The 67,666-nt window shown below is 41.5% G+C and overlaps 1 long non-coding RNA gene across 2 annotated transcripts; it reads right to left on the bottom strand.

The window, feature by feature from the left end:
* Positions 1-4,375: 4,375 nt before the first annotated feature.
* LOC310924246 lies at positions 4,376-48,435 on the bottom strand. 2 transcript variants are annotated; one of them, XR_014592782.1, is made up of 4 exons: positions 48,310-48,435; positions 19,078-19,142; positions 5,349-5,387; positions 4,376-4,773 (listed from the first exon to the last, which is right to left on the bottom strand). It is a non-coding gene; the product is annotated as an uncharacterized lncRNA (long non-coding RNA). The 2 variants fall into 2 exon arrangements; XR_014592783.1 differs by having other exon boundaries at positions 4,376-4,806.
* Positions 48,436-67,666: the final 19,231 nt, after the last annotated feature.

Below are 67,666 nucleotides of genomic sequence, written 5' to 3' on the forward strand. Positions count from 1 at the left end.
AAACAACATTTTATATGGTACATTCATACTTAAAGGCATTAAACCTAAAGAAGAAAGCCTTTTGGAACTCGGCGTACGGAGTCACAGGCCTGTATCGTACGTTGGCTGCGAGGACAGAACCAGATCGTGCTCCTGCTGCATATCATAAGTGCGATAATGACGCCGCACTCATGTGCCATGTGGGAATAGCTGGAGAGCGGCTCCTTCATAAAAGGCAAAGACGTGGAAACGTTCCCTCTCGTTTGAAGTCGTAAAGACACAGCAGCGACGACGACGGCTGCAGCTGTCTGTCCCGACTTCAAGCTCCTCACATGTGCACTTGGTTACGCAGTTTCGTGTTTTACAGCACGACAAACACAGAGGACGCCGACCGCAAAGTGATCACATTCGCATTCGAGGCGGCAGGAAAAAGACTGAGGTCACGCAGTTCTTCTGGTTTATTTAGAGATGAAGATGCAGCAGGATGTGTGTGTGTGTGTGTGTGTGTGTGTGTGTGTGTGTGTGTGTGTTTTTACTGCTGCTACTGGGAAGTGAATGAGTGACACTGTCAGGAGTCTTTTTCAGGTTGGTTTTATCTGGCAAAACCCAAATATTACATCCACTTTTCATAGTATGTATATATATATATACGTATATATACATATATACGTATATATACATATATATAATTCAGTTTAAACCTGTGCAAATAATATTCAAGCAAGAAATAATTGACTTCCAAATAAAATGAAGACATTGTTTTCACAGAGCACAAGTGTATGGAAGAGTATTAGAGCCACGGGTAAAATAAAATAAATTTAAAAAACTGAAAGAAGAAAAAAAAAGTAAAATAAAACAGCATGAATTTTGAGATTAAAGTCATAATTCTAACATAATAAGACTTTTTTTCCTCAGAATTCATGCTGTTTTATTTATTTTATTTTCTAGTGCCACATGTAAAAATGTGGCACTAATACTCTTCCATACAAGGGGGATATCCTTTAAGAATCTATCTATCTATCTATCTATCTATCTATCTATCTATCTATCTATCTATCTATCTATCTATCTATCTATCTATCTATCTATCTATCTATCTATCTATCTATCTATCTATCTATCTATCTATCTATCTATCTATCTATCTATCTATCTATCTATCTATCTATCTATCTATCTATCCATCCATCCATCCATCCATCCATCCATCCATCCATCCATCCATCCATCTATCTATCTATCTATCTATCTATCTATCTATCTATCTATCTATCTATCTATCTATCTATCTATCTATCTATCTATCCATCTGCGTGCTAACCGTTCCAAACCGTACCAGGGCAAACTGCTCTTTACCACGTTTTTGCCACATTAAAGCAGTAGTATGCAAGCTTGTTAGCAAAAACACATCTGCGCACTTTGCGTCGCCGTAGTTATGCAACGGTGTGTGCTATCGAAAAATTTTCAACGGTTTCTGAAAGCTGAGTGTGGGTATTACGGTAATTTCACTTCTCGTGCTGTTGCAGGAAGGCAGCGAATCAGCATCTTTGTCGCCAGAAAGGAGACATTCAAAGACTCAAACAAAAACTTTTTGTTTTTCTTCATTTTATATTGATAATATGCTATTTTAACATGGCAGTGAATTGTAAATAACTGCCAGATATTGAGAGATTTTCAGTGTTTCTGAATCAGCACAGACAGACACACACACTCGATGAAATGATGCGTTGATATTTCCACAATGATATTTTATTGCTTTTATTGTCTTCTTTTCCTTGAGGTTGCTTTGCAGAGTAGTCAGTTGTTACCGAGGCCCGGGATTTTTCCTCCGACAGGATGGATAGAGCAGAAGAGGAGGTGCAGACGTCTCAGACCACTTGATTTACATTTACATTTACGCTGGAAGGTTATTATGGATTTATTGATCCAGTGACGCCCCAAAAATATCCTGCCGACCACAGCTACAACAATAAATCATCTATGACACACTCTCTGATCGCTGTGTGGAAGATGATAGGAGGTTCCAGACCAATCCTATTGTTTTATTTCACAAAGTATCATATATCTATATAGATATAGTGTATATGTATGGGGTAGGAACACGTTTCATGGCCTTTGTCAGCAGAAACAGTTTGCTGAGATGGTACATTAAAGTGAGTTTTTATATAAATTCTTTTTTTTTTTACCTTACACTAAACCTCAGATTCTGTGTCGATGTTTTAAATGTAAAACACAGAGTGAAGCAGCTTTGCTGTGTCACACTTCAACTTTTGCACCGCTATTTTTGCACCATTATAGCGCTCAGACTAACACAGATTATGTCGTTTGATGGTGCAGCAGCAGCAGCAGCAGCAGCAGCAGCAGCAGCAGCAGCAGCAGCGACGACGATGATGATGATGATGATCACAGATGTGACGCAGGCTCTGATCATAAATTCACGGGCCTTTTAAACACGTGCGACATCAGCGGTTGTTGTTGTTCCTGCGTGAAGTCGAACCAGGCCTCTCTGTTGCTTGTATTTATTATTCTAGTTTTGTATTTCTGCAGAATAAGCAGCATTATTTATGAGAGCTACAAAAAGAAATATGCATCACTCTCTAGTTTCTGCATTTCTGCAACATCTGTAAATAGTCTGGTGGAATATCTAATGCCTTCCAATAAACAATTGTATTGCATCCCTGAATAACAACAGTTTCTGTGTACATATCTGTTATAAATCATCAATTACACGATTTAAGGAAAACTAACTAGCAACATTTTTGATAACTGATTAATCCAAGATTAATTTTATAATGAGGAAAAAGCCAAAAATGTACTGCGTTTTGTTTTTTTTAATCAATAAAATTAATTTGTGTTTTCGACTTATATACTATAACCGCGACAGTTGTGTTTTCTGATGGATCTTAATGAATATTCCCATTTATTCAAAAAATACATCCATTCCCTGACCCCTCTGTATTCTTGGTCACTTTAAATTTAAATAATACACTTTAAACAAATCTGTTTACAGACTTTTAAATATCACAGTTGTTATTTATAGTATTTCTGCTATAATTTTCTGTCTTTAGACGCTGTAAAATAGAATAAAAATATGTATTAAATTGCTAATACAATAATTACATGGTTATATCTTTATTACATACAGTACCTTTAATTATACATCACATCTTGATTGAGAAAATAGTCCTGAACCGTTGTATCCATGTATATATTTGTCTATATGAGAATTCATTATGTTACGTAAAAAGCTGCAGTCATTTTCATTTTTCTTTAGTGAAACAAACTTAAATCATCAAAAATGCACGATATGAAAAAGAAAGGGGGAAATAAAAAAAGATCCGAGTAATAAATGACATCCTAATGAGGCCAAATTTAATGCTCATACTAAAGTTTATCTGATGCCTGGAACCAGAGACGGTAAAAAAAACAAAAAAACACTTGGAGAGATGGGGAAATCTAAAGTGTCTGAGTATATAACAAAAGCTGCACAATGTCTGACAACAGCTTTATAACGCAATTAGTCATGGCTAACCAGACAGCATGTAATCCACTTACAGCAGCTATTGTGAAGAGGATTTTTATTTAAAACCCCCCCCAAAAAAGGAAGGCTTCACGAATGAAATCTCTACTGTGACCTCGTCATTAGATCTTAACGCCGCTTTCGGAGCTTTTTTCGCAGTCCGGTTTTGAGCGAGATATTTTCTATAAAAATGGACGACGTGGAGCCCGACGTGACTTCTTATAGGCAGCGGTGGCCCCGGCTGAGCTCGTGTGCTTTGTTCCCACATTGCAGGGTTAATGGTTTTCCGTACTGGGTGGCGAGGGAGGAGCAGCACATGTTTTCTTTTTTTTTTCTTTCTTTCCTGCAAGCGTTCTGTGTTGGGGAAAATTAGGATGCAGCCTCTGTTGTCAGAGCCGCGGAGCTGTCTGCCACTTTCCCAGCAGCCCTTGGGCCGGTGACAGGGAGATGGATGATATCTGCAGCCTGGCTGCACTGCTCCCCCAAAGCACACACACACACACACACACAGTCTGCCTCCAGTTCTCACACACACATAAATGGAGCAAACAAGAACACACCTACACACACACAATCTCTCCCGCTTTCCCTGCATTTTCTCCCCCCTCCCTCCCTCCCCCTCCACACACACACACACAAACAAACAAACACACTTAACGACAGTATGAGTATTTGTCTAATACACCTTTGTTGCCTGAGGCGACAAATCTAATATTGTTCATATCAGGGGGGAATAGAAGAAAACAAACCTCACACGTTAAAACAATGGGAATATTTTGAGAGGAAACTGCACGATTCATTCATTCATTCATTCATTGTTTACATGGAATAAAACACCGGATTTCAAAATAAGCGCACACACACACACACTGAGTATTGTCGACAACAGACGTTTATTGAAATCACTATTTACATTGTTTTATTCACACTTTTATAAGACGCATCATTATTTTAATACAATAAAACACACGTGTACACGTTTCTAAGTGTATGTCTTTACCTGAACACACAGTTTAGTGCCTCTCGTCCTCTCTTCTCATTGTCCTTACCTGCTATCCCACTCGCCGCCACGCTCGCTCACTGCTGCTGATGCTGCTGCTGCAGGCAGGACCTAATCCAGCGGCCGTGTCACCTGAGCAACAGCCGCAGCATGCTAATGAGGAGCTGCAGGGTGAGAGCGAAGGAGGGAGGAGGGAGCTCCACTCTGGCTGGAAACACCTCCTCCACCAGCATCCACCTTTTTTTCCCCTCCCTTCTTCTTCTTCCTCCTCCTCCTCCTGGATGAACAGAACAGAGAGAATGGGAGGCTGTAGAAGGACGGCAGAAAAAACAAAGAGTGGAGAGGGGACAAATTAAGGCGAGAGCGGTGTTCGAGCGGCGCAGAGGAGAAGAAGGGGAGGGATGTTGAGATGAGAGAGAGCGGGGAGGGTGAAGGAGAAGAGGGGGGAAGAAGGAGGAGAAGAGGGGTGTTAAGGGAAACATCCATCACTGTTTTAAGTGACTGCAGTGGGATGGAGCCGAGTAAAAGGTCATCTGGTCTCTTTCTGTGCACAGTGGGCACCTGGGCAGAGCTGCGCTGCTTCCAGATGACTCCGAGGCTAATTATCTCGCACACGCCGTCTGTTACGGGCCAGTCTGACACTTTTACTGACTCACACGTCTGGCGCGAGAGAGCGCGAGAGAGATCGCGAGCGAAAACATGGCAAGTCGTACACCCAAACACTATCGCCTTCTGTCGTCTGCTACCAAGATGGGGAAAAAAAACCAAAACAGTGGGTGAATAAAAAAAAAAAGACGGTTTGCAAAGTAAGGTTTTTAAGATTTTTGTTTGTGTGTGACATCGTCTTACCTCTGAGAGCGAGAGAGAGCGAGGGAGAGGCGACTGCACCTACAGCAGAAGACATAATGACACCATATTAGCATTCATGTGGTAAATAGTAGGTAGACGACGAGGGTTGACCAACGTAAAAGGACCTGAAACAAAGTGCAGCAGAAGGTGTTAAACGATTACTTTGTCAGGATGTGATTCACGAACACTTCCTGCGAACGAAAATAATCACACGGTCATAACAATTGTATAAAATAAGCTTAAACATTCACTGACACATTTTCGCAACGCTTAAGAAGACAGATTTAGTTGTTACAAAACATGTTTTTTAGTAAACATTTCAAAAGCATCAAATAAAAACGTTAAACCATTTCCCACAAATGTGATCACCAGGTGCACGAGAGGGGGGAAATATTAACAATCCCCCCCTCATTCATCCACAATCATCCTGATAACACTGCATTACAACACAATCGACTTCTTGTGTTTATCACGATGTGCGATAATAATAACAACACTATTGTGTCTATCTAGTTTTGTCCCCCTGTGAAATAACGGAGGAGAAATCACGCGTGAACTTGCGCGAGACCCGAGGAGAGATACCTGAGGACACTGAACGTTTGTGTGTGTATGTGCTTATTCGTTGTCTCTTTTAGGACCTTTTTGAGGACCATTAGTCCCCATGGAGACCAAACCCCTGGTTAAGTTGTGGTTATAGTTGATGTTACTTAGTTCAGGCTGTCCAAATGAATGGAAAACGATGCAGTGTCCTTAGAAAAATAGTAAGACCGTGACCAGAAGTCACCTCGATCAAAATGGCGGCACTAATGCAGCATCGGCGTCTACAAAGCGAGAGTCACAGAGTGTCTGAAAGCGTGGACCTCTGATTGGACGACAACTAAACGGCCTTAAGCGAAGCGTCAAACGCCAGGCCAGGCGAGAGGTGGGCAGGGTTTTTGCCCGTCCAGCGACTGGGACCCAACAACCTGCAAAGACAGAGAGCGTAATTATCTCAGCCAGTTTCAGTTCAATAACTCCATCAGGCTGCTCGCCAGATACAAGGTTTCCCAGGCAACGCCTCTGAAGTGAATCACAGATCACACAGAGGAGGCGAGATAACATGGGCCCAAGTGAGGGAGCAGGGCCTGAAGGACAGCGAGGGGGGTGGGGGGAGGAGGAGGAGGAGGTGGACACCCCTTAAATACTGTGAACACATCAGGTCTGAGTGTCGACCAGTTTGGCTGTGCTGCCGAGACCTTTGGTCCACCGCTCTGCTCCCTTTGAGCTTTTGTTGTTTGGTTTTCAATCATCAGCCTCGCTTTCCGCTCTTGCGCTCGACGTCCACAGGGCCCCGCGGCGAAAATGGCTCCGGGGTCTCGGTGCGGCGCTACGCGGCTCGACCGTGCTTTCAAAACACAGACGCCGCCGTCGCCCACAGCACTTAACTGTAATCTGACAGAAGTTAATGGAGTTTATCTCCGTTGCCTTGAGAATAATAAGAGAAACTTTTGTGGCGGCGCGTCGATGCGCGGGGGATAATCACGGCAAAGCGATTTATGGCCTTGATTGAATTAAAAACAAAACAGATTTGGAGGGGAAAATGTGTGTGTGTGTGTGTGTGTTCACTGTGGTATCATCGCTTACTTTAATGTGTGTGTGTGTGTTCAGGTGACTGTCTGGCCTCCTGCCGCAGTGTCTGGAAACTCAGACACCCCCCCTCCCTCTCTCCACCGCCTCCCCCTTCCTATTCCAAGCTGCCCCACTATCAGGTATACCTGACGCCCCATCACATCACACACACACACACACACACACACACACCTGTGCTTCTTACCCCACCCGCTGCGATAAGAGATCCTGAGCTACTTCAGACACACAACACAACACAATCGATGCAAGAAGAAGAGAAGCCGTCTAATTTTGCTAAATCCGTCATCATTTCTGTGTCAAAATGCCCCCAAAAAAACGTGGCAGATAAATGTTAATCTGCTCTCGTGTCTTTTTACCGCGGCGTGTTACACGACCGCCTCTTAACAATGGAGTGTAATCTCTCTCACACACACACACACACACACACACACACACACACACACACACACACACACACACACACACACACACACACACACACACTTGGTCTCCATCAGTTGGAGCCTTTTGGTTCATCTGCACCTATTCAACATCTGAAGTACAGACACCACAGCTGTTTAGTTTACACACTTATTTACCTGCTGCATTAGTTACCGTTTTATGATAAATATAGATGTAAAGACAATGAGCGATTATATACTCGGATAATAAAACGCATCGATGAAAGGATTCAAAAAAAAAGAAGAAAAAAAGCGAACGCTTCACTCCGCACTTAAAAAACTTGACCTTGACAACCACTTGCACATCTGCACTGAATGCATCCTATTATGTAAAAAAAAGAGAAGAAAAGATAAAAGGTAAAAAAAAAAAATTCTATACATGAGCTGTATCACATTTTACACTTCAGTAATCACATTGCACACGTATATGTTACACAAACGACATAAATACGATGAGGGTGGGAGTTTTTGCATTTTTTTTGCTTTGCGAAAAATATGAATAATTAAAAACGTATCACTGTGTTTAATCCTATTCTAAAAGGTGAGAGATGCATCATAGAGGAGGTCTTTGCAGCTTCTCCATTTTTTATTTTTTTTGTGCCACAAAGGAGATCAATTTAGCAGTTTGTCTGTGGTGAACTCGTTTGACTTGGAACAAAGTTTGTATTCCCCGTGCAGCCGAGCTGAGCCGGGAGCTGATTTTTTTTTTTTTTTTACAGGGTGATATTTATTGGATCCTTGGCGGATTGCTTGGAGCATGCTGCTTTGTTACTGCTGTGGGGAGGTGGTGGGGAGAGGGGGGGGTGAGGATTTCATCAGTGGGTTTCGGGTGCTGCCAGACTTTGCTCGCTTGTGTCAGACAGAGCCCCTAATAAAACTGTCTGGCTGTTTTGTGGGCACCCGGCTCTGCTCTGGCTGTGCTGCGTCTGACTGTTCAGCACTTGTCGCACTGTGCCTGGCTGTTTGGTATTCATGGGGCATGGCACTCCTTCAGCTGTTGCTGGGGGGGGGGGGGCACAGACTGATTAGTTGGCATCAGCATTGTTCACTATGAAGCCAAATGGGGGAGACGGGCAGGAGAGAGGAAGAGAGAGAGAGGAGAGGAAAAAAAAAAACACAATTAAGGAGAGTGGGAGAAAGATGGAGAGGAGGGCATTAGAGAGAAAATCAATTGTTTTCTACTGCATTCCTAATATGGGTAATTTAGAAGAAATTAGAAAAGCATGCTGCCTGGGGTAGAGCTGAAAGTTTAAAAATCAGGTCATACTGTAATGATGAATGAATTCATACAATTCAATATAAGGATAAAGGAAAAAGAACACTCTTTATGAGCAGGCCTCATCTATTCTAATTACACTTCTATAGTCCAGAGTTCCTTTGGTCATTAACCAAAAATCACACTGTAAAGGAAATCCTACAGAAATACTGCTCATTTATCTTCGCCCGACTTCAACCCTGTCAGTAATTTAATATCCATACATCAGTGTTCAACCATAAACACATTAAGCGCCATAGGCGTAATGCAAAAATAATTATAGGCCTTATTATTTGAATTAGGAATTATTTGAGCCATTCAAGTCACTGGGAAAATGAGTTTGCGCCCCGTACTCGTGATAATAATAAAATAACAACGTACTATAATTATGGTTTACCAGGTACAAACATCGCTTCTTATGGTATGCTTTATTCTCATTTTGAAAATCAACATACTGATGTTGAATATCTGAAGTAGTAGAACAGAAATGATGTGTTTAAATAAGAAGCGATGAGGTGAGCTAAAGTGTGCTCAAGTGCTACAACTACGAAAGTGTGGCGTTTTACAACCAGACATCAGCAGATGAGACATCAGTGTGAGGCTGCTGCTGCTGTGTCTGACAGCAGCTGCATTGATCACGTTCAGAGCCACCGTCTTGGTAATGGTGGATCAGACATATTGGCTGAGGCGGTACAGTGCCGGTGACGGGGGGGGCGGGGGTTAATCAACACCAGTCTGGGGTGTGGTGGTGGTGTTGGTTCGGAGTGGACGGTGGTGGTCGTCTGTCGTTCCTAATCAGATCATATGTTGCTTTGAAAGCCATTCATGCAAAGACGCTGATGGCGTTGGATGGTTTCGATGACATTTTCGTTATTTTTGACACTGATGCGATCACGAGAGAAGGAAAAAAGAAAAGTGCCTTTACCAGAACATGCACATCCCTGCATATACATATTTTGTTAGCGCTTAATAGACGACACAAATCTCACACAAACAGTCGCTCTATGCTGCACTTCCTCTTCCGTCTCTTTAGGTCGTCCCTAAAGTAAATCAGTCGGCCGCTTCGTTCTCCGAACTGGCGCCCTGGGAACGCACGGCAGGGAAGTCGATTGTGCCCTCCGCCCGCGTCCCAAGAGCCTAACCCGTGATTTTTTATCAAGAGAGCTCACAAGTTAGGGTCTCAGGGAGCAGGTGAAGTACGACAAAGTCTAGTGAGGAGCCGCAGGCAGCTGCAGGGCACCAAGTGGCACTGAGACGTTTCCCTCTCTCTCTCTCTCTCTCTGCCTCATGCACACACACACACACATATTATCTGTCCCCCCCCCCCCCACTGCCACTTAAAGGTACCAAATTTCTGCCCACAGGCACCCACGGCCCCACTTTTCGTGAGGCATGGACCAGAAAACAACATAGCTCGGTTCCCCCGTTGTTCCATGTCCATCCCCGTGCAGATAACTTATTTTGCTCAGCTCGATTCCTGTGCACACAAAGACATGCAAAGGTAGAAACAGTTTTTTTCAGGCTTACAACGCATTAAAAATACCACAAGACACGAGACAACAGCAGCAGCAGCAGCAATCGAAAGAGATAACAAAAGGAGAGACAAAGAGGTAAATTAGATGGACTTAGTGTTACAGACTTAAATCATCTTCACCACCAGTGCCCAGACAGACGCAGAGACAGAGGATCAGACACACACACCAGCCCGCACTGTGCTAACTAGCCTTTGTGCAGGGGGAAAAGAAAAAAGCCCCCCAGCCACCGAGCCGGGCTCGCCCCTTTGTCCTAAAGAGCGTCGGCTGATCATCAGTCTACATTTCTCACATCCAGGACGGCAGGATCCGACCAATCCGCCTGTTTGAGACTGAGACTGACGAAGGCACGTAGCCTCCTAGCAGCCTCGGTGTCCACCGCAGGGGCATGCGCTGATAACGTGCAGTCACATTATTAATAAATTAATATATATATTAAATGGAAAGAAGAAAAAAAAAAGAGGAAAAAGAGCTCCGCGGCTGTGCTCTGTGGCTGCTCGGCATCGCAGAGGAAAAAATCCACATTAAAAAGCAGAAGCAGAATCAAACAGGCTCAAGATGTCTTCTAAATTTGTGAACCCCACCCCCCCCCCTTACTACGCCAACACCCCCCTCCCCTACCCGCCCCCCCTTCAACTTTTCACTGACTGCAACAGTGATGCCTGACCCTACAGCAACCACCCACCTGCCCAACTCTTATAAGTTTTAAGTGTCAAAAGCAGCAGCGAGATTAAAAAAGCTTCAGGTGCAATTTACATTATAGTAAAGTAACATCCAAAACATTCCCATGTCATTTCTGCCTGTCATGTACCAGTGACTGCACCCCCCCCCCCCCACAAACACCCACCTTACAACTCCTCCCCCTCAGACTAAAGAAAAAAAAAATCAGATAGACGTCTCTGACTGTCTCCTTCTCTCTGGGGAACGCCGGGCAAAGTGGAGGCTTCCGGAAATGAACGCTCCCGCGCCACCCCGACGCGCTGCCCTCGCTCGCTCCCGCGCGCTCACATCTTCTTTCTGTCTGTCGCCGACTACGCCTTTTGTTATCTGCTGCTGCTGCCTCTGAGGCTGAGGGAAGAACAGAGGGGTGAAAAAAAAAAAAGAAAGCGCAGCGGAAGAAGGGAAAGAGGGGGGGGGGGTGGTGAAAGAAAGAAAGAAAGATGGGAGGAGGAGGCGGCGGAGGAGGAGGAGGGGAGGTGAGGGTTCGAAGAAGCAGGAACCGAGGTGTCCGAGAGACGCTGCAGCCAGACGCAGGTCAGTGAGGTGGGACAACAACACCCCCCCCCTCCCCCCCCCCCCACACACACACACACACACACAATCACCACCATCTCAGCGCAGACCATCGCTCCATCCCAGTGCTTGCATTGTCAGCATCATAACACCCCCAGCGTCCCTGCCTCCCTCCCTCCCTCACACCCGCCCCTCCTGCTCCAGACACTGGGACATCAGCCATGTCGTGACACTGTCATCCACACCCCCCCCACCGCCACCACACACACGCACGCACACCTACACTTTTATTATTTTGTCTTTCCCGTCTCGTCATAGGTGTGCCATCATCAACGACAAAAACAAAACAAAAACATCCGCTTCCCTCCACCTGCCACTATCACTGCTGCACATGTGCCAAACATACAACCCCCACCCCCTCCACACACAAGTCCACATTTGACCCTTCTCAGAATCCACTGCCCTCGACCTCCACAAATCCCCCCCCCCCCTCCAATCACACCAGCTCTGTACCTGTCTGCTTGTCTTGCTTGTCTGTTATTCCCTGTCTGCAGCTGCTTGCCCAAAGTGAGATACTGCAGCAGGAGTCTGCAGCGACAGCCCTCGCTCTTCCTCCCTCTTCTCTCTCTCTCCCTCTCTCACACCCTCCATCCAGCCTTTGCTGGTGAACACGTTCCTCCCTGTGCTGATCAATTTCTTCTTCTTCTTTTTTTTTTTCCAGTGGCGTGCACACGCACACACACGCGCAAACACTCACATTGCAGTTGAACTGGTAAGCAATGAGAGGGAGCGATCTTGTAACATGGATGCAGCTCGCACATTTTCTGTGTGTGTGGAAACAAACAGAAAAACAAATCTCCCACACTAATCAACAGATTACGCCGCCGCGATACGAAATTGAGTCATTTGAAACAGACGCCACACACAAACAGACGGAGCGAGCAGCTCGTGCACCAGTGACAACAAACAAATCGAGAAGGAGAAGCAGAAACCCCGGATTGAGCGGTTCGAGACAGGACAGTGACACTATACAGCACACACACGGTGACAGAGACAGCGATATGGTCGGCGCAAGTTAGATCGCATCGAGTCGCTGTCACAATATTGTGAGAACTTGAAAGGAGCAAGAGGCAGGAGCACACGGCTGCTCGAGTCAGATGGCTAAAATTGGGCTTTTTTCAATTCCTGCGTCCCACACACTGGAGTTTAAAAGGAAACGTGTCAACATTTCAACATGTAATTTGTCTCTATATATCTATAGAAACTGATTTATTGTCCACAGACAGAAAACACCAGTGGTCTTCACCTACAGAAACATGTCACCATCAGGTTTTGCAGGGTAACAAAAAAAAAAGGGTGTCGATAAATAAAGGAATAAATATATATTATTTTCAAAATAAAGATGTTTCACATGGACATCCCCTGCAGGAATAACTGTGAGGTTTTAATGTTTCACAGCTGTCTCACTCACAGATATTGCAACAAAATCTAATCATCATTTCCAGATAATACAAATGTTTTAGCACAGCATATTTATATACTGTATACATATATGAATGCTATGAAATGGCGGGGTCAAAAAAACCTGAATATTTTTCTCATTCTGAATGGGCTCTGCCCTTGACGCCTCGCTCTAATCTCAGTTCTTAATCAGTTTCAACACCCTGGATAGATTAGGGTTATGACCCTGTGTAACAGAGGGGGCAGGGAAAGAGATCTGCAAATGTTATCATTGATTGATTATGCCCTTTAATTCAAATGGAAAACAGCCGCTATTTTAACTCGGCCGTGATATAGAAAGGGGCTGAATTGGAAAAATGTCACTTCATCAACGGACGGCAATGGCGCCCGCGACAATTCTATCGTGCAAATATCTAAATAAACAGGAGCAACACGGAGACCTAAAAGGTGATGAAGTAAATCCTGCAGCCAATGTCAAAACCGTGGCCAGGTTGAAGTCTATGGGGGGATGGCTGGTCTGAGATTGGCTCAGTGATGGCGGCGGTGACGCAGAGACGGAGGGGGGTTGGGGAGAATGCTGTATGCTAAAGCCAGCGGGGGCCAGCAGGCGGCCATATAGGTGATCAATCAGCTCCATTACAGCCATGTCACTACGGAGTCTGGAGCTGTCGCCGCATTACGCCCATCACCCCTCCTCGTAAACACACACACACACACACACGAGCGCTTGCTCTCTTCGTTTCTTGTCTAGACTGGAGGTGCGAGCCACTGATCCACGAGAATAAACCGCAAACACTGACAGATAAACAATCAAGGCGCTGTTATGTATCAATGACACACTCGGCAATCAGGGGCGCACAGAAAATCTTATTAGGGCGGGATTTGCCGCTGATCACAGAATACACTACCGAGTTGTTGTGACAGAGCTCAGGCTGATTCTAATTCACTCTCTTTGAAATGCCCAAGGAAAATAAATAAATAAATAAAAGAAGCTTTTCAAAGCACCCAAAAATAGGACCGGCTCCATTGTGATTGTTAAGTAGCACACAGAATGAGCTAAGAGACGTTATGCAGCAGACACTCGCAATGACACCATTCCCTTTTTCTTTTTTTTTTTTCCCCCCACAATGCACTCAAAATATCTCCACGCAGCCTGGAAGATGCATATCTGTGCCACAGATGCCAGACAGGCATCACACAGGTATCCAAACAATGGACTTATCTCAGTCAGAGCGAGCAGCACAGAATGGAAACATGGAGAAGCAGCTGTAGGAGAGGGGGGGGGGGTGGTGAATGAGGAGAGTGGAGGAAGGATGGAGGGAATATGTGATGCACAGTGTCTCACCAGCCAGCCAGCCAGCGGGACATTAATGACGATCATGTCTTGTCACACTAGCTGTCGGGGCCAGTCAGCAGATCTTGCCCTTGTCCCTGCCCTTCTCCAATCAATGGCATTGATCTGTCCCAGGGGTCAAGGGGCAAGAGCGTATCAATAGGAGGAGAGTGGCTGATGCAGCAGGCGGAGAGGGGGTCTGACTCCAGACAGATCAATGACAACCAACCAACCAACCCCCCCCTCGTCTGCCATCGGTGTGTTATGATTATTCATTTGCCATTAACCTCACCACATTAAGGGAATACGTTTCCTGGGGAGGAAATAAAGCCTAGGGCTCCTCCGCTTTCATAAGGAAGTGAGATTTTATGAGTTGGGGAGCTAAAGTAACGATGTGGCCAGAACTGACAGAGTTCTGGCCTCAGACAATTTGTTACCAAGGTTTCCACCCGTCTGTGACGTCAGCGCCGACGAGCCAATGGCTGCTCTCAGACTGGTTACAGATGCAGTCGGCTGATTCTACCAGTGTTTTTTGTGCCTGGGTGTCACTGCCTGTGATAGATTAATGGTGGCTCTTATAAAACTTGAGGAAGAGGAAAGTATTCGAGTGTGCAGCCAGAGTGTGCTCGGTCAATTCCGGTGTATAAATTACTAATTTGCAGTGCAATCACAGTGTGCGGTTCATATCGCCAACCGGTGAGCTCGAAAAATGTCTAAAAAATGCATTTTCCACCCATCCAAGGTTGAAGAAAAAAAAAATATTTGAAATGATTGATTCAAGAATGTATATTTTTAAGTGTTTTTAAAATGAAGAAAGCATCGGAAATGAGGCATGCATGATATATAACTTGAACAAAGCACTACAAAAAAGCAGCTTCACTGATACAATTTGCAGTAAAGGTGACACTGATTCACTGTCGAGCTGCAAAGCTTTGCCAGCACTTTGGGATATACGTACATAATTTGGACTGCAGCACGCCAAGTTCAATAAAGGAAAAACCCTTATTTTATTAATTATGAAAGTCAGCTGAAGAACCTTGAGGCTCCTGGCCAACCGATTCCTCAAAGAGGCTGTTACAGCAGTAGGGACCCGTAAAAAAAAAAAAAAGAAGGAAAATATCAGTGGCCTGAACTGCCCCTATCTAATCCCATAATTTATTTGTTCAACCATCCCATAAATGAAGGCCCCAGCTGGAACCAATGACTTTTAGCCGCACTGCTGGGGCAGCTGGACAGCAGAGCGCTGAGGCTGCAGGATTCGTTTTTCCTCTACACATCTGGAGGAAGGATTAGAGACCAGAGGTGAGGGAAGACGACAAAAAAAATCACCGTTCTTAAAACAAACTACATGAAGACACATCTTGAGTCTCCAAAGAATCACAGAAAACAAGCAGCGCGATTTCAATCTGAGCAAAGTTACTCTCGATTTCAAGTGTTCTCGTGCGTGACATCCCCTCCGTTTTGCCTCTCAGCAACTATTCTGACTATTTACAGCGAGTGGGTCAGATCGGTGCCGTTTTAAAACCCCGCTGATGCGGCCCAGAGATCTTCCCGACACTGATGTTGCAAAATAGGAGGCGATAAAAGGAAGTTCTTGGGTTTCCTGGGATTCACCGGGCTTCTCCAGACAAAGAGCTCGTTTGATGTCAGTGACTGAGCAGGATATCCAGGCTTCAATGAGAGTGAAAGAAGGAGGTTTGTGTTTCATCTTAATCTGATTCTCAAACACTTTCCAATTAATGTCACTGATTATATCTAAATCTGACTCAAGTCAGTACCTTTAAATAGCTGAAACACTACTTCTGTACAATTAATAATTTATTATTACTATTATTATTATTATTATTATTATTATTGTAAAGCAACTGTATAATCCTTAACCAGAGGGGAAGGAAATTAAAAACAGCCTTTGGAGATTACGTTAAGCGATAGAATGTTTGATATTTCAAACCGTTCAAAAGTTTGGGGTCACCTGTAAAATTTTTTTGTGTTTTCCATTAAAAGTCACACTTTTATTCATCAAAAGAGTTGCAAAATGAATAGAAAATATAGTCAAGACACTGACCACATTAGAAATAATGACTTTTTTTTTTCTTTCAAGGGTTTTCTAATCATCCAATAGCCTTCTAACACGATTAGCAAACACAATGTACCATTAGAACACTGGAGAGACATGGGCCTCTATACACCTATGTACATATTCCATTAAAAAACAGACATTTGCAGCTAGAATAGTCGTTTACCACAGGGGTGTCAATCTCAAATACAGAGTGGGCCAAAATTTAAAACTGAACAAAGCCGCGGGCCAAGGTTGAACAAATTAACCTTTTAATAGGGACCCAAACAAGTTTTGCATTGAATATTGAACAAGCAAGGCTTATATAACTTTATAGTGACATGCAAAATCGAGTTTCAAATAATAATAATAATAATTAAAAAATATCAATGGCATATCAAATAAAATTTAAATAAAAAATGGAATGCCTCTTTTCTATTTGCAGCCTTCTGAGGTAAATATCAACATTAACTTTTTCCACAAGATAATAAATTTGAAAATACCGCTATACTGACCTTCAAAGTCGCCAAATCGCCGGCTAAACTCAGCGCGATTGCCGCTGTATAATACCGGCGGGCCAGCTCTAATGTTAATTTGATATTGCCTCAAGGGCCAAATGAAATTACACGGGGGGCCAAATTTGGCCCGCGGGCCAGAGTTTGACACCCATGGTTTACCACATGTATAGAGTGTATTTCTGATGAATTTAATGTTATATTCACAGAAAAAAAGTGCCTTTCCTTCAAAAATAAGGAAAGTGACTACAAACTTTTGAACGGTAGTGTACGACATCTGGTTTTGTATGATTCATTGGAAACACTCAAACACTACCCTGCAATCTTAACCACTTGAAAGCAACAAGCTAATTGGATAAATGACAAAGGTTATAAAAAGGTGGTGTTTAGGTCCTAAACAAAGCAAAAAAAAAGCAGTGTCATCCATCAAACTGAAAAAACACTGTCACGATGATAAAGAACTACAGCAGCAAATGACAACGCTATACCTACTCAAGCTGCATTTCAAATCAAGTCATCACGGGGAGTTACCAAACTGTGTTGATCTATCCGGCCATTTTTTTCTCCTGAGTGCTGCTTTGGAGTCATTTTACAAGCCGTGGCTTCGTGCCACACAGAGATGAGGCCAAATGCATTCAGCCCAGTGGACGAGTCTACAGTAAACAGAGACCTCAGTGTCGCCCGAGTCAAGCTTCAACTTGAAACTGAACCTCATATTACAAATGCTCATTGTATGGAGCTGTGTGGACAATATATCACAAGGTCTCAGAAGCATTGCATAAACATTCATGCTGCTCCCTTGCCTGGTGACCTGGAAAACTGCTGAGCTCTACTGAAGCAGTCTGCAGCCTTAAATAATTGTAGGTGTAATAATCAAAGCTCCTACAATCCCTGAGAAAATGTATCCGAGCAGAGTCAGCTGCTGAAAATATCAAAAACTATAATGTGCAAATGGCAGTGCTGTTAAAACCGCAGGGCACAAACAGTCACCAGGAAGCATCTGTTAAACAGAACAAGACAGATTTATTATGATTACTATATTTCATACTTTGTGTTTACGTTGAACCATCTGTAAATTATAACATTTTGGCACACGGCAGCACATATATACGCAAACCGACTCTGAAGACGCTGTGGCCACTCAGGCTGAGGTACAACACCAGGCCGCAAAGATGGAGCAAAAAAAACAACTGTGTTTTCAATGTGTGAAATAGGTTCCACCACACAATTACAACTCATAGAGACAATGGAAATGTCAAACAGGGTAATAAATAAAGCATAGTTGCTAAATTTCAATTATCAGAACACCGCAGCATTGCTTCAACAAATTTAACATGTCATTGGGTCTATTTATTAGCACTTATTCCCAAGGAGTCGATATTTCACAACTTAAGACTGCGGAAAAAAAAACCCGGCCGACTGCTCTTTTGTTTGTTTTGTGTGGTTTGCAGTTAAAGGGACGCCATTATGAAATCGATGCAGAGTGGTTACTGTGACTAACCACAATGCATTACGTCTAAAAATACAGCACGACAAGCTAACGCTAATTGAAGACTGCAGCCGGGGCTGGCTGACCGTGGCTAAAGGTCAGCTGTGAAATGAGAACCTCAGGTGGGCGAAAAAATGACGTCGCCACTGAAGGCCAGCAAAGCTGCATGGAGCCACGAGAAAATGGAATGCAAACTCAAAGGGTCCATAGACTACGCTGCTAATTAAGCAAAGCACTTTTTTTCTGCACAGACTGATGTCATACGTGTGCTCCAAGGAAAGCTAGAAGGTTGTACAGTTAACTCCCAGGGTGTAATTCTAAACCATACAACCTACTACCTCAACCCGGATGCACACATCTTCAACTAGGGCTTCATCAAACTATATCATCTTCTTGGCCCAAATGACTTAGAGAAGTCATTTATTAAATATTTTTTTTAAATAAATAATGTGATTTGTACAGCAGAACAAAAAGTTTAAAAAAAAAGTTTAAAGACGTCGTTCTCACCACAGTGACAGAGACCCACAGAAGCGAGCTTGTGCGGTCAGATTTGCCACAAGATCGGATCTACGGGTTTGTGCCAAGTGGTTATGGCCAAAGTACCAAAATAATTAAATAAAGGCTTAAAAAAAAAGGCTTAAAGTTTGCCTCACAGCAGGTGACAGAGTAGCCGTTTCCCAGCGTTCACACAGGTCAGTGACAGTGAGCTGAACTGACTGTGGGTTCAGTTCAGCTGACATTTAGAGAGGAAGTGTGGTAAGAGCCTTTGTTGAGAGTGAAACTTACCCTTCATGGATGTGTCCCGGTCATGGGGTTTTGCTGCCTGGAGTCAGTTTTTTAAGTTCTCCTCTCTAAAAACACAGAAAAAAAGAGAGTAGTTTAGAAACAAAGGCCAGTTACTACATATTGAGTTTTAACACTGCGTGAGGTATGATGGTGAGAAAAGAGAAAGAGGAGCATTACATTACACAGTAACTGTTCTGACAACATCACAGCCACATGGGGATGAAAATATTTAATTACTGCACACTCTTAAGTTGCTGCGCCTTGGTCTGAGAGCATCACATGCCTCAGCAGTTCCGAAATAGGAAATTAAGTCTGTAATAACAACAATCAAATCTCTGTCGCGGTCTGCTATCCCGAACGAGCCCGCAGAATTGCCGTATCAGTCTTCTTCCTGGACAGCGGCGATGTGGCTGTGGTGAGAGGTTAGCTCAACTTAGCCAAGACCGCAGAGAGCAAGAGAGCAGAGCCTGAGAGGGATGCCAGTGTAATCAAGCATGCCACGGTCAGCTACCATTAACTGTGCCAGTGCCAGAGAGCCACAAACAATGGAATATTCCTAACGGCTGCAGTGCGACAAAAGAAAATCTGGACTACGAAGAGAGTTGAAATCCCACTTACCCAGATTTCTACATATGCTCTGATTCATCATCACACCTAACATTTCTCAATCCTCACTACGCAGCGAGCAGCGTTGGTTAATGTGAGCAAATAATGAAAGAGAGACTTCGAAACTGAGCTCGCTGACAATACCGGTTGAATTCACTCGTCTGCTCGTAACACGTCGACGAGGAAAAAAGAAAACTGCACAAAAAAAACCCCGATTTGCTTTGATTCAAACGTTTCTCCCCTTTCTCCCTCTATGTGTCTCTCTTGCCCTGCTCTTTACCAAAAATCTTGGCTGGAAAGATCACATGGTTTCCTCACAGAAAGCCACAGCATTCCCACTAAGTATTCTGCTGACATTGTGACATCGGCTGACATCTTTTGTCTAAATCAAAACGTTAGCCTGGCCTGCCCCCTTTCCAAAAATCTGGCACCTCCTAAGGAAGGGGTGGGGGGTAAGTGCAAAGGGTGGTGTTGGGAGCCATGGCAACCTCTACCTGGCAGACTGCCCAGCACCCCGAGGTGGGGAGAAGTAGGGGCTAATGTGGTGTCGAGCAGGAATGCTCAGTGCCTTCCAAAGTCAACTCTATGGGCGTGGTGGTTGTCTAAGATTTCAGCTCAGATGCCAGACTCCGAATACAAAAGGCTAGACGCATGAAAAAAAATAACTTCTTACTCTGAAATAAGGTTTGGACATAATGTATGCGTGTTTTCAAATAACAGAGGAGCACATTCAGCTGACACAAACTGATTTATGTCATATAAAAGCAACATTTCTCGCTTTTTCATACACCGCCAACGAGGGATTATTTCCACATAGAAAAACTTCTGTCTAGAACTCAAATATAAATCTTTCATGCATCAACAGCCAGACGTACAGGTTTTTCCCACATGCATTACGAGCAAAAACCTAGTCTGTTGGTTTGTTACAATGACGCAAGACTACAGTATGTCATGAACCTCGCTGAGGAGAAAGGTATCCACCAAACACAAGTCTCAATTTCTGGCCCCGAGGGCCCGTCACGCTCTTTCGCTCCATTTTACGCCACACCGTTGAGCATCTGCCACTCGATCGGCTCGGGTCAAGAGTGACGGAGAGGAGCCACTGGAGCAGGAAGCAAGATTTGTGTGCAAAAACATGTGCAGATGTTGTGTAAACTGGTAACCAAATAACACATTTGATGGCCAGAAGACCAAACGAACAATTATTTTCAGGAATAATTCACACGTTTGTCCCCGAACTTCTTGTTCTGTCAAGCAGGGACCAAGAATAAGAAATGTAAAAGATATTCAAGTCGTGTTTATATCTGAACAGCTCCATTTGTTATGCAGCCTTGATTATAGGACTCATTTCGTTGAGAAAATCACTAAAGGTAAATAAGACAAAAACCCGATTGAAATGGCACCATGATTCATATGAAAGAGAATTACACTGGTGAGAGAAGACCATAAAATATAAGCTATAAAATGAAGAAAACATAGAACATTTATTCAAAATCAATACTGGCCAGTCTGTGTCATGGCCGGCGCTGTCGAGTGTCGAGCAGCAGAGGTTCTCTATTTCTGAGTGGTTGCTTTTTTAAAAAGGTGCAAACACACAAGATTCTCATTTTATGATACGATAGACACACAGATATGAAACCAATGCTGGCTGGAATGTAAATAAACTCATTCTCCATCCGGTAGACACGTTTGGATCGCCGTCAAAAATGGTGTAATGTGATCCCGTAGTTCCCGTAAAGCAGTTTGTTGTTGATTCCTATTATTAACTGTTGCCAACACCTGCTTGTATTAACAAATCTTTTCAGGTAATTAAATCTGCAAATCCGATCTGTCGTCGGGCCAACGAGAGCGACACACCTGCAGCCTCTGCCGTGATAGTGTTGCACTAAAGAGCGCTTCCATCGCACGCTGAGGCTACGTTGATTAAATCGTGTGCGTTCAACACATTACGGCTGTAATATAGCCACGCAAACAGCATGTGCCTTCCTGCACATCAAACTGGTTGGTTATGACTCATATTTCTATTAACGGTAAATTAGCAGGTGTAGAAAAAGACGCGGCGGCGGCGATAAAAGTGCACCTTACCGACAATAACGCTAATGTCGCTCAAACAAATGTCTTTGTGTGTCGTGGTCTTCTCTGATGGCCCATTGTTGTCGTTCTGTGTAATTGGCACATGTGCTTATTAAATGTAAAATGAGCGAGAAGATGATTGACCTCCGCACTCCTCCTCGCTATACGCCACAGCCACAGCCCCACCGCTTTATGGCACACTATACGAGTCAATAAAGAGTCATTACAGGCGTCTTCATTGTCAACGAACTTGCAATAATTTACTTTGCACTCGTCATAGTAATTAGATTCAATTATATAAGGGACCTCAGAACAAAATGGCAGTGAATCCCTGTCAGCTACTCGTATGTTAAACAGACGCGGCTAAAAACATCTCCAGAACATTCCCCCACTGAGAGGGTCATTTCATATCCTTGAAAGCAGAAGGCCAGGGTTAAAGTTCAAAACAGAGGCTGGCTGGGTGGGGGGTAAAGGACTTCCCTTGGGGGATGGGATGCACCATTGTGAACCAGACAGAGGTGGAAAAAAAATAATAAAAAATGAACCAGACAGCGAAAAAATGAAAACAAGTACTGCACAAAACCAGGAGCTGCTCATTTGATGTTTGTAAAAAGTCTAGCATATGACACGTTTGTGCTATCTTTACCAAAACTCCGCGCCGTGGCAGCCAAAAGTCTGAGTGAAGATAATTTGCACCGTTTCACGCTCCACAGGCACACCAGAGACACTGTATTATTTTTGGCTGGGCCAGCTCTTATCTTCATTAATTTAATGTTGCCTCAAGCTGTGACAGAAAAAAAAACAGTCAACAGGTTAATCCTGGGAGGACTTTACAGAGCCCACTCTAATGAGAGGCAAACTCATCCAACCACTTTGTAGCGTTTCGTTGCGTGACTTGACTTGCCAGGGAGAGAATAACACAATAAAAAAATGAAAATGTGACATTTGGAAGAGAGTATTTTGAACAGGAAAGCTTTGAGTGTGACTCGCAGTCGGTGCGCAGGTAGTTGTTAGTGCGTCAGGCGTCTTCCTACCATCCATTCACAAAAAAGGAAGAAGAAATTGAATTTTTGAAGCTGATAGAGCACAAAATCAGTCTCCTGATGAGAATTTTGCCGTGTTTTTCTTCTGTGTACTGGTTCTCCGAGTACTTCTGTGGCACGGCGCCCAGGCCAGCTCGAGTCTGAGACTTAAGTCTGATTGAATGCAGTAGTAGCTCGACTCCCAATTGCATTATCTGGTTGCGTTTGTCTTGACTTTGAGAAATTCGATTAAGCACAAATTCACTTGGACGAGCTATTACTGTCTTCATGTCATTTTAAAGTTAGCTTTTACTTGGACTTGGACTTTACTAGGCCTCGTCTCACTGTGGCTCCTCCCTCTTCATTCAACAGCAAAAAAGATTACTTTATCATAAGAATAATACACAGTATATAAAGTGTTTGTATAAATATACGGTTACATAAACATGTATATAGATGTATTGTAAGTATGTTAAAAATATTTGCTTCTCCCTTTTACGCAGCAAGGCTGCAGCTGATGTGGATCCGATTTAAATAAACACTGGATATCCATGTATCATACTTTAGGAATCTACTGTACTATTACTTGTGTGCAATAACTCGTAACTTGTGTGCAATAATTTAATTCATCTGCTGCAAAGGCCCCATTTTTCTCTACTTTGTTGTTGCACAGTTTGGTTGCGTCATGCTTGCAATGACAACAAAGGAATGTATCTATAAATGATGTTGCTGCAGCATTGACATAATAGAAGTCTACATTATACAGTGTATTATTAGTGTTAGAATACAATATTTTACATGCAAATGAACATTTTCAGCTATAAGAGCATGTCCTTTCTGTGGAGCTTTAATAAACAAACGTCAAAAGGTGACAGACATGATGTTCTGTGAAAGCTAAACCAGGTTGTGCTTCTGCTTTAAAGGCTAACGGAGCTTTGCAGAGCAGCCAACCGGGCCGATGATGACTTTGCTTGACCCACCTGTCTGTTGATCCTACTGCCTAGCACCAGACTAAACACTGAGAATTTCCGACGAGGCCCATTGGATGCCGCCGACGAACTGGCAGCCAATGGGCACACGCGAGGAGGGATGAATGGAGGGCGAGAAGCAGACTGTCTGTGGAAGTGAGAGGAAGAGGATGAAGCACATGCAACCGAACCCCATTCAGACTCCAAACATGAAAGGATGCCGAGATAAAAAAAACAAAAAAAACCGGCACAAACCAGACACAACAAGTGTGTCTGTCTTTTTCTACAGGGAAGATAATCTCATCTTTGTCTAACAATAAACACAAAACAACATCACTTAGACATAGAGATATGAGCAGGTTTTTTGTTTGTTTATCAAATGTTGTTACAAAGTAAAAGGGCATCTGTTTCTGAATGAATTGATTACCTGGCTTCAGACAAGGCTTCTATCAGACTCTGCTTTTACTGTCGCTAAAAAACGGATCAATACCTAATGAATTCCAAACGCCGGCGTTTCAGAAACATAAATGTATCTTACACATGAGTGCATAAAGTAACCTCCACGGATCGATGGATATGACATTACACAGAGCCGGAGGAATGCATCTTCTTAATTAACCTGAGCATTTCCAAATGAATTCAAGCGACAATTAAAATGGATTGGACGGCGCGGTACCTTTCGTCCTGGAATCGCGGAGAGCTTTTTATTGTGTGTGTGCGTTTGCCTCGTCCTTCTGACCTGGCCTTGTGTTTTAATTACAACTGTCTCCGATAAAGCAGATTTAGCAATTTGGCGAAAACAATGGGGGCGAAACGAAAGAGCTTACGGTTCAGCATTTATACGCTGTGAAAGAATTAACGTCAGACAAAGATACGGTTAGCGTTTGCCGTCCGAGATAATGCGAATACAATGGAATGCTGTGATGGAGAAAAGTCAAATTAAGACAGAAACAAGTCATGATGTCAGATATAAAAATCCATTTTAAAAACATGGACATCTACCACCTACGAGGTGCTTAAAACCTAGCCAAGTTATGATTCAAATAGACAGAGCAACATATTTCTGTGATATAGTGTAAGGCGCTAATGTTTTTAATCATTACGCTCATTAGAAGTCCCGTGCGTGGGCAGACGCACAATGGCTTTACTGGTTTTCATTTGGCATTGGAGGTGAGGCAGCGAATGCTCTCGACTTTAAAAAGCAGAACATTTAATATGGACGTTATTACAGATCAGAGCATTATTGCTGACTTTAAATATATACACTACCGTTCAAAAGTTTGGGGTCACTTAGAAATGTCCTTATTTTTCAATGAATATAACATTAAATGAATCAGAAATACACTCTATACATTGTTCATGTGGTAAACGACTATTCTAGCTGCAAACGTCTGGTCTCTCCAGTGTTCTAATGGAACATTGTTTGCTAATCGCGTTCGAAGGCTATTGGATGATTAGAAAACCCCTTGAAAACCCTTGTGCAATGATGTTAGCACAGGTGAAGACAGTTTTGCTGGTTCTTTGACGAAAGCAAAGTTGGAAAGTTGGCAAAATTAAAGTGTGACTTTCAATGGAAAACACAAAAAAATTGTACCAGTGACCCCAAACTTTTGAACGGTAGTGTAGTACAAACAATAATGTCGCGTCGATGAGCTAAAACTAAAGGTGCCAACTCCACCACACTCTGGGAGAGACACTGCATTATTATTCTAAACGCAATTCAGATTCAATTTATGATGAATTCTTTCAGTAAAAGTTTCCAAAAAAATCCCTCGAATCGGAAATGAGGTACTTTCCTGAAGGTTATTTGAGGGATCGGTGCTCTTTTTATAGCCACAAATGAGTAAAGACGCCAGACTAAAAGAGAGTTTTCTGCTTCTGTCTGGCTCCAAGGATCAAAACTACAGGTGAGTAAATTTCAAAGAAACTTAGGAAACATTATATGGCACAAATCATTTCCCGGTGGCTCTCTCCAGAGAAAGCAGAGTGTAATTGACAACATTAGGGATGACTTCTCATTTAGGAGGCAGCGCAAGGCAGTTATCGTAATGATACCTTTTCTCAGCGTGTCCTCACCAAATGCTTTCTCAGAGATAATGCCTCGGCACATCGCCTCATTATCAAAGCAATCGCACCGACAATGGGAGGAAGAACCCTTGAAATGACGTGAATTAGCATGCGCCTATAGAACAGGGACTGGCTCTTAGAAAACAATCCGACACAATTATGTGGTACCAGTCAATAAGTTAAAACTCATAAGCAAAATGTTGGACAAATTCATATTTGATGATTTTGAATGGCCGTTTGAGCTCTTGATGCCTTACTTACGCTCACAGTTGGGTACCAGAGAGTCTTATTGTGGCTAATAATGCAGGTAAATCAGCAGGTGAATCAGCACTACCTTCAAACGAAAGCCGCCATTAGCTTGTAATTGACTTTCTAAGCGTCGCCTGAGTGGCTCCAACAACACGCTCTGCATCGTTAATGGCGTTTAACTATCGGTGAGGTCAAACTGCAACTTCTAACATCAAACTTTTCATTGTTTTGAGATATTCTGAGTGTTTATATGCATTATTGGCCAATGATGAAATTATTCCAGGTCTTTATTTGAAAGAACTGCTTCAAATGATGCTTTTTTGGGGGGTTTACATTCATGCAAAACCAAAACCAAAGCAATATTTCAGCAAAGCTTTGACACAGGACTGACATTAACCCTAAACAAACTCTAATGGACAACGTTCGTTCCTCATTCCATCAAATTATTTATAAACACATTCACTTTCAATTAAAAAATAAAAGGGTCAATATCTATCTTACTTTCTTGTGATTAGTTGTTAGAAATAATCATTTGATTTGCTGGGAAATGGCCTTTTTCTTTCTGAGCACAAAAACAGAATTACATCAAATTAGGTGATTTATATCTACATCTATTTGTGGCGATGTGCCGAGTCTGTCATTATAATTTGCCTGAAATAAGGCGTAAACATTTTGAGGGGTAAAAGCTCAATGGCTCATATGATTTGAAGTGAAAACAAGCACAAGATTGTTGTTATTTACCTTTGTTATAAACAGTGAAACATTTTCTTCAAAGAATTATTTATCTTTGTTTTAAACATTTAAACACGGTTATTTACTGTGTGATTTATCTTTGTTTTCAACATCTAAACACGGCTATTTACAGCATTATTTATCCATGTTTTAAACACTTAAACATGGTTATTTACAGGATTATTTATCTTCGTCTTAAAACAATGTAGCTGCTCAGTCGGAGAATATTAAATTTCAGAAGAAAATGGAGATCCGGGCCTATAAATGGCCAAGTATCCCACATGAAAGATGTGCTGCAAAGCCCAGTGGCACTGACAAGTGTGCAACTCTGTGTTATGCAGTGGATTTATTCTGCTAGACATCTATAATCCCTACACACAGAGCTCAAAGTTTATGGGATGATACTTCTAAATGTATATAATGGAGTGGGACTTGGAGCGTGAAATCGCTTGCAGCTGGTCAAGACAGTAAAGACAGGCATCTGCTCAAAGTTCACGTCCATCCATTTGGAATTAAACCATTTGTCCTCTCTGATCATCATTAGCTTGTAGAAAACACTGTAAACGTCTTGGAGGGAATTCTGCAGAGATGTGCTCCTCTCGCCGCCAAAGCCATGTCTCCTTGCAGAGCACATGTCAGTCAGCCGCGATTGCGGGCACAGAGCGAGCAGAGGATGGGACAGAGCGGGGATTATAAGGCGGCCTGGTGTTTCCAGTGGGGTCTCCCCTGCTGGGCTACATGGTCCCAGCTCCCTTTGTCTTCTGTTAACCCGTTAAATCCCGCGGAAGAGCCCATTCAGAAATGTGTCACACACCCCGGGGGTGCATTTTGTGTGGAATAATCATCTTAAAGAGGTTACATAGCATTGGCAATGATTCCAAACTGCCCCCCCCCCCACCCATACACTAACCCACCCACCCACCTACTCGTGCACATACATTCATTTGCTTCCTGCGGTTTCAATTATAGTCAACTTAACTTAAAGACACCGACACACTGGCGTTAAAAGACTTTTGGAGCCCCTTCTTCACAGATGAGGTTAATATTAACTTCTCTGGAGCTCTAGAGCTGCAACTGACGATTATTTTCATAATCGATTAATCTGGCGATTATTTTCATGATTAATCGATGAATCGTTTGGTTCACAAAATGTAAAAAAATGCTAAAAAAATGCTAAAATGTTTTAGAAATTATGTTCTCAAATGTCTCAATTGTCCACAAACCAAAATGATTCAGTTTCAATGATTTCTTCTTTATATGGAGCAAAGAATCCAGAAAACATTCACATTTAAGAAGCTAAAACAATCAGAAATCTTGTTTTAATCATGAAAAAAAGCTTCAAACCGATTAATCGATGATCAAAATAGTTAACGATTAATCGTTTCAGCACTGCAGAGCAGGCACTCCGGCTCTCTTGCTGTGCTATTGTGTCGAACATACTTTGCAGTTGACAACATCCTGACGTGCGTGCGTGTGTTTTTCGAACTACAGACGGAGATAGAGAGCACACATGGGAAATGTTGTGGGTTCACCTAGAGAAAGTGTAATTATGCTGCAGTAATGCCCTCCATGATTAATGATGTGGGCCTCTGAAACCAAACCATTGGGCCAATAGCAAATTACCTCTATAAAAATAAACCATGATGTGAGCAGGTCAGCGAGGCCAGAGCACAAAATGTCTCTTAGTGTGTATTTATATACAGTGAGCGAATGGGGGACGAGCTCCAGTAACCCAATTAGTGTCTGTCCACTGTCAGAGAGCAGCTCGGGCTGCATTTATGTTAAACACTGCAGTCGTACAATAAAGTGAGTGTCTGTGAAAGGAGGAGATGAACTCAGACACACAATTAGAAAGGGGAAAAAAAAGGCCAAGTTGGAACATCATGTGTCGGGTAACAACAGTCGAGCAGAGAGAGAAAGAAAAACAGATGACGGGGAAAGCAAATTCATTTTGACACTGAATCATTTTCAGTGCTCTGGTGGAGGAATGTGCTGCAAACAAATATCAAATGTGTGACCTAACGTTTGTGGCAAAAAAACAAAAAAAAAAAAAAATCCTCCCCATTGTCTAAAATTGAAGAGCACAGCAGAAAATAAACAGGCTCCAAGACAAAAAAAAAATTCCTCAAGTGTCTCTGAAGTACTGCAAAGTCGAGTTCACATTTCTTGTCAAACAGCGGCTATGCCGCGCCGCGCATAACCACATTTGATTAGTTCTCGACAGCCGGCCCCTCCACGCAATAACGCACACTTACACGCACGCCCTCCCTTCTTGGATGGAGAGCACTTGACTCGCACCCAGACTGAACTCTTATGCAGCTCCACTTGTATGAAAGATAATGCCGTTTCTGTAGTGAAACGGACAAGGAGCATTTCACTGAGAGGAGCAGCCGTTACGGATTCATGTGGTTATTATTCTTAATAATTTGGAGACGTCCGATTTTCCCCTCCTTAATTAATTACCAGTGAGTAATCTTACTTAACAAACACAGCGTACTTAAATGTGTTCTATCTGTGTGTTTTTCTTAATTTGCTGAAATCTGCACTCAAAGAGAGGGGGAATCCTTGAGTGGTGAATAAAGAGCTACCTGTCTGGACTTCATGCTACACTGATCATTATCCCAGTTATGATGGGGGGGCTTTTCTTTCTGATAATGCATTTGTATGGAGGTTTCACACTTGTCAGCCTCCCTCTAAAGTGGCATCTTCATAAATCCCAGCCAGTGAGACCCAAATGTGCAAAAACACAGCGTCTCAGTGCAAGTCATCCATCTAACTTTATTGCACATTCAAACTGTTAATTAACGAGCAATTAAACGCACGGCCTGTGGTTCCTTATGAGTATGAATCTGAAGTGTACACGCAACTCGACATCAATCAGATGAAAGCCTAACAAGGCCCCCATTCTTTGTTAATAATAATAAATCAAAGCGCGCTCATGGCTGCTTCTCTGAGACGGAGAGAATCAAAAGCAGAGAGAGAGAGAGAGAGAGAGCGAGATGGCCAAACATCATGTCTAATGTCCCAACGAACCCAGGATCGACTGTTTCCAATTAGGATTACAAAGACACATGCAGAAAATAGAATGAACCCATCCACCCTGTCTACATTTGCACAAACACAAAAGAAGAAAAAATAATGTTTAACATCTTTGCTGCTTAGGGGGATGAAAAAAAATTGTACATATTTTTTTTCCATCTCTTTCTCTTTAGGCCCATTAAAAGAAAAAAAAAGGAAGGTTTAATCAAATGCTTTCACTTGCACTTGCACAAAGCACTGGCGTCCACGTTAGTTTTAATTTCTCACTTCTTTCACTGCCGTTTAATCCAGTCACATTGGCTCCCTGAGCAGGTGAAGTCAGCCAAAGACTTTCCCACGGTCTGAGAGCAAATCCAGTGCCCCGAGCCCTTCCTGAGGGCCGGCCATCTGTCCGCTCTGTTTGGAGTGTGTTAGAGGGTAAAGCGTCAGCTGCATGACCAAATTCAACGTTCCAACACACCCCTCCTTCGCCAAAGAAAAGCCCAAACGCTTCCATTCAACTTAGCGCACACACACACACACACACACACACACACACACACACACACACAGACACACACAGCTTGTGCCCAAACACAAACAAATCAACAAACAAACAGACAGTTGTGACTCCTCACATCTGAGACAGCCTCACACATTCTCCGTTACTGCAACAATTATACACCGCGATCTGTCGACACCTGCCTTTTAATACCGACATTTTTTATCAGCTTATTAAAACGGAAAAAAAGAATAAATCCCCCGTGAAAAAGTACAATGCATAGTTTCCATCCTTCATCCTTTTATGTTTAAGAGTTGCCGGTGGAGAAGAAGCCCTCATTAACATGATATTTCTGCCTCTCAACAAAGGAGTTCACTACATAAACCTTGACCTTTGCTCCCTCTGAGAATAAATCACCGCAGCCACACAACAATGCTATTTCACATAAGCGACGAAACCCCGGCAAAAAACGACAACAATCTTCATAAGCTCGTCGACAAAAAGCAACAACAACAAAAAAAAGAGAAAGAAGCACCTTACTTTGAATTAGGATTTGCAAAAGATCATGTGACGCATTTCTTTCTTTCTCAAGCACATGCTGCCACCCCCTTTCCCAAAGCTTTACCCCCTACTTTTTTTTTTTTTTTTACTCCTCTCCTTCTCCTCAAACTGACGTGCTATCATTTTATTTCCCCCCTCTCAAAGAAGCTTCTCTGCCGCCGGTGGATATGGTCCTCGCCCTGGCCTGACGCATTTTTAAAATGCGTGACATTGCCTCTGTGGGAGCATGAGAACGGAGCTTCCTCAATAGTAGGGTCCCCATACCCGGCCCGTAACCATGGAAGCAGATGCCTGCCCTCCCGGCCCTCCTTACCTCCTGTCGATCGCGGGGCTGTGAGCTGCTTCGGCAGTGAAAAGAGGCTGTGCCGTGCCTTTCTCCTCGCTCTGACCGAACTTGCCCCACTCCTCAAAAGGAGCCATTGAACAGGTCACTGGTCTAGACTTGTTTGCACGGTCCAGGGAGCAGCCTTGATGTAACCCTTGCTCTCCTCTCTCTCTCTTTCTCTCTCTGCCTGCCACACCAGCCGCCCAGCGACTGCAGACTGTGGAGGGGTGGCGGGGGGGACATTGGAGACGTGGATTTGAAAAGGAGCCCCGTCCGATTTTGCCATTGTGCCTTTTCATTCATCGATCGAATGAATATCGAACCTTCTGTCCCTGTGTGTGTGAAACGGATAGCTTAGCAAGCATTTTCCCCCCCCTCTCTCCTCAGGTCTGTGTGGTGGGCCGAGAGCTCAGATTCCTTTTTCTCACTGTCTGTGAAAAAAATATATATTATTTTCCTTACAATTTATTTTTTTCTTTTTTCTCTTTTGATAAATCCAGCTAAATTCAATTTAAATGTGGTTTCTTATCTTTGAAAGCATCTGATGCACAAATTAGATTTAACAGATTTCCACAATGGTCACAGAATGATCTAATGAATTAAAGTGTTTTTTAAATCTAATAGTGCCATTAAATCAATAATAACATTTTCAAGAATTAAAAAAAAATAGCATGTGACATTAAACTGAGATGTAAATCATTTCAATGTTCCATTCCTATAATAAATCCAAAAACCAAAAACCAAATCCTGAAAATCATATGTTTTGATTTCTATTTTTGTGACAGAAAAGTATTTCCTTATTTTAGAATTTTAGAAACAGGAGAATTAAGATGAATTCATAAATGAATGGACTGTCTGCCCCAAACTTATCTTTATCAGCGCACATAATATGACACATTAATAAGGATTTTAAACCATAATAGAATAAATCTATCTCTCAAGTTGTGGCCATTTACAACAATTACTTTTCAGATATAAATATACATTTTGCTTTAAAAAAAAAAAAAAAAAAAAGTGTGTGTGTGTTTACATACTGACCTATTGTATTATGTAGCTATAGGTGTGTGTGTGTGTGTGTGAAAGAGAGAGAGAGGGGGCGGGCAAGAGCTTCGATGACAGTTTTAGTAAAAGGTGAAACGATCAATGCAGACATATCAATATTGTTCAATCATGGACGAGGCCACGGATAAGATGACTGTTTATGTTCAGTTTTATTCATAAAGCAAATCTCATCCTGTTTTTTTCATGAATTGTTGCCTTTGCTCATTTCTCTAAAACATCTTTTTTTAGATGGAGAGAAATCATAATAAATCTTGTATTTTTTTAATTAAGTAAATGCAAAGAATCTGATTTGTGTGTTTTTTTGTTATATATATTTAAATATTGAATGTTTTAACCAGCCAAATAAATATATTAACAAATGTGTGTGGTTGCATAAGAAGAGCAGACAATAATGAAGCGTCCAAAAAAACAAAAAATGGCTAAAATAGTGAGCAATTTCAAAATTAAATTTGAAGAAATCTGCAAAGCAGATCAGCTCCAATGTGACAAGTTGCTGTGCAGGGGCCAATCGTTTGGGGGGGGGGGGCAGACGTGGGAACAAAAACGGGGCAGAAAATGAGCAAATTCAAAGGCAAGAGGAAGGAAAGCAAAAGAAAACCAGTGAAGTACGAAGGCATTGTGTTCGCACAACAATCACGGCTGCTCCCACAGTGAGGACCAGGCCTGCCTGTGAACATGCAGCTACCACAAGCCACATCCAAGCAGCACAAAACCAAAGGGCTACGGCAGGAGGTCTGCTACTGGTTTGGAGCAAAATAAATAAAGCATTTAAACAGAGGGTGTCGCAGTATTACCGGCAACCAGAAACTATTCTTTTTTTTTCTTAAGAATTGAATTACTTTGGGATTTATGAGACTAAAGAAAAACACATTGTAATGTGAAAAATCATTTTACCATAATTAATAATTCTGACAAGTGTTAATCTCAATAATAACAGGTTGCTAAATATGTCATTGCATAAAAATAAAGCAATTAACAATTTTACAAGCTAATTTGGATTATAAATTAGAGTAAATTCAACAAAAAACACTGAATAAGGTGTGATTATTCCACATGAATATAACTTAATTGAAGAATTATCTCAAAAATGAAGACTGAGTATAAAAGAAAGCCCTCAAATACTAATAAAAAACAGAAGTAGCAAGTTGAAAACGGAGCTGAAAAGGAACAATGCTGGATATATGGGTGGGTGGAGGGTTGGGGGGGTGACGGGGGATTGGGGGGGTCTCAACTCAACCAACATATAACACAGTGACAGGGACAGGCTGGACAAACATGCCACAAAAGACACGCTCAAACCTTCTTGTCTCACATTACACACTAGCACGAGCCAGTGTTTTCAAGAGCTGTTATACCGTACCCACCCCCCACCATAAAAAAAAACAAAAAAAACATTGAAAAAATGATGTGCTTTTTGTGCAGGCAGAAAACAAAACACAGCAGGGGGAGCTGCTTTTAATACATATCCATTTCAAACTCAAATAATTTTTAAATCAATTCCAAATAGTGTTTATTTCGTCAATGTGTTTTTTAAAAATACCACATTTTTATATTTTAATAAGGGTTTAATGATGACTACAGCTGAAGATTTCTCCATGTAAACAAAAGCACATTTCGGGTGTAACTTAATGACGAGCCCAGGAAAAATCCTATGAAAAAAATCAGCGTTTGATTTCATTGCACCACTCACTGCCTCTGCACCTCACACACACACACACACACGGGATCCAAAAAAACAGCAGTTGGCAGATGTTCCCTGGGACATGCATGTAAAAGCGGCATCCCATCATCACCATCACCCTGCATGGAAACAGTGGCTGCTCTCTGCTGCTGCCGCAACAGACACGACCCGGTGTCAGCAGCACACACACACACACACACACACACGCACACAAACACACACACGTCATCAGCTCACCAAATACAAGGGAGAGTTTGCAAAGGATGAGAAGTTCCAGCTCCTACTCTCTGATTTATGATTTGTCTCCCCCCACCTCCCCCTTACACGTCTCTGAACTGATCCTGTCCCGGGTGCCTGAATGCAGATTGAGCAGCCAGCAAACCGTGAGACTACAGCTTACATGTCACACATCTGAGCTGCTCGCGTTCACTGACAGTGTGAGGGAGCGACGCTCGGCTGTTTCCACTGATACGACGAGGAGAAATAGCTAAAGTTGTACTAAATATATATATATACATAATAAAAAATAACAAATGTGCATATTGTGTGTGTGTGGTTCAAACAAATGTAATTTTTTCAAGGTTGTTATGGTGACAGACCATAAGGGGTATAATACAATTAGATTAAAATAATTTTTACTATTACTGAAAAAATTGGTATAATCCAAAGCAGGTCATCACCAGACCAACACCAACACATCCTCCTAACCTCTGTGACCCACACACAAAAAATTACGAGTTGTACTAACTTGGACATGTTGATTTGTTGTTCCTTCTCGGGGGGGGGGGGGGGCACAAAGGCATGCGTCTCCCTCCCCATAGGTCAAGCCCATAATATAGGCTGGGTTGCACAAAGCACAGAGGGCTTTGTGCAACCCCCCCACTTGGAAGTCGACCCTGTTGAAGATACACAATGCTGAGCACATGCCCAACATCTTCACTATATAATCCAAAGAAAAAATTAAAATCGGATTATTTAAAAGCGAAATCAATTGTTTGAAGAAGATTCAATCTGATATGTTCCATTTCTTTTTAAATTTGTGCAATAACCGTCGTCTATGGAAGGCAGCACCTGCGTGTGAGGCCGCGCGCCGTCACTGTCACCAAAGTCAAACTGGAAGCTATCGAAGGTGCTTCAGAAGGTGAAGGAACAAACGCCCCCCCCCTCCACCCTTTGCCATAAAAGCACTGTTTAATTAGGTGTAGAGCAACAAATCCTCCCCCATTCAGCGGCTGGACACTTGTGGTGTTAGGAGTGGAGAGCATCGTCGGTGAAAGACTCCCATCATAACACTAGAGGAGTGTCACACTGATTCACTAATGCCTGTGTGTGTGTGTGTGTGTGTGTGTGTGTGTGTGTGTGTGTGTGTGTGTGTTAACAAGCCTATAGTATGCTTCTCTAAGTCATTGTCTCTTGAATGGGTGCTAATAGACAGACAAAACAGCACACACACACACACACACACACACACACACACACACACACACACACACACACACACACACACACACACACACACACACACACACACACACACACACACACACACACACACACACACACACACACACTGAGGCCCTCTCCCGATACACTGCTCTTTTTATAGACTCACACTGGCCACTTGTGTTTGCATGTTGAGGGATAACATACCAGACTTCAGCTCGTCATGCACTGCACTTGAAAGTGAATTTCAAAACAACGTAATTTTTGGCAAAAACACAAGCTCACAGATTTAAAAAAATAAAAATAAAAAAATAAAAAAATACATGCTTTAAGATGAAAATCAAATCAAAAAGCATTTATTTAAATAGTTAAATATGCCAGAAATTTGTTTTATAATATTATTCAACTTATTCCAGTGTTATTATAATGTAAAACAAATTAAATGAATTGTTATTGTCCTACAGCTTTGTGAAATACAGACAAATCTGTTTTTTTCTTTAAAAAAAACCCTCTTTGTTATTGAATTAAATAAAAATAGCCAATTTGATTTTAATTAACTCTAAATGTCCTTTTTAAAAATCATATAATATTAATTTCCGAAAGTCTTAATTGAAATAAAAACTAATTAGAACATAATTATACAGAAACAGATATGTAACTAAATTAATTACCAGACTCTACAGACATAGTTTAGGTTCGTGTCTCGATGTATTAAAAAGACACAGTAACTCAGGCGAGGGCTGGAAATGGGTGGTGGGCTCTAATCCTCATGGACAAAACCAGCATATCCACGAGACAAATCTCGTTTGATGGATCCCTGCTGCGAGATCCAACCACAGCAGCCCGGTGTGGGAAGCCCATTGTGCCAGAGGAGCTCAGGAAGGAAACACACTAAACATTTATTAGAAACAGGACTCTGCAAATATCATATTAATTCACAGGCAGCTTAGCAAGAGCAAATTGTCTTAATTCAGTCAAGGCCTGCCCTGTGCATTCTCTCCAGGTTTTTAAAATTGTTTTTTTCTTTTTAAAAATATTCTCCACTCTCCACATTTTCCATTTAAATTGTATATGTTTATTTATACATGATTTAATTAAATTGTTAAATGTAATAGAATAAAAGACAATAATAAAATAAGATAAATCAAAAAAGCACAGTCCATCATCGGGTTTGAAACGGCAAATGAGGAAACCGAGGGTTAACAAAAATAAAGAAAGGGGGAAAAAAAAGAGGAGCATATTTCAGGCGTCTCACTAGGATTTAGCACTCCTGTGTGTGTGTGTGTGTGTGTGTGTGTGTGTGTGTGTGTGTGTGTGTGTGTGTGTGTGTGTGTGTGTGTGTGTGTGTGTGTGAGACAGAGAAAGTGAAGGAGAGACAGTGCTGTGTTCCCAGGTGTTCAACTGTGTCCAATTTTGTGAGTGCAATTATAATTATCTTTTTGTTTTTCATACATGCTGCATGTATGTGGGGGACATACACACAGACGTATGTGTGTGTGTGTGTGTGTGTGTGTGTGTGTGTGTGTGTGTGTGTGTGTGTGTGGGGGTGTTGCAGCTGAAAATGGTCTCAGCTCTTAGCCCCTTGGTCTCAGGCTGGGGCAGTGCCTTTAAGTCAGCTCTGGGTCAGCGCAAACACTGGCAGCTATTCATGACCAGATCAAGTTGATGTGAGACTCTGTCCCTCCTCTGCCCCCCATTTCCATATGAATGTGGAATATGCTAAAGGGGTAAAAAACAAGCAACATCCTTGTCCCGTGGAGCCACGGCAAAGAGAATGCTACCTCCTCTCCCCCCCTTGGAAAATAACAGAAATATTGGCACATGAGTAGATTTTTAAAAATAATAACACGAAGAAGAACAATACAAAAAAAAGACAGACTCTCTCTTTCTTTCCATCTTTTCCTCCACACACAGTCAAACCCAGCCAAGGTCAATGTTGCTATCAGCCTAGCAGCTTATGAATCAAAACACAATACACACAAGATGCTTTATCATGACACACACGTGCTTACACAACAGCGCCGTGCAGGCTACATCCCAGTTACTCCCGTATTAAAAGGGTTTATCCAGACAAAGGGTTTCGTCCCGACAGACAAAACAGCAGGAAGCGGCTACGCGACAATGAACGTGATGCACAGATGTATACATCCAGCAGCACAAACCCCTCAGATGCACAAGTGAGACCATTGGAAATACATAAACAGGAACAAAACAACACAGATCTGCATACCCTGGATGTCCCTTGTATCTTCCCCTCTGCTATACCTGGCAGGCCCCAGGATATCATCACCGAACCATCACATGCATATACACGTGTTTGGGACGGACACAAGGCCTCCTGATACACACAGACAATGTCACACGCTCCTGTTGTTCCACTGCATCATTCGGTCAGGAATAAAAAAAACACCTAGTCCCATCTGACTGTTTAAAGGTGGGCTCAAACCCCACAGTGGTGAGGCCATCTATTACTGAGAGAGATGAGGGGAGGGGAGACAGAGGAGCCTTAAATGGGGGGAAAAGATCAGCCTCTGCTTGGTTTGGAACTGCCGTTGAGCACCAGGTGCCCAGAGACTGACACTGCATTCTGAGGACCACAGCGTCCACGAGGTGAACATCAACAACAGATTCGCTGCATTCTGCTGAAAAGGCTGCTGAAATCTTTTTGTCAAGAGGGATAATTAAAAGCATTTCAAATAGGATATTTTTTCAATTAACATAACATGTTTTTATGGAAGTTTTTTTGTTATCTTTGCCCTCAAGCTATTAAATCCATTTTGTAATCATTAGTGATAATAAGAAAACCCACTTAAGCTGAATTTTTCGTTGTTGTTCCATGTGTGGATCGCAACCACACACAGTTATGTTAATACAACTGCTTAAAAAAAAGAAAAAAAAAAAAAAAAGAAGAACCACTCTTACGTGAGGAGCAGTTTCCACTGAAGGAAATGTGCTTCGCGTCACATTTATTACAAGTAATGTGCCTGTAAAATATTCTGTTTGCATACGCTTTGTAAAACAAACAGCCCCCAAATCACTGTGACTGAATGCCAGCACTTTGGCTGCAGCGCAGTCATCATAAACAACAAGACACCACAAACAAACTCTAACCCTCACTCTACGACACAGAGGAACGGCCAACAGTCCGATATTTCACAACAACATTACGCAATAATTTAATTACACCCACCCTGTGCGCAAGTAATGTAAATTCCCCTGGCAGGACAACGTCTTTTCCCCCTGTTGAGGACAAACTCTTGCAGTACACAAATGTGAGGGTCTCCCTGATGGGGTACACACTGATGTCTATGTTCAGGCTTTTATTTAAAAAAGGGGCCAATCAGGGAGCGTAGATTTTGCCTCCCCTTGTCAGCCACTGAAAGACACAGGTGATATTTGCCAGGACCATTTCACAGTGAGGCCTCCTTTGATAAACACTGGGCCCAATCAGAACGTTTTTATCTAACTGCGAAAAACTTCTGTTGTTATGTTTCAGTGCCCATGGCTCTTTTTGCGATATTACCGCAGTGATTTATTCTTCACTCTGGCGTGGTTACGATCGGGCCACCTGTGCACAGAGCCTCCTGTATTTACACAGCAATAATCCCAAATGTGGATCTATATCCCAGATTTTTTTTTTTTTTATCTACAAAGACCACTCACTCCTGTCCAGATTTTTAAAAAAGTCACAGGAAAGTCAAACCGATTAAAAAAGATGAAACACTGCTCCAAGTCAACATGTCAAACAGAATCAAGGGCTAAAATAAAAACCAGAAAGAGGACTGTGGAGTTGTGTGGGTTAAAAAAAAGAAAGACAGAGAGGAGATTTTATCCTTGTTGTTGGACGTTATCCCACTGGACTGTTCTGGTCTTGACTGAGTCACAGAGTGCGACCCTGTCCAGCAGCATGCTGGCCTCTGCCAGCTACACAAACAGTGAGCGAGAACATGACATCACCCCTCTATCATCCACTCGATACACTCGAGGCTCGCAGTTCAACAGGTTCAAATGCTCCGCGCAGATGGAGGCTAATGTTAACTCAGTGAAGCAAGAGATCCTTCAAACTGCAGCCACCTTTTTTTTTTTTTTTTAAAGGAAAACTTTCCCCCCGAAGCACTGGCCTAACTTCGACGCTGCAAGTAATTACGACAGGGATTCTTGTGGTTTACTCTGAAGCTGATTATTTTTTTTGTCCTGTTCCTACACCACTCCTTAAAAGACCGGTGACAAAGGGAAGAGAGGACACATCACGGAGACGGATGACACTGTGACCGTGGTAAAGGGAACACCGTCTCTCTGCAGGCCTGTGGAGGACGTTCTCTCCTGACTGCGCTCGCTGTAATAACTAGCAGGGGTAAACAGAACACAAATCTCCCTTCCCTCTGGGCGGCCCAGGCAGGAGACAGCAATTCCTTGTCTGCAATCACCGCGTCTACATTCAAACGCCATTTCATTACACCCTCGCAGTATCGCACTCTTTAAAATCTAACAAAGCAGAAATGATTCCGTCTCTTTTATCCACAGGTTAGAGCAAATAAATATATTTCTAGTATGATTATGATGACATAAAACTGTCATGACCTTGGGGTGTATTTTTTCAATTTGCCTATAACAAAAATATGTCAATCTGAAGAAGAGTGAAACCTGGTGGAAGGAGGAGATAAAGGGGGAAAAAAAACACAGTAGTGCACCATGTGGCCCACAATCTATTCATTGCTCCCGTTTAATTTCTTTTGGGTGCATAATCCTTTCAGTTTCAATAGCAAATTTAACAGTCCCTGAGGTCTAAGCACCAGACTGGTCAATACAAAACCAGACAACTAATTACTGGGCGCACCACACTCTCCTCCGCCCCCCTCCTCCCCTTCATCCTCCCCTTTTCTCTACCTCATTCCTCCATCTCTCCTTCTCTCCCTCTCTCTTTCTCCAGCAGCTGTGGGGTTCATGTACACAAGAGCAGCAGTCAGGCAGTATTAGGTTTCCACTTCCCAGATCTCCCTTAAAAGCCTGTCCCATAATGGCCCTTCAGTCACACAAACACGCATAGGGTTTCATACAAAAAAAGCACACACAGTCGGACAACCACACGTGAATATATAGACCTTTACTTCTTGGAAGATTCCGAAAACTGAGGTTCGTTTCCGTTGCCTACCTCGATTTCCTCCCTAGCTTTTCTTCTTTATTGGTGTTTTGATGCAAGAAGGAGCTAATTGTTTTTGATTATACTGTTTCCCAATGACTAAACAACCCTAAAGTAAATTGCCTGTTTACTAAGAGGCAACAACATAAATGTTCATAATGTCTAGTGGTTAGGCAGTAGCTTTAAGAGGGTGTAATTACCATGTAATTGGCAGCTTGTTTTCAAGCAATAAATTAGTGCACAACTTGACAAGCTGTTTAGCTAATACAATCATTAAAAGCTCACCTATACATCGGAGGGTCAGCGGCGGTTTATAGAGGTAAAACAAGCACTGGACTGATGGATTAGTTGAACAGAAAATTAAACTGCAAATCTTTTAATAGTTGTTTAACCTTCATGAAATTGGCATTTCATGTTCGAAATGAGTTTGAAGAACGAAAAGAAGATTTTTCATATTTAAAAAAATACCAAGGGAACCTAAACATACGTTGTTGATTTATTTACAAAGCAGACAAACACACGCTGATTTTCCTTCAAAACCTGATTGTAATTGTGAACACCGAGATTGGATTTTGGCAACTTTGAAAGCAGAAGTGGATGCATATGGCATCGGAAACCCTCCGCTGACCCTCTAACATATGGTGTTTTTTTTTAATGTAGATGAGAAAGAGCTTATACGCCGCTTCCCATGTGTAAATAGCCTGGCTTCGACAATGATAACATGGTCATGATAGCATGCTCCACGCTAACCCAGCCCCATGTTGTGTCGTGTTGTGACTGCTGTCCCTGTGCTTTACAGCCTTCCTCTCCAAACAGACGCACTCTCAAGGCTTTGATCATGACCCCGTTGCACACCAGCCAGTCAGCACAGCCCCTAATTTGCTGATGGGTTTAAAAAGTCCCCCCAGTTAAGAACACTTCCCCCAGATAATGGGAAGCGATGCCCCCCTGTGACCTGAGTGGAGTGTCCTTTGTCTCACTCTTAATGTTTGCCTTAGCCCATTGTGTCTGCATTATCCAGGGCCTCCACCCCTCCTCCTGCAAAGCTTTGATGCGACAACCTCGCTGCACACACTGGACTGCCCTCAAAGAGGAAATACTAAATGTATGGAAGCCATTTCCCAGTGTGCCACTGAGCTCACTATGGAGTCCCCCCCCCCACTCATCTCACACATCTTTGTGACCACCGTGAGGCAGAGGTGGTTAGAGAAGCCGTGCTGTTTATAGCGCCATGTGGCTGCAAACACTGCGTCCGGCACATACACATATGCATATAACCGATTCCACAAAGGCATCCTGCGCCGCCATTGCTCGCAGACAAGGAGGACGACCCTGGTCCTGTCAGCTCAGAGACGAGCAGACAAATTGCTTTTGATCTCTTGACCTGAGAAACTGGGCGTCTGTCCAAAATTGGCTTCTCGAAAACAAATGAAACGATGGAGAAAAAAAAATGGTCACCTTCTGAAATTAAGCGTTTGAATTATTATAACGGTGAAGCTAAAGCTAGCTCGAAATTGGATGGAGAAAAAAATGTTTGTGTCTTTGTCTTTTTTTGCTCTTTCCATCCGTCTATCCCTCCATTTTGTGTCACTGAGGGGACAGCTGGATAAGAAATAGATCATTAGTAAAGGGACACACAGTCTCCATCACAGACGTGACATCATCCACTTTATAACCGGCCCACTTGGGGCCATTTGTGGTAGAACTCAATGCTATTTGTGTGTGTGTGTGTGTGAGTGTTTGTGTGTGGGGGACGTGAGTGCAAGCTGTAAATTAGCCGTCTTCACAATCATTATCTTTAAATATTGCTTTGAATCGTTCAAAGACCCACATCCTTTCCTGATTTATGTGCTTGTACAGACAATTGAAATGTTGAAAATGGACATCTCTCACAGCGAACGATGCACCACTAAATATAATAAAATAAAAGCTGTCATTAATATTTCACAAACTGAAGAATCCGAATCCTGTGTATCGTCTATCTGTCATCATCATAGTGTTGAATGACAACCTGCACCCATCTGGTGTTATCAAAAATAAAAATAAAGTCATGGTAATGACCCACACAATCATGTCATTGCTTGCATTTCCGAGTCTCACAGACACTTTCTCCTCATCATCTTTGGCTCTCAGATTAAAAATTTAAAGAAAACCTTTAAAATCTGTTTATGCTAAGATAATCTCGATAAAAAGGCTCTTCCTATCTGCTTAATTGGCCACATCAATATCAATAAGATCAATGTTTTTACATTTATTTCAAACTATTCCATTATAGCTCCCAACCAATTTATTCTCTAAATAAAAAAAATAAAATAAAAAAAAGAGAACGTCCACGACTTTGACTTGTATTACTTTACTTACCATATGAAAAAAGGAGGACTACAAGTGCCACATTTTCTTTGGTAATATTGGGTCACCCAGATAACAGCAGCTATTTATTGATTCTCAGATAACCCACAAATACCCTGGGAACAAAGAGAAAATGCTTCTACACTCCCATTACCTCTGAAGCTCCATCTATGATTTGTTAAAAAACAAAAAAAAGAACTAGAACTTGTTAAGGTACCCATAACCCATTTGTCAAAAATACTACAGAAATATGGCAAAAAATATAAAATAATATATAAGCGCATTTAAATTTGGGCATCCCTATTTGAGGGAAACTGCCAATTCTCTCTAGGTAGAGTTGACTATGGTTTTACATTCTGGGCAGATAAAGGCATTAACAAGGTCATGGATGTGACTGATGTTATATATATTGGTCTGGTCTTACAGTATATATTAGCAAACTGTCAATGAGTTTCACTGATATATGGATTTGGCTTGATCTGGTGATTTGGAGGTGGACATCTCTGCAAGGTAAAGAAACACAAACTCAGACTATCAACACTCAATTCAGTGTTTAAAATGAGAAGAAGGTTCTCCATTTCATTGTCTTTCCCTAGAAAAATTGAATGATTCTGGGAACAGGTTGGACAAAATAGATCTAATATTATTTGTGTCGAGCTGCCAGTCTGCCCTCAAGTGTTCCCTCTTGGACTTCTGCCACACGAGTTTAGAATTCCTGGTTTAAGTCAAAATAAATCAACTCTTTGTAAACATCGAGATAAATATGGTAAATTTAAGTCTTTGTTTATTAAGAATATCTGTCGACATCTGACAGCTCAGTGTTTCTCAGTGAAAGATTTCAAGTGAGAGGCCATGGGCAATTTATGCAGAGGTTGCATATTATGTGGCGTCCGTGCAGAATCCTCCCATTCTACAAAGAGGATACTGTGCTGGTGGAGTGAGCGACAGCACTCGAGCTGGAATGCTCCGGCCACAGAAGCCCGTCGATGTGTTAACGAGTCAACGGGAAAGAATCCGAATCGCTTTTCAGCATGGCACATAAAACAAAACAGGAGCACAGATTGAGTGTGTGTGTGTGTTGGACAAGTGGAGAGTTCTGTGCTGGCGACAGGGTAAAAAATATTGTCAAGCTCGTGTCTGTATTTCTTTGATGGTTGTACGCTAAAATTTCAATCACTTAGGTATCTCTTTGTTCCTTTTCCTGTGAACAGAATGGCAGAATAGACTATAGAAAGGAGGATAATGACACAAAATACTCTTTTACACTAAAATGAATGTGTATACGCAGGGTTTTTAAACATGTATCATCCCTGCATCACCTGTGCCTGACAATTTACTTTAGTCTCTGTTTAAAATCAACCATTTAGATGATTCAAATGACGAAAACAAAATATATTTATTGCTGTCCTAAGTTGTTACTTATCCAGATCAGCCAACAAAAACCTGGATGCTCTGCTGAGTCATTTGACGCCAGAATGAATGCTTAATAAATACATTCCCACTGCTGAAAAACCCGTTGAAAGTTTACCGAGCAGAACCTTCCAAGTTAGAGCTGGACCTCCCGCTTGTGAACTGCGCACTCAGCACAGTGCGGGATGCCGTCAGCATAATGAAGGAGCAACCATCCAATCTTGATAAACGCATCGAAGAGGTCTTTCTAAAGGAAGTAATGAGTGTGCCACTCATGCGGAATGTGCCCGAGCACTGAAGGAGACAGAGGTGCTGAGACAAGATGTAGTCAATCAGGCAGCTGTTGTATGGGCTTTCAGGGATATGAACATCTGAACACAAAAACAGCTGCAGTTACTCTGACAACACCACACATAATTGTTTCCAGAGCAACGTTGGCCTTAGAGTCATTTAGCATGCCCGCATTAGTCAGCAAAATATTCCTTGGACCACCTTATCACATCTGATATAGACAACACTTTGGATTTAAAATGCCCTGGAATACCTAACAGGAGTAGGACACCATCCAGCTGACAAAACAAGGCACTCGTAGCTCATAAAGCTGCATGGAAATAGCTTGAAAAGTGATGACAAACCAGGAAATCATGCAACTTTTCACCACTAACCACCACAACCAGTATGGAGAGTCTAAATGAGAGACACAACTGGACAACTAATGGCACGGTGTAATGGCGATAGAAAGATGACACCATCCATGTTTGAATTGATCCCCTTTTAGGATTACTTTCACTGTTATTGCCTGAGCCAACAGGGCGAGGTTTCTGGAGAAAATGAAATAATGAAAAATTTATGGCACAAAAAGGAACAAATGTATCCAAAACATTGCTGAGAATAGCACTCATCCAGTATCTACTATGTTATTTATGCAGGGGTGGGGAATCATGACACTAGTTCTGAGGAGTAAGTACCTGTGTTCTTTAAGTAGTCTTTTACAGTGGACAGAAAATATTTATATTGCCCCTTAAACATCCTTTAGAGTGACCTTGCATACTCACAGATGTGAAAAAGTATAAGCTTAAGCATCACAAATATGGAGGGAGATAATGGCTGCAATTAGACAAATCCTCAGTTTTCATGGTTGAAAAAGGGTAAAAGCACCAAGTAATGCTATCATTACATGGATATGAAAATGGTACACGAGGGGTTGTTCCACAAAATGGTCCTTACATGTGCTAAAGAGGGCGTTGTACACAGAAGAGGGGATGCAAACAGGCCTGTTCCTCATTGAATTTACATGCACTCTGGTAATTTGATCATAACCCGAGTAAGGCAATACTCAGATTATGTAACTTGCATTGTGGTCATCATTGAAGTAAACAAAACTCAATTTACAGAGACGGATGACCCATTGATCTTTTAAATGACCTGTGCATGTATATTATAGAGACTGCTTCTTTTGCTCTGATGATGTGAGGCAAAAGTGAAAACAGTAAAGCAGGTGTTTTTTGAGATGGAGAACAGGTGTGGGGAATTAAACCACTTTAAACAGCTCTTAAGTGTCCCAATTTACATACCTGTTTCCAGTGTTGGGTATGGTAGTGGTAAAAATCTCTATTAAAATTGTGGTAAACATGACATCAATTATGCTGTGGCACTATTCCTTAGTGGGGATTGCCAACAGGTGAATCATCCAACTTGTCTCATGGCAAAGTGTCAGAAAGGAAAAGCACCTTCTGTTTCCTGGCACTTTGTGCTTTGTGTTTATCCGTTTCCATCCTAACTGGCACCTCCGTCAGTGACACTGCAGCATCAGGCTAACAACTAATAAACCACTTCTACTAAGTGAAGCTTTCCCTTTCACTGCCTGGTAACAATAAGTGGGCTAAAATTGGCAGCGGAGGTCAGGTAGGTTATCTGACAATGTGTCTCCACCTTACCCACAAAAGATGACAAAAACACCTTCAATCATCTGCACATCAACACTAATAATAGAAACACAAAATACACCGATTCAAATAATCCAAGCTCCTTAAGGGAAGGATAAACCTTATCACATAACAGTGACCCACAAACCATTACAGCTCTTAACTACCTAGTCTATCCATGTTTTCAGAACCTTTATCTAAGCCTAATATAGTTTGTGGTGGGACATCATGGGCTAAATAATTAATCCTTTTCACATTGGCTGTGATTTAATTGTTGACGTTCCATGCCAGTACTTCCAGTGATCAAAATTAGTTAAAACTAATTCTATTATGATTTAAACATTTGTAAAGTTGCTGAATCCATACGAGAAAAGCCGTGAAAAGGATGTTGAGTCACTGAGGATTTCATCCTCCTCGCTCCCACTGCTGAGAGGACAACTCATATTTCGAAAAGCAGCTCCATTCGATGGCAGCTGAAATCGAAGCCACTTGCGTCCACAGTACAACTTTTTGACAGTAACTTTTTACGAGTCCTCATTAAGGTGTGCGCCGTTCGGCTGCTTCATTACAGTGTGACCCACATTCCCAAAATAGAGAACTAGATTCTACAGTCGACACGGCTTGTGTACATTAATAAAAGAGCTGTAGTAAGTGACGGAAATTGAGCCAGGCTTCTCCTCATAATCAGTTCAACAGACATTGTGCTGAGCAGACACCAAAAACACATCCATGCACGCGAGGGAAGAAGTCCAATAATGCCAGTCGAGACACTTCATTCCCATGTTACCGAGAAGTGTAATGAACAGAGGGAGCGAGGGAGGCACAGGGGTAACTAAGTCAGAGCGACGGGTTCTGGTTTTCCTCGAAGAAACGAGGGAGCGTGAGGTCAAGACCCTAAACTGCCAATGAACCATCAAGGTGAGAGCCATAAATCACAGCTGTGAAGTTCAATATAGTTTCCTTAAAGTACTTCACTCACTTAACTCTGCTCATTTCTCACAACTTCACAAGTTCAAAGTGGGTGAAAACAAAGAAAATCTGGTTTGTAACTTGTTTGTCCCTCTGAAAATATTGAATAATAAAAAAATATGTTTAAATAATATTGTTCTTTGTCACAGTTTTTTTTAACAAGGTTGACTGCTCACTTAAACACTGTTTTCTTTGTCTTAGTTTTATCTCCAGTTAATATATGGTCAGTTGTGATCTTCTTTGCCAAACTAGTCAAAGATAACGATCCAGTGGGATGAAAATGAATAGATTCAAGATATTTCCTTACATTTATCATCCAACAAAAGTTATCCAGTGACCTTGCAGTAACGCGGTAGTTTACACGAGCAGCAGCATCGACGGTGAACCGTCTCAAAATTCCGTGGCGACGAGCCAAAAGCTAATAATCTGCAACAGGCCTCCTTTTACCAGCTTGATCCATAACATCTGATTCCATGATGTAAAGTAAACCGGGCTGATACAATCCGGATCAAGGCTCAGTCAACAAGATGCAATGTGGACTTACAATTTTTTCATATTTTTTGGGGTAAATAATGAGCTGAGGAGTGATGGTTAAAGTGGAAACTTTGCTGCACTACACCCACACTTGAAAATTCCAAGTTCAGAAAAAAAAGTGATCACAATTATTAGCCGAATAAATGATGACACAGGGAGGAATTTTCCAGACACAAGTTCTGCACTGACAGTGTCACAGTGAAAAAAAGTTTTCTGAGCCATTGTGCTGCCTGAGCCAAGTGCCATTCTCTTTGACCCCTCCAAATTCCCTTCCCCCCAGCCGGCCTCCACTCCTCGCACTACCTTGACCCACAAAAATGTACAAAATTCAACAGCACAAAGCCCTTCTTATCACTACAACCGGCAACTTAACTGTAACAATAAACAATGAACTCTGGAAGTAGCAGTGAAAGTGGAAGATGCGCAAATCCAAGAGTAAAAAAAAAAAATCTAAAGAAGTAAAAGTTGGGAGCACATAAATCAAAATCTAATAGAAATTAAACACACAGATGAAAAAAAAAAACAGGCATGTGACGGAATCCTGGGGAACAGAGAACTTCCAAAAAGTGCTCAAAGAGAACGAGAAAAGCACTTACCATATAGATCCAGACAACCGGACCCAAGAATGAAAGATTCCTCTCTTGTCTATCTCCGATCCACTTCCATTTTTCTAAGCTCCCATATGGCACCCCCACTCCTGCGATCGGCAGAAGCAAAGAGTGCGACAGAGAGAGAGAGAGAGAGAGAGAAGGAGGGAGAGAGAGGGGGGGTTTGCATTAGTCCTGGTGAGGAGATGGAGGGGACTGTTGCAGCTGTGCAACCCCGTCAGTTTCTCCTCAAATCCACTCCTCCCCTCAATGTGTGTCTGCAGCACCGCGAAAAAAGGCAACGGAAACAAAGTGATCCTCTTACACACTGGCCAGAGAAAGAAAGGGAGACGAACAGGAGAGGGTGAGGGAGGGAGGGAGCTAGAGAGAGAGAGAGCAATAGAGGGAGGGAGAGAGAGGGAGGGAGAGAAAAACATGCACAGGGACCAGAGGGCCTCGGCAGCTGGAGGTAAGCAGGTTCAAGTTTTCAGTGTTTCCTTTACTTTGTCGGAGCGGTTCTGCCGGCTGAATGGGAGGGAACGAGTGAGAGCCTCGAGGAAGGCAAGGAAATGGTGCATAATACCTTCCAGCTTCTTTCTACCCACACTTTCCTCCCTCCCTCCCTCCCTCCCTCCCTCCCTCTCTCTTTCTTTTCTCTCACTCTCTATCACTCTTTCGCTCCGTCTCACTCTCTGGTAATAAGCCTGGCTGCAAGAACCCCCCTCCTCCTCCTCCTCCTCTCTCCTTTGGACGCTGGAATGCAAGGCAAGAGTTTCAAGAGGCCCAGTTAGACAACCTTCATAGTCACTGCACCTTGACCCCCAGGTCAGACAGTGTATGTGTGTGTGTGTGTGTGTGTGTGTAGGGGAGGCAGGGGGAGCTTCAGTCGTGTCAGTGTTCATACTTAAAATTTGTGGGGGCCAGCTTTCCCCCCTCATGAGATCACATACCCGTAGCCGGACAGCCACTTGAAGCATTTAATGCTGTCGAACATTTACACCACTGCAGAAAGTCACAATCAATCTAACACGGATGGCTGGAACATGCACACAATGGGTCCCCTTCACCCCTATAGAGTCATTGTATTAAATAGGTCTGGTTGGGAAGGGGAAAGCATTATAAATGAACTGGTTCTTGTTCTTTTCTGTTTGTTGGTGATTTGCTAAATCAGCTGTTTGACCTAATTCATTTTAAAGAAGTGCAGTCCACACTGTGTTTCTAACTGTGCTGCCAAAAAACATCACAAAGACGAAAATAGTACCGAAGCAGACAAAGAAAAGAGGAAACATCACTAGCGTATCACCAAGTTCGTTATTTTCAGATTCAGATGGATTCCTACTGGCAGAGAAACCGACGTGGCTGGACGCGGTTTTGTTTGGACACTCTTCCTGAAACAAGAGTTTAAATCTGTCCAATGAAGCAGGTGTGCTTTATTTGAATAGAGAAGCTGGTCGTGTCTGCGCGTCAGGGCTCGGTATTGTAACTGCTCTGCATGTAAAAACCTATTCTTCAAATTCATTCAAGTGTCTCGGGCTAATGCGGGTCCCTCCTGCCCTTCTCACTCTCCTCTCACTCTCCTCTCTCTCTCCACTCTTTTACTCTCAAACAAACACAAACTAATACAGTATATTTCATCCAAGATTCAACAGATTTCACATGACGAATAAAATCAAAGCCATATTGACAGCGTTTAGTACTTAAAGATGAAGAACGTTTTTACCCTTTGGTGACAAAAATGATCAAGGCAAACTGGAACACATGTTTGCATACAATTCAACAAATCACTGGTGTGACAGGGAAAAAGACGAGATCACTTACCAGTTGGAAATGTATTTTTTTTCTGCCTCAGTCTTTGGTCTCCAGCCAGCAGGGCAGCTGTGGCAGGAAGCTCCTGTTAAAAGAATAATATACATTATGCATCCACCTCTAGAATCCAGCTGGGCTTACATCATGAATTGACATATAAAGAGGCGATAGATCCCACATGAAAAGGTCAGAGTGCTTTGTCCAAATGGACACTAAGGTTCCATAAGTCTGAATTTTTTTATTTAAGGTTTGTACAACAGAGAGAGTAAGATATAACACATCACTCTTTAAAGTGAAGAACCTGTGGAGACCTAACATAACAGGTCCATTTTATTTATATCATTAGAAAATATGTTTGCTCCTATTACCACTGTAAAATTCACAAATACAGTAAATCAACCACTTTTACAGACACAAAGATTTCTAATAAGCTACATTTTTTTCACAGAAAGATGCTTTTTTTATTTGTATTCAATACATTCTTGACAAATAAGGGTTAACTGGTATAATTTGGATCACACAGGTTCGTATGTTTTATTATTTTTCTCTAACTAGCGTTGTAAAATTCATTAAAAAGCCAGAGTTGTTTTGGAGGGTGGTATTTCTCAGGGATCCGTTCTGGGCCTCATTCTGTCTTTGACTTTTAAGCTGCTTCATCTTGGTTATTTAAAAAAAAGTAAAGCATGCCATTTCCCTGCATTGTTCTGCTGACAGTGACTTCTATTCACCTATAAACTAAAGTGACAGCCGTTAGTCAAGGACACTGAATGAATGGTGAAATTCTCATACCTATATTACACTCAAACAATGCTCTTCATCCTGTTCTGCTAAAAGGCTTTGAAATTTCATGGAAACTCTGGTTGAATAAAATGCCAGTAGATTTGCTTGTTACATTGAATTAATACTGTAAATTGACCTATGTATTTATTGGATGAAATAACTGCATTGCAGTTATTAAAAAACTTGCACAGTCCAACACAATACAACCTGAATGCTTAACAATTGCACATCACAACATAAACAAAGTAACACAGCCTCTATGTTCAACATTCTCAAGTTGTCTTAAACCCAAACTGTTAAAAGCAAATTCCAAATTTGGGGGTAGACAAAGGCACAGAATTCATTTATATCCAACAGTCCTATAATTTTTACAATTACTATATTGCCTTTGTGTGCTACAATTAAAATAGAATAGTTACAAACTATTACATATCATTACTACAGGATATAAAAAACCTTAAGGGCCCCAGTATACTACCCTGTGGAACCTCACACCCCAGAACTCTTGACTCACAAAGTTCACCTTTTGAGTAAATACAAAGTCTGCAGTTTTGAATTCTATTAATAAAATGTTGATAAAAACATTAATTAAAAACGTACTAAATGCTTTCTGCAAATCCACAATGACAGTGCCATATTTTCTTTCCAATAAACTTTTCTGTTCAAGTATAATTATGTTTGAGAGAGCACTTAGCATCGATACTGGACTATTGTTGGTTCGAAAACTGGTGGATTTGTTTTCTTAATTAAGAAATCCTGCCCGGCGGTAACTGATCTGACCTTGTGACTTAAATAGAATCCAATTCACCAAGTAATCTACATCAATTTAGGCTTGCTTCTAGTTTACTATGTACCAGAAGTTTGTCTGTTCAGCTACTTCTTTAGCAATCGTAGCAAAAATGTATCTTGCTGCAAATGTAATGGGAAAACTTAAGAATGCATCACTATAGGAAACAGCTCAGTACTAAGTTGACCTTCTCTCAGCTATAGGTCTTTAACTATTGTCATGTCCAAGCAGGAAAAGCACATGCAGGTGTGACAACATTAATGACCGCCCAGTTCCATTTAGCTGTTCCTCAGTTATTTTTACTTTACACTCCCCCCATGAAACCTTATGTGAATTATGAGCGTGATTTATGGTTATTCCTTACTCGAACTCAGCATGCGAGAAAGCAAGTGGTATGCTACCGCTTTCTCACAGTTTCTCAGAGTTTTGTGGGGACACGGCCTGTCACTTTAAGTTAGTGATGAGATTATACTGGAGCGATAGTTTTTGAATAGTGCTGATTATCTGTTTTGATCTTTTTAACCAAACCCAATGGTGGCTAAAAATTCAGTGTGTGTTGTAGATACACACATCCAGCGACTACTAGGCAAATGTCCCAGTAAGCCAAGGCAGTGGGAGAGTGAGCACAAAAACCAAGAGCATGAAATTAAAGCAGTTAAATGGAATTCTGCCATCACTGATTTGATCATTTAAGAACCTGTGCTTTCCCAAGTGTGACGAGTCAAAATGTCTGCTGTGACAAAATATGCATTTGTTGCCCAGGACACAGGACTCAAAGTAATGGGAATATCAGTCATGTGATTAACCTGTTTTTATTTATTTACAGTCCATATTATTATATTATATTCAGTAAATACTTGACACTTTACCCTGTGGAAAAAAAAATATTTTAAAACTGCATACATGGTCATTAAAACAAGACATCTGTTAGTACTCTAAGACGTTTGCGATTATAATAAATATACACATATCTATAACCTTAATATTAGAATCAATCTTTTTTATTTCATTTGTCCACTAGTTACTGGGATAAAAGTTAAAATTTAAACCTGCATAATGTTGGAGCATTGACATTTCAACATTTCCAAATACTGATTTTTTTTTTTTTTTTAAATGGCCCACACAAATAATCGTTACAGTAGAGGGATGCACAGTTAAACATTATAATGTACATAGAGTAGAGTATAGTAGAATATAGAGTTCAAGTGGGAGTACTTTTAGTTTCCAACCTGAAATACTGACCTGAATCATGACTTTCAGAAAACAAATCACTTATTAAGCCCAGTTGTACATAACACAGATCAGGTGATCAGTTCATGACACTTCAGTGTGCCTATGACCCACTTCCTTCATGTTCACACTTTCTTACAAAATGGTGCTCCTAAACAGTCATTTACCTTTTCTGCCACTCCTCTAGAACTTCACGATCCAAATGTTAAAGCTCGGTTTGTTCTGCGTGAGCTTAAAGCAAACCAGCTTCAACTTCAATTCAGAGCTAAAAGCAGCCAAACTGTGGGTGTAGTGAGGTTTTGCAGCCACACAGCACAGGCTGGTGTGGTGTTGTTGTTCCCTGTCCTATTCTTGCTCTTCTGTTAACACTGCAGGCAGCCTCGATGCATCCCAAGCCGGATGCTGCCCTCCACAGGTGATAAACAGACATACCTATTCAGGTGCTTGTCAGTGGACATGGAAAATGGTGAAGTGCCACTGAATAATGACTTTTAATTTAATTTAAGCAAAGGGACTTAGAGATAAGATAAGATGCTGTATGTTGCTTTCATGTTTGATGCCTCATTTAGAGGATAAGTTATGTGCAACAATGTTTTCTTTTTTTATTATTATTGTGCTCTACTGTGAAATACGGAGGTCTCGCAGCATCTGTTTACTGGATTGTGGATGTGTGACACCAAACACTGTCAGAATTCACAGCAGATTACACATCTGAAAACCTCTGACAGTTCGGCTCCTCTTTTTTGGGAAAAAAACTACACATTTCATGTTACATGCACAGCGAGCATGACTGTTTTCAGTCAGGAGGTGCGAGTATAGGCTGAGTGTTGTCTACAAACATGGTGACAGGTCAGCTTTAGCAATATTAAGGGTTTTTTAGGTCCCAAATATTGAAGGTACAACGTATAAAATAAAATAAAATATAATATAATAAAATAATTACTCCAGAATGAGGCTTTTATGTGTATTTATAATTGATTAAAGGTGTTTTCTTTGTTTATTATTTGCTATGACAGTAAACAGACTATCTTTGGTTTGTGGTCATAAGAGGACATTTTCCATTTTGCGGTTTGAAAACCACAGATTGTAATTTTTCCTCCGTTTTGGGACTTTTTATGGACAAAACAACTAAACAATTGATCGAGATCATAACAAACTGATTAATCAGTATTGAAAATAATTGTCAGTTGCAGCCTTACCAATACATTTAATGGATTAAGTATAATAACATCGCAAAGCCAGAATGGACTCACCAAAAAACAACGTCTGAGGTTTGCAACTAAGCTCACTTTCGATCATTCAGCTGGAGATAAGTTTATTACCAATGATTACCAAAATAATTAATTAGTCTATCATAAAAGTATGTCACTCAACACAATGTCAGTTTTAATACAGTTCGTGTGAACATAATCACTAGACAAGAGGAAACAGACGTTCCCAGATAGAGGGTTTTGTTCTCTCACTGCTGTTTGTTAAAAAAGAGTGAAACTGTGTATAGTTTAAATATTATCAAATGGGATTCCTGTGGTTCCAGAAAGAAAGTCAATATGAGAGAGAACACCTGAGGTACCACGCGCGCACACACACACATAATAATTTAGTGTGTTTATTGTTCTGTTAATGGTTAAAACCACAGGGGAGCTTGTTTTAGAAACAATCCACAGGGGCCAACACAAGTAAAGCAAGTACAACTCCATTATTAAAACAAGATTAGTCAGGGGAAAAAAGGCTCAGTATGAGGTTTTTGGATGCGAGACTGTAAGTCCTCTGATGACCCTCTGGGCTGCAAACAACTATTATCCACAGATATCTACAAATATTAATATTTAATAATATAAAACATTAAGCAGACCATTATATTCTATTACTTATTTCCATTGAACGTCAGAATATTTGAAAACAAATACTTTTTTAATATCATGTAGTGTGTTATTGACACTAACATTCAAATAAAATAAAAACAAATAGTCAATATTATGAGAGTAAACAAAACAACAGTGCTAGCAAATAATAACTAGCTAGCTTTCAGACGAAGGTAGCTAAGCTAGCCTGAGTGAATTAGTGCTAAAATTAGACAATTTCATTCAAATTCGAGCAGAATTCACTGTAAATTAAACAAACCTTCACACGTGAACACATTAAACATGGGCTTGACGAGAAAGTGAAGGAGAAAACCGTTTTAAATCACGTACCTTTTTGTTTTTAAGAGGAGAGCTCCGGCTAGGTGCAGCCTAGCACCTGAAAATGAGCCATCGTCTAATTTGCATAATTGGCCATGTGTTTGTAATTGCAATGGACACTGTAGGAGAGATTATTATTAATGTCATGAGCGTTTAAAAGTGGAAAATATCAATTATGAATCCTGAGAATGCCAAATATCCTCAACCAAAAGCCTTTCTAATGAAACACAGTCACAAAGTAGCTACACTGTCAAAGTTGAAGAATTAACTAACTACTGCTGTTTGTTAAGAATAGTTCTGTTACCTGCAGGTATTTTTTCAACTCAATTAAAGTAAATAAAGCAGAGATTGAGAACAATGACAGATGTTTTAACCCATATTTTTCAAATGTTACCGTCTGCTTCAGCAGGAAAAGCACAGGTGTTACTAATCACACCGATGACGGCTCAGTTCATGTAAAGCCTGGCCCCACCAGAGAGGAATTTTTTTTTTTTTAATCTGACTTTATTTTTTTAAAAACATGGAAGACCACAGACACAACAAACTTTGTAACCCCTGATTTCTAGTTTATTTTTATTAATACTGAGAAATCACAGACAAGAAGCTGCAGGACCGCACACTTGGCGTTCGATCAAACCATTTTCTGGGGGGGGGGGGGGGATTCCAGGGATTTGGGAGTTCACAGAAACTCCCGTGTGATTTAACGCGACTTCAGGATATAAACAGACAAGGAGGGATGGACTGTTGGCGTGAAACACATGAGGTCATGGCTGAAAAGAATATCACATTTTGATATTTTCCTACTATTACCTGTCAGTATCTTCCATGGAACTTCCACGTTCACACTTAGGCTACATGAACTACTGAAGATGGAAGATGGATGGAAAGGTCAAGCCTGGACAGGTCCAGGTCAAGCCTTTACTACTTGCTGACACACTTTAACCATATCAAGAGTATGTATTTTACTGAAGCGATCATTAAAAGCACAGTGGTCTCTCAAACATTGTCTTTCAGAGCAGGCAGCCCGTTTAAAAACTACTGTAATTAATACATGTTGTCTTGGCAGCTGTCACGGCCAGCATCAGTCACGGAGACAGCTTCTTCGTCGCCGCTGCCAACATCAAGTTTACTGTCACATGCATTAGTCAAACTGTTGATTTAAGAAAAAGGTTATTCGAGGACAACCTCATAAATACCTTTAACACCGCTTATTCCCGTCGCCCTGCCAAACAGCCGGAGGACTCTAAATAAAAACGAGATATGCCAAGTGAGCTGGCAGCAAGAACAATGCTCACAGTGAGTTCCTCGGTGATCTGAGCCACAAGGAGGGAGGGTAAATTAAAGAAGAGAACTGTGCAGTGAAAGGGCTTTAGATAATGATTTATGGCCCTGGGTTTCAGCGAATGTTTCTTCATATATTAAATGCATCAGGCCTTGTCTTCATTGACTGGAAGCCAAGACACTCTTTTTTTTTTTTTTTTTTTTAACGCTGATTGTGACTTTGCCTGAACGTCTGGAGAGCTTTTCACCATCACCGCTGCTGCTGCTGCTGCTATATTGTCGTCACTCACCCTCCGCACTCATGGGCTTCACCTCATTTTGGCTCAGCAGCACTTAAGGGTTACCTCATCAATACCGTGATCAAGAGCGCATTACATAGGATTAACCAGAGGCAGTAATGTACTTTATAGCAAAACATAAAAACCACATTGTAAAAGCACACAGAAATGTGCAAACGCCGCCACTATTTCAAGTTGTTTTATAGGTACTTCTCCACAAAATAACCAATAATAGGAACATAAAATATGCATATCATTAAAAAAAAAAAAAAAAAATCAAGCCAACTGTCCTGCCTCACCACTGGTTCTCGCCCATCAAACACCTAATTTGCAGAGTTATTTTTAAAGAGTGTTCAGTGCTTTGTCAGCATCAAACCCTTATTTCTTTGATTTAGGCCCCTTTGTATTATACATTGGCCGGCGATGCATTAAACTTGCGCATGCCAAGTGTAACTTTTTCCTGCTTTACAGCTGCCATTAAAATATCCCAGTGATTGGATTGCAATCGTACAGCACCCGACCCGAGGACGGAGTTTTATCCAAACCATGTCAGGAGGTGGTTGGAAATCACGTGATGCTCTAACAATTCATCCATTCCCGTGTTTGAAATTCAATGTAAACTGAGCATGCATGTGTCAGTATAAACAGGAAGTGGATTCTTTGAGTTTCAGATCATACTGCAAAAAAAGAACAACGTTTGAAGGTGCATTATGTAATAAATCTAAAGCAACTAGCCATAAAATCCTCCTAATATGTCACACAGACTCAGGAATAATGTTCATATAACAAACTGAACTCACCAACAACAACAGTACAGCCAAAATATTTGCATTAAAATAAATATTTTGCAGACTGCAAATCATGTTTATGTTTTGAAATCATGTTTTGGCATGTGGCGCCACCTACCGCCGTCTACCATTCATTACAGTCATTAGAGTCTCAGCTGCCAAGCAACCACGGGTTGCCAGTTAGGTCAGAATACGAAACGAAAAAGACCTTGGTATTTTGAATACGATTGAAGTAACCCGTTTTTGGCCACATTCTTACATATGGCACCTTTAAATCTAAATCTACGTTAAAAGTCAGATTTGAGTCGGACTAAGACAATAGTTTGGTTTTCTGCATCCCATGTAATCATGTTAGTCAGAGCAAAATCAAACTAGTCTTAGTCTTAGTCTAAGATGGCTACTAGATAATTCCATTCAAAGTCCGATTACGTAAACGGACTTGGGTTGCGACCAGAACCCCCCCCCCCCCCGATTACCTGACTCAGTCGAACTTCTGCCATAGTTGGACTAAGCTGTGCATTTAAAGGTGCCATATGTAAGAATGTGGCCAAAAACGGTTACTACATTCAAATTCAAAATACTGAGGTCTTTTAGGTTTAGTTTTCTGACATAACTGGCAACCCGTGGCGGCTCGGCAGCTGAGACTCTATTGACTGCAATGATTGGTAGACGGCGGTAGGTGGCGCCACATGCCAAAACATGATTTGCAGTCTGCAAAATATTTTTTTTAATGCAAATATTTTGTCTGTATCGTGTTTTTGGTGAGTTCAGTTTGTTATATGAACATTATTCCTGAGTCTCTGTGACATATTAGGAGGATTTTATGGCCAGTTGCTTTAGATTTATTACATAATGCACCTTTAAGTCTAAACTGAAAATAAGTGTCAGTTCATTTCATTCACAGAAAGTTATGGCTGATAACCAGGAAGTGAATGAAGTTAAATGGTCTAGAGGTTAGAGGTCATGTGGACATCAAGTTACCTTGAACAAACTTCATACAGTAGTAAATGAAAACCGCGTCGTGTGCATGTTGCCAAACAGAGCCCTGGTTCTATGACGAGAGACGGGAGTAGAACAAAAGACTTTCCCTCGTTGTCCTTGAACTTTTCCAAAGACAGCTGCAGAGGGCTGAGCTCCTTTGACAAACACATGAAAGTGATCAAGGCAAGAAAAATGGATGGAAACCATGTTCAGTTTGGGTTTGACATTAACTAAAAAATAATAACAATTATCGGAGGAAAAAAAATCAGTCCAGGCAATGAGACGTTTAATTTCCCCCAGCAACAAAGCCAACAGCAACAAGACAGCCAATCACACGGAGAAAAGATGCTCAATACCTAAACATGTTGATGAGCACTGCCCTTACTGTCAGGCCCTAAGAAGCTGATCTCAGCAGATTGGTGGCTGCTGCTGCTGCTGCTGCTGCTGGGCGGCTGCTAATGAGCCAGTCAGTCACTCGCTTCATCTTTTGTCTGTCCAATGATGGAAGTCTTGTTTGACCCAGCTGCATCTCCATGGAAGTGGCACCTTGAGAGGCCCCCACCTTCCTCCTCCTCTTCCTCCTCCTCCTCACCTCAGCATCCCTCTCCCACAGGACACGGTGTGTGGCAGCGGTCGCTGTGAAACACCAGCCGCTGGCACCGAGCCCAAATGGCATTCTTCTCCCCACACAACTTTTATCTGACCATAAAACACAGCCCAACAAGGGAGGACTCCTTGAAATCGCCATTAAGGGTTAAGTGAACGAGCAGCTATTCGAAATCCCTTTCTTACCATCAGCTATTCTCAGACCTGATTAAAAAGAGGTGCTTGTTAATTGATATTCACTTCAGGGGGGGATTAACGACCGACCTGAACAAAGATGTTAAATATGTGTTCAGAATGACCAAGCGAAGAAAGCGCTCCACCGCTCTCTATTCATGTGGCTGGCACTAGGAACACTCTGTGCTGAGAAGATTTTTTTTTTGTTGTTTGCCTGAATTAGCCGCTGCAGCTGCAAAGGCCAGGCTTTTATCACAAATGTTGGTTTTTTAAAAGCACATTTTTAAAGTGAAAATTCTTTACGGACTCGTTTGAGCATGGAATTCAGAGGGGAAGGAAGAAAGGTTTACTTGCTGTAAAGCATTGTTCACAAGGGGTGGACCATTAGGCTGGAAACTCTGTGTATCATTCAAAAATGAATAATTATCACAAAAATAATCCAATTTCCGTTATTACGGATAACGAGCGTTTCCCGTTTTGTCCAGTTTTGATTTTTCCACCTAACACAAGTTATGTGATCTGAAAGCTGCGAGTTACAAAAAGCTAGGACGATAAACACAGAAACATTGTTGAAACACATGTAAAACATCATTTTGAATCATAGAACAACAAGCTACAACATGGTTTTCATCAAAAAGAGCTGGAAAAACTACATTGACCTCTACGTTACTAGTGAGACCAGAGAGCAGGGACCGTCAATAAAGTGCAGCACCTGAAAAAAGATATTTAAAAAATATTCAATAAATTCACCACAACACAAACTAATCCATGAAAAAATGTTTTTTTAGTTGATATGTAGACATATTTATTTCTTTAATTTTTAATTTGAGCACAATATCGGATATTGGAAATAAACAAGTCTGTTTTTTCATTTTATTTTGAAAATCAATCAATTTTTTAAAATTTTTATTATATTTTTGAAAAACAAATGATACAGGGATGTACACACCGCGTTAACGTTTGAGAGAGGGTGGCTCTGACTCGTAGCTATTAGCGGTTAGCTATGTTAGCAGAGCAGTGTTCGTCTCCATGATGATTTGATTGGCTACCACCTGCACGCAGACAATTCTGCAACACTTGAGACTGAGTTTCAGTCGACACCTCCACGAGATCTTCATACTCATGAAGCATCAACAGACTGAAACACAGATGGTTTATCAAACCACCTGCCAACTCCTTTTTGGCAGGTTATGGAGGAAAAAAATGCATTCGCAGAGACAGTCGCATGCATGAATGAAAACCACAAACACACACAAGCTCGTCTTAAACAATTACAACAGCAAAATCCAGGCCATAATATAGGAAGCACAACAGGGGCGATGCTCAAGTTTTTAACCCAACATAAACACCACAAAACCGACCTTAAATAAACCCTTTGAAGTTGCAAGGAAAAGCCAAACTGTCCTCACAATGACAGCTTTGAGAAAAAAAGAAATGTGCAGTGACAACAATAGAACGAAGCCTGACCTCAGTTAACCCTGAAACCAAGCCTTAAAGGTCCAGTGTGTAACTTTTAGGAGGATTTATAAGCAGAAATTGAACATAGTATCCATAAGTGCGCTTGTATGCATGTATAAATAATTAAAATCATTTAAATGACATCCTTTGTGGTACGTAAGGGCCACCATAGTATAGGGATTCTTACATACTGTGACTTTAAACCGTTAAAAAGCTATTTGAAATGCTTTATTTTTCTTTTTTTTTTAAGTTGTAAACAGCATGTGTTCTGTATTAACTGACTGAATCCTGGATGCTGCTATGATGATATATACCAGGATATGAATAAATAGGCTTTTTTTATGACATCAACAAACTGTCCTCATTCACACGTGCATCTCTCATCCTCAGCACAGCGTCGGATCCATTGTTCAATTTAACGCTTTAACTTAGCATTTATGTATTCATATGTTCCATCATTTTACACATGTGGGATGTTTGTGTAATTGGTCCATACTTAAAGCGGGATTTGTGGATTTTTCTTCCCCCCCCGGGTTCCTGCTTGGTTCCAACTTAGTGGAAAATATCCCTCTTGCCAAACCTTGTTATAAAAAATGTAATATGACCTCTAATGCTACACGAGACACATGGCTCAGCATGGTATAGCAAGAGTTGATCTTTTCCTGGAGCAGTTAGTCCTGATTTACACATTATCCTCTCTTTCATTTCCCAGAGTGTGCATGGGCAGCATTAATTACACCGTTTTTTTTCCCCCAGCTATTCTTTATTTCCTCTCACTTGTTTTGCTTAAATGATTATTTTCTTTCCACACCTCCAGAGCTTTAAAGCTCATCCAATACCTCGGCCGTCATATCTACCTTTTTTTTTTTCTTCATCGTCAGCAGCTAGGGTCTCGTCATTTTCCAAAAACTACCTCCATCTTTTCCAATCATTTTCTTTATCATTCCCCTCAATTACTTTTTTTTTTTTCTCCCCAATGGCCTCAACGCACCGAGCCTCAGTCTTATATCCTAGATTCTTCTCTTCACTGGCGCCAAGTTAATTTCGGATTGATTTTTTAAAGATTTTCTTAATAACTTTTTAAAAGGTCAGTGTGGTTTTGGCCCCGCAGCTAAAATCACAGTCACTCATTCTTATTATTCAATGCTGTAATGATCTACAACATAACACTTGCTCGTTGTTCTCAGGTCAAGGCTGGGAAAAACAAAGGTGACCAGGTTTTTAAAATCAGGACCCTGAAGGACTGATGAAGTTTTTAAATAACTGCCAAAAACCTCTCTTTAATAGAGAAGCCTTTTTAATGCCCGATTTCTAATCAATATACACTGACCCTAACCCTTTAAAGCAGCAGGTATCAACATGTGGATACCTGAGGGCCAATTTAGGAATCCAACATTGGACTGAGGGCCGCCAAAAGAAAAAAAAACAGAAAGAAATCCAATTTGTAATAATTTTAATGACCAGATTGCAGTTCTACAGTTTAGCGTTAAGTAATATAAGAGTTAATATAATGTAATTTAAGCATTAATATAATAAAGCTCTATAATTTACTGGGTAATTACCCAGTATTTTGGCCATTGTTCTTACGTTCTAATTACAGGTTAATACCAAGACACCAACACATTTCTGTTAACATATATTTACTTGGTAAATAGCTAGTAATGGGGGCTGTAGCTACCTGCTTATTACCAACTTATAACCCAATAATACACTAAAATTCACCATATAGAAACCAGGTAAATATCCAGTATTTTTGTTTACACTTATTGGTCTGTATCCAGTAATGTCCAATAAACATTTAACAAGCTTAGTAGCTCCTTGATTAAAACTATCAACTGTAATTCATTGCGGGCCGCCAGAAATGTTTCTGCGGGCCGCCATTGGCCCCCGGGCCGCACTTTGAGAGCCAATGCTTTAAAGGGTCTATAAATGCAGGTGTAATTATCTTATTGATACGTCTAAATATGTTTAAATAATGAATAAGATGTTATGACGGTGATTTGTTCCTTGCCAAATAGTGAGACTACACCTGTGAAGCGACAGATCTCATTGATCACTTATCAGCCTCCATTTATAGCTGATATTTACCAAGTCACAAACATTCAAATACCATCAACATTGTCAACATCACGTCAACAAAATTATGCAAAGAGACGTTGGTATCGTTGTTGTTTACCATGACATTTTCAGCATGTGACCAAGAGTATTTTTTATTATTATCACAAGAAATCAGCTCTGGATATGACGTGCAATAAAGTGTAACAGTGTTGGCCTTTTTATAAACAGCAATAACTAATATCTAATTTATAATCTTTTTTTTTTTTTTTTACATTACAGACATGTTGGCATATTAATGGGAGGTTAGCAGGATCTTGCCTAATAGTGAGACCATATCATCAAGTGTAATTGTTTTCTCATTATCCACATGGTGATTAACTATCATAAGTAGCATCAATATGAAGCACTTCATCACTCAATCATTTATAAGGACTCAATTCATTCATTCATTGTGGCAAAATGGCGGCTAAATTCAAAACAGCCGACTTCCTGTTGGGTCAAGTTTGTGTCCGTAGACTTGTCACGTATAAAGTTTCAAGGCGATCGGTCAACAAATGCAGAATGACCTACTTCCTGTTGAGTTGAGGCCATGGTTCCAATTTACTTTTTTGTTCACCTTGGGCTAAAACATCATCCCACCAAATTACGGGAAATTTGGTGACACTAAATTTTGCCCCCTAGGGGCGCTATAGAGCCCTCAAACCGGAGGTCCGAGCACTATGGCAATATCTCATTATCGCCAGATCTGACCGTCGTGCAAAGTTTCAAAAGTTCTTATGCACTTTAACCCCCTCGAAAATGATCGCAATGACACGGATGTCATAATAGGAAGTTGTAGGAACTTTGTGGCGCCCAAATCCCAGCTTAGATAAACATTGCGTCCAGTGGGATTTTTGAAAACTCAGTGGGGAAACACCGTCTCATCCCACTGTGGTCTCACACTGCATGTGAAACGCCGGACTCAAGAGCTCAAACGCCCGCCCCGCGTATATAGATCACACTTTACATCGAGCGCGTGTAATTTATTTTGACAAATGCTTGATTACCATGTCCAATAATTACTATGCTCATTGATTATATAATTAGAGAGCCTTGGCAGGGAGAGTTAATATTGTTTTATCTGCCCTCAGCTGCAGGTCACGAGTTTGGGTCTGTGCTGTTTATTTTTGGATGCTTTTGTGAAAGAAAGAAAAGCACTAATTAAGCCTGTCCGTCAGCATCATACACACTGTATAAACTGCCACTCTTTCTAACCCTGTAATCATCACAGAACTTGGCTCCACGCCCCATTTCTAGTCAATGGAAATAATGAGCAAAATTAGGGGATAATGTTGCCAATAATTATAGTGGATGGCCCGTAAAAATATTTGCTCTCAAAAGACCAGCACACACACATACGCTAATACAGCTGAGGAGGCCTGCTTTAGAGGTTATATTCACAGATTTGGGTTAAATAAGGACACTTACCTGTTAAGCTAAGGAGTTGGTCGCCTTTTTGCAGCAATAATGGCTTCCCGGAAGATTTTTGCTCAACATTTTGAAGTGTTTGAAGGGTTCCCAAAGGTGCTCGATGGGGTTGAGGTCAGATCGGTCAAGTTCTTCCACACCAAACTCGTCAAACCATGTCTTTATAGTCCTTACTTTTTTGCACTGGGGCACACAAACTGTTACCACAAAGTTGGAAAAGTCCAAAACGTCTTGGTATGCAGAAGCGTTGACGTTGACGTCCTTCATTGGCGATAAGGGGCTTAGGGCAAAGCCTGATTGAAACACCTGAATTCAATACTTGTTAAGCTGCCACTAGGTGTTAGCAGAGCCCTAAAAAACAACAAAAAAAACAACAGCAAGGCTTGGAAAACAATAGAATCAAAGGAGAAAAAAGTGCCCATAGTTACCGGTAAAAAGACAACCTGGTAAATACAGCCGTGAGTGAGCTGTGTAGTTGGATGTGAGTTGGAGGGAAAACCAGGTAAAGGGGTTTCTCCGGCCAGCCTGCAGGGGCAAAAAGACACTCATGCAAGACTGTGAGTTTGCCCATTTTCCAGAATAACTTTCAATATGTGGCAGTTATTTACAATTTACTGCATGTTAATGGTGTATTAACAATTTAAAATAAAGAAAAACACCAGATTTTGCGTGTTCAATTTGAAATTTGAACAGTATAACACAATTTTTACAATGACACGGTTTGAGTCATTGTCTCAATGTCCAAATAAAGGCTACATTTTTTTGAACTATGTCCAAACATATTCCCCACACTCTCTCTCTGCTTTGAGTGAAATTACCGTAATAACCACATGTTGGTTTTGACGTGCAACTTCTCTCTCTCTTTCAGAAACCGCTGGGATTTTTCCGATAGCACAAACCGCCGCGTAATTACGGCAGTGCAAATTGCGTGTCGTCTGTGATACGCTCGGTGTTAAAGTGACGAAATAGACTTTATCAGCACTGCAGCTTTAAGTCAGACGGGAACCCATGAGCTCATGAGCGGGGAGGAAATCAAACCTGTCGATACAAACTTGGCTCGACAGTCTAAGTCAGGGGTCACCAACGTGGTGCCCGCGGGCACCTGGTAGCCCGCGGGCAGCCAATACGGTGCCCGCGGGCTCACTTCACTTCACCTCACTTGCATGTATCCGTATGATCGCTCAGTAAAATATCTTTGATATTGTTTATACAAACTGATAATCGTTAGGAGTAAGCACTGGAATGAATGTGTATGCAGTTGAATGCATAATATTAATCGTTTAAATGGTAAACAAACAAAAAAATATTATATGGTAGCCCTCCATATTATTTTTTACCCTTAAGGTAGCTCTCTGTCTCAAAAAGGTTGGTGACCCCTGGTCTAAGTGTTTCAAGAGCTTAAGAAACGTGGCTCGCTGACTCAAACGCGGAGCCAAAGGAGGCAGTTTAGCGCCAAAGCTGGCCGCCTGACACTCCCGCGCTGGTACGCGAAAAACGTGAAGGATCGCAGTGGAAAGTTAATTACACAAAAGAAGAAAATTGTGAACAGAGCTTCATCTGAAACAGACACAGAAAGCGCTTCAAAACTCTCAGGCCTCGCTCGTCAGACTAAAGGTATTTTTCAAGTGCGTGCTCGTGTTTGGGTTATTACTCCCGTGATCCTCTTAACAACAGACGCAAGGTTTTAAACCAGGATTTACATCTGCGTTCAGTCAGTGCAAACAAAACATACATGCATCATGTGGTTCAAGTTCTTCTTTAACTGGGAGGGAGGGAGCAGGCCGCATTAATCTGCGTGCTCGGAAGAGCAGCATGCGAGCGGGGCATTGTTTTCACCACACACAGATGTTCACATAACTCGCTGCACACATTATTTTGGAGTGCGTCTGCATCTGTTGGAGGGAGACAGAGGCAGACACATGCCAGGTCTACGAATGTTCTACCGCTTTATCCTCCACAGGAGGGTCTACGCTGACGTAGGGCGGCCAGTCCATCACAGGGACTCCGGATTAAATCTATTTGGGTTGAGAGGGGACAAAAATGGCTCCTTTAATACTATATATAATATATAGAAATAATGATACTTTTACGAAGGGATGACGTAAAGTTTATATTGATTCATTCTGACATTCTATAAGACTATAGACATGACCTAAAGCTTATTCACTTGTTAACAGCATTATTACATTTTAGTCCAGGGTTCATATATAGTTTTCTTCAGTCTTACATCAGGAGACTGGACAATTTTTAACTATAACTAGAAAAAGCACTCGGAGAGCACAGACCTCTGCCAAGGCAGCTCAACCCCCCACCTCTATGGATCATGCTAAAAATTTTATCACTTGTTCCTGGTCCCATTGTGGACATTTCCTGAAAATTCCATCCAAATCCGTCTGTGACTTTTCGAGTTACGTTGCTAACAGACGGACAGGCAAACAAACTCGAACGGTGAAAACATATACCTCCTTGGCTGAGGTCAGATATATTATTGTGGCATCTTTAGACGGTGGTCTGGACTGTAACATCTGGGAAAAAAGCTACATTTTTTACAGAACTAAACTAACAATAAACCTTGGTTATGACAAATACGGGGGTGCACATTAGTGATTCACTGACAGAGATTGGTTTTGATTAAAGTAAAAGTCACTAAAATAAAATCACATTCTGCCGCGTTAAAGGAGCAGAACGGAACATTTTAACACAAAGCAATTTCTACTAATATGAATTTTGCATATTCAAATTTTTTTGGGAAGCGCGGGCTGTAATTGTATGTTTTGAAAAAAATGGCTCCTGCAAGTGTTTCCTGTCTTCATTACACAGGGCTGTTTGCAGTAAATAAGGTTCGCCGGAAATTAAAGTCACTCCAGGAAATTAGGCTGAAATGTATTATTATTATTATCAAAAAGCCATTTTAAAGCAGCGAAAAAGCAGTGTTTTATTTAAATTTTTGGATATTTTCGCCTCACACGCTGGGCACTTTGGAGCTTTGTATCGTTAATGAAAATCAGTTTGTAATTAACTGCACCGAGCGAGCCGAGTTATCGCAGCGGGAGGTCGACGACGACGACGAGTTTGGAGAGCGACGGCGGTTTTCACCGTCACCTGACAGCCGGTATACGCAAATAACAATTATTAAAACATACTCATTTAAATGTTCTGAGAAGTGGAATTCTGTATGTTCTTTAGAACTTAGAGAAACCTAACCTAGGACAAAGTGGGTGCATACAGAGTGCATCTGCAATACAGACAGTAGAAATTACTATTATTTTGTTTTACAGCAGCTTTAATGTCTGTATCTGTCACACAATATGTCAAAAACACATTTGCAGCGCCTACAGACGCACCATTGGTACAGTAGAGTCATTTCTACTACTTCCGAGTAGAGAATTATATAAAAAAAAGAATACTTACTTTATGGCAAATTTTCTGTCTGCGACTCGGACAATAAACAAAAATGTGTGGAGATTATCGGCAGATATTGACGGTCATCTG

The sequence above is a fragment of the Microchirus variegatus genome (genome assembly GCF_963457635.1).
Source record: "Microchirus variegatus genome assembly, chromosome: 2".
Lineage (NCBI taxonomy): Eukaryota > Metazoa > Chordata > Actinopteri > Pleuronectiformes > Soleidae > Microchirus > Microchirus variegatus.